General features: G+C 45.5%; 1 protein-coding gene and 1 pseudogene across 2 annotated transcripts; both read right to left on the bottom strand.

Moving 5' to 3' along the window:
- Positions 1-16980: 16980 nt before the first annotated feature.
- Positions 16981-31499, bottom strand: LOC132208907 (zinc finger protein 436-like). Of its 2 annotated transcripts, XR_009445015.1 has the most exons (3): positions 30961-31499; positions 28519-29957; positions 16981-19526 (listed from the first exon to the last, which is right to left on the bottom strand). XR_009445015.1 is itself a non-coding variant. In XM_059644205.1 (2 exons), the coding sequence occupies exon 2, from the start codon at positions 29640-29642 to the stop codon at positions 28884-28886; it is 759 nt and encodes a 252-aa protein (XP_059500188.1). In that variant the 5' UTR covers positions 29643-29957; positions 30961-31499; the 3' UTR covers positions 24426-28883. The 2 variants fall into 2 exon arrangements, 1 of the variants encoding a protein (XP_059500188.1); XM_059644205.1 differs by lacking the exon at positions 16981-19526 and having other exon boundaries at positions 24426-29957.
- A 9723-nt stretch (positions 31500-41222) lies between these two features.
- LOC132208906 (zinc finger protein 623-like) lies at positions 41223-53586 on the bottom strand (annotated as a pseudogene).
- Positions 53587-72089: the final 18503 nt, after the last annotated feature.

The raw sequence follows: 72089 nt of genomic DNA, 5'->3' as shown, positions 1-72089 counted from the left end.
CAAGCCCACCGACTCCCACAGCTACCTAGAATACACCTCCTCCCACCCACCCTCCTGCAAAAATTCCATCCCCTATTCCCAATTCCTCCGCCTCCGCCGCATCTGCTCCCACGATAAGACATTCCACTCCCGCACATCCCAGATGTCCAAGTTCTTTCAGGACCGCAACTTCCCCCCCACGGTGATTGAGAATGCCCTTGACCGCGTCTCCCGCATTTCCCGCGACACATCCCTCACACCCCGCCCCCACCACAACCGCCCCAAGAGGATCCCCCTCGTTCTCACACACCACCCTACCAACCTCCGGATACAACGCATTATCCTCCGACACTTCCGCCATTTACAATCCGACCCCACCACCCAAGACATTTTTCCATCCCCACCCCCGTCTGCTTTCCGGAGAGACCACTCTCTCCGTGACTCCCTTGTTCGCTCCACACTGCCCTCCAACCCCACCACACCCGGCACCTTCCCCTGCAACCGCAGGAAATGCTACACTTGTCCCCACACCTCCTCCCTCACCCCCATCCCAGGCCCCAAGATGACATTCCACATTAAGCAGAGGTTCACCTGCACATCTGCCAATGTGGTATACTGCATCCACTGTACCCGGTGCGGCTTTCTCTACATTGGGGAAACCAAGCGGAGGCTTGGGGACCGCTTTGCAGAACACCTCCGCTCAGTTCGCAACAAACAACTGCACCTCCCAGTCGCAAACCATTTCCACTCCCCCTCCCATTCTCTTGATGACATGTCCATCATGGGCCTCCTGCACTGCCACAATGATGCCACCCGAAGGTTGCAGGAACAGCAACTCATATTCCGCCTGGGAACCCTGCAGCCATATGGTATCAATGTGGACTTCACCAGTTTCAAAATCTCCCCTTCCCCCACTGCATCCCTAAACCAGCCCAGTTCATCCCCTCCCCCCACTGCACCACACAACCAGCCCAGCTCTTCCCCCCCACCCACTGCATCCCAAAACCAGTCCAACCTGTCTCTGCCTCCCTAACCGGTTCTTCCTCTCACCCATCCCTTCCTCCCACCCCAAGCCGCACCCCCAGCTACCTACTAACCTCATCCCACCTCCTTGACCTGTCCGTCTTCCCTGGACTGACCTATCCCCTCCCTACCTCCCCACCTACACCCTCTCCACCTGTCTTCTTTACTCTCCATCTTCGGTCCGCCTCCCCCTCTCTCCCTATTTATTCCAGTTCCCTCCCCCCATCCCCCTCCCTGATGAAGGGTCTAGGCCCGAAACGTCAGCTTTTGTGCTCCTGAGATGCTGCTTGGCCTGCTGTGTTCATCCAGCCTCACATTTTATTATCTTGGAATCTCCAGCATCTGCAGTTCCCATTATATCTGGGATTAGTACAGTTTGGGAAACTTGGTCGGCACAGACAAGTTGGACAGAAGGGTCTATTTCTGTGCTGTATGACTCTGAGACTCTAATAAATGCTCATGTTTATATTACTACCCTTCATTATTGGAACTAGTGGATATTCCTGCAATCCTTAAGTGGAAATATGAAATGCAAACTTGCTTTCAGTAATGTCTGTTTCCCATGGCCTGATACAGATGTTTGCAAAAATCTGAGCTCAGACATCCCCACTGAAAGATTTAACTTGGCTGCAGTGACAAATCTGATGTGTCCTGTTCTGCAGGGAAACCAGCTAATTGCTTAAGTTGTGAAGGTGACCCATGGCAGCTGATATGGGGGATTTTCTCAATAATTCCAACATGGGTGTATTTGTATAATCTCCGCTGCATCACGTTTGGCAGTCATCAGCACAGTTTCAGAACACAAATGGCAGGTACATGAAGGCAAATTATGGTATTTATCAAATCAGATGATCGCAATATGTTTGATAAAGCTACCCACCCAGTTCCTGTTCATTACTGAATTCCCCAGCAAGGCTCCCTGTCCATACAACCTTAATATTTTCTGCAAAGTAGAAATTATTCTTCAAGGTTAGCAGTTGAATTCTGCTCTTTATAACTTCTGCACACTGAGCTCTGTTTAGAGCATTAGCTACCCCGTGGTGATGAAGCTTTGGTCACAAGGTCTTTATCAAAATGATGTTTGATGCTCATTGCTTACATCTTGTTCCCTTTTCTTAAAACAAAAGCTGCATGTTCATTTTTGCAGTGACTGAGCTCTGAGGTGGGTCAGCTGTTTTATTGGAAAATGCATCTGGGACCAAAGCAGGGTGAAGGATTGCATCCTGAAATGTTAGCTTTGTCTCTTCACAGATGTTGCTTGAATATTTCCAGCACTTTCTGTTTTCCCAACTTCCCCACATTCTGATGTCCTGCATCTGTAGTATTTCGGTAAATTACATTTAGGTTGAGTTGGCCTGTGAAAGGCCTGAGTAATTTTTTTTTGCATATTACAAAAAAAAACTGTCCCAGCAATATCAAACGGCTTGGAAAACATCAGCCTTTCAACCGCCGACCCTTAACTATTGAAACAGTCATTCCTCATCCCTGTTAAATTTCTGTTGGAATATGCGATTTGCAGCAAGCAGAATATTCAGTTCTTCATACAGGGTTGGTTTGGCCTCTATAGTGATTAGGTGTAGTGAATGAATGGAGAACTGAAAACCAAAAAATAATTTGGAAGAGGATCGCATTGTAGCAGCACATATTGTCCATTTCTGCAGAGGCAGCTGAAACAGTTGGAGCAGCAAACAACATATTTTCTGAGAAAAGCTTGAAACATAACTAAGATTCAATGCAGCTAAGGCAGGTTGCACATGGTTTGTATCTGTCCTGTCCACAGTTCGTTGCCATTGAAATACACTGCATGGAAAAAAAAACTAATAGTCCAGTATAATAAAGTGTGAAACTGGATGAACACAGAAGGCCAAGCAGTATCTCAGGAGCACAAAAGCTGATGTTTCGAGCCTTGACCCTTCATCAGAGAGCATCTTCATCTCTGATGAAGGGTCTAGGCCCGAAACGTCAGCTTTTGTGCTCCTGAGATGCTGCTTGGCCTGCTGTGTTCATCCAGCTCCACACTTTGTTATCTTGGATTCTCCAGCACCTGCAGTTCCCATTATCTCTGCAACATGTTCTAAACAGTTTAGTTTCCTGGATGACCTCCTGACATTTACACCTCCTTGAGATTTCCCAAATTGATCATGTGGGAATTGTGGTAATGTCGGCTAGACTGAGAACTGGAAATTCATCTTTTCAGATGCTACCTAGAAATGGTGACGAAACGTCTGAAAACTAACCTTCCAGCTCAGCGAGCAAACTCACATCCAGAACCTCAACCTGAGCTACAAATCTTCTCAAAACTCACTGGCACCTATGGGCGCAATACGCTAAAACTGGCCCGAAGATGGGAAACCAATGCCATCCGACAGAGTGCCACCCGCGAACAGCTGTACTTCCTGCATGAATGCCTAAGGAAACAGGTACTACCTAAATGTCTCAAATACAAACCTCCCCTTAACACCACACGAGACAGAAGAATAGCAGAGCAAAACGGCCGCAGAATGCTTAGAGAAATGATCAATGATGCCCACAACAGACTCCGTAAATACAACCTGGAAATTTCGCGCCAAAAAACTTTACTCACTAACACGACAGACCATGAATGGACAGGCACAGTACCACAACCCAGGGGAGTGGACGACGGTCTGGAAAGCGAGGAGGAAGATGCGTCGGCGGGCCCAGGAACCGCAACCATCAGGCGGGAAGAGGCAGCTACAGGGGGGCTATAAGAGCTCCTCTGACAAGGGGGATTCGGAGAGGGCCCGCCCGAAGCAGAAGTTAAAGATCTCAAGGGAGAAGGAAAGCAGCACCACACTTCCAGGTGACGGGAGGCGTCCTGAGGCTCCCTCCGGCACCCAGCCACGCGCCGTTGGGGCGCTGGAGGGCCCCCCGGAACTTCCAGGCGGGAAGGAGGAAACAGCACGTCCCCAGCCTGACCCAGAGCTGGACTCTCCTGCCTCCGTACCCCCGACGGGGGGATGCCACCCGGAAGGCAGCACGGACGGTTTCCTCAGCCTGGAGAGTGTCCAGCAGTTAGCCCGGGCAATGGGCATGAAGGGACAGATGGAGGGGCTGGACCTTGGACTTGGGGAGGGTATTGCTGTCACTGCCCACAATGGGGGTACGAGTTGCGAGCATTAATGTGCGCAGTGTCAAGACCAGCGCAGGATGTGTATCCACGTTGGCCTACCTGACCACCATCAAGGCGGACCTCCTGTTTCAGCAGGAGTGCGGGATACCGCACCTCGGCAGGTACGGGAAATGGTCCGGCGCGTGGAACTGTGGGCCTTCGATCTGGTTGGGGGGTAACGAATGTTGGTCCTCGGGCCTGGCTATTCTGCTGCAGGGGCGCGACTTCACCATCTCTCAAGTTCAGGAGGTGGTGGGGTGGCGCCTCCTAGTGGCTGACATCACCTACAGGAATGCTCCCCTGAGGCTGATCAACGTGTACGCCCCAGTGGTACAGAGTGAGCGGTTGGCCGTCCTGCAGTGGCTTCCACCCCTGCTGGCTACGTCCAGGCCGGTCATCCTAGGCGGAGACTTCAACTGCATCATCGATGCAGATGGAAGATCCAGCGCGGGGACAGCGGGTGGGGGGAGTCAACTGGATGTCACGTCCAGATTCCTGATGGGCACGGTGAAGGACGCCAAGCTGCTCGACATTTTCAGCACCACTGCAGAAGCAGCGCAGCGGAGGTACACCTGGTCGCGGCCAGACGGGTCTATTCGCTCAAGAATAGACTTCCTGTTTGTGTCACAGGCGTTCTCAGTCAGGTCCACCAGTCAGGTCGAGCCGGTGTTCTTCTCTGACCACTGCCTCCTGCTGGTGGACTGTCACTTACAGGATGACCAGCCGGCCGGCAAGGGGACGTGGAAGCTCAACACGACTCTGTTGACCCCAGAGAACGTCGAGGACCTTAAAAGGGAGTACGCCGGTTGGAGAACCGTGAAACCCCTCTTTGAGTCTCCGGGCGACTGGTGGGAGATGGTAAAGGAGAACATCAAGAGGTTCTTTGTCTTCAAGGGTGTTCGGAAGGCGAGTGAGAGGTGGGGAAAGCTGTCGCGACTCCAGAAAAGGGTGAAGAACCTGCTCCTTCTGCAGTTGATGGGGGCGATGTCACTGAGGAACTCCGCAAGGTGAGGGGCCAGCAAGCCTCGCTCTTTGCCGCGGAGGCCTCCAGGATAATCTTCCGGTCCAGGGTCCGCTCCATGGAGCAGGACGAGACATGCTCGCGTTTCTTCTTTCAGAAGGTGCACAAAGAGAGCTCTGTGCTTAGCCAGCTGAAGGAGGACGACGGCTCGGTGACGTCGTCTCGGCCCGACATTTTGAGGATCAGCAGATCCTTCTATGCCAGACTGTACAACACGAAGCCCACGGACAGCATGGCCTCCGTCATCTATCACGGAGGTCTTAGACGACGGCACGAGGGAGTGGCTGGACCGGCCGATATCCCTGGACGAGCTGACCAGAGCCTTCAAGTCCTTGGAGAGGAATAGGACTCCCGGGAGTGACGGCTTACCGGTCGAGCTGTATTCCGCTCTGTGGGACCTGGTCGGCCAGGACCTGCTAGTGGTGTACGATAGTGCGCTTCGGGCAGGGGAAATGTGCAAGTCCATGAGGAAGGGCATTATCACCCTCATTTACAAGAGGAAGGGGGAGAGGGAAGAAATTAAGAATTGGCGTCCCATTTCACTATTGAACATGGACTACAAAATCCTGGCCAAGGTCATAGCCAACCGGGTCAGGTCTGTCCTGGAGTCGGTGATTCACCCTGACCAAACCTGTGCTGTGCCGGGCAGGAAGGTAGCTAAGAGCCTCGCGCTCATCAGGGATACGATCACCTATGTACAGGACAGGCGGGTGGAGACCTGCCTTGTCAGCCTGGACCAGGAGAAAGCCTTTGACAGGGTCTCTCATGCTGACATGAGGGACGTCCTCTCCAAATTGGGGTTTGGGGAGGGCATCTGCTATTGGATCTGGCTGCTCGACACCAACATCGTTAGTGCAGTCTCGATCAACGGGTGGGAATCGGACAGTTTTCCCGTCAGATCTGGAGTCAGGCAGGGCTGCCCGCTCTCTCCTGCCTTGTTCGTGTGCTGTGTGGAGCCCTTCGCCACATCCATCAGGAAGGACGTGAGCCTGAAGGGCGTGACTATCCCAGGCAGGGGAGGCCTTCAGGTCAAGACCTCCCTGTACATGGACGATGTCGCCGTCTTCTGCACTGATCGTCGGTCAGTGAGTAGACTATTGGACATCTGCGGCCAGTTTGAACTGGCCTCGGGTGCCAAAGTCAATAGGGGTAAGAGCAAGGCCATGTTCTTCGGTATCTGGGACGACCGCTCCTTCATCCCCTTCACTGTCAGGACGGACTACCTGAAGGTGCTGGGTGTTTGGTTTGGTGGAGCTGGGGCGTGCACTAAGACTTGGGAGGAGCGTATCACCAAATTGAAGCAGAAGCTGGGCAGGTGGACGCTCCGGTCCCTCTCCATCGCGGGTAAGAACCTGGTTGTCAGGTGCGAGGGGCTTTCGGTACTGTTGTATGTGGCGCAGGCCTTGCCTATTCCCTGGACCTGCGCCGCTGCGGTCACCCGGGCCATCTTCTACTTCATTTGGGGGTCGAGGATGGACCGGGTCCGCAGGGACACCATGTACAAAGACCTGGAAAATGGGGGAAAGGGCGTACCGAACGCCACCCTTGCCCTGACGGCTACCTTTGTGTGCGGCTGCATCAAGCTGTGCATAGATCCTCAGTACGCAAACACCAAGTGTCACTACTTACTGAGGTTCTACCTGTCCCCGGTGTTGCGAAGGATGGGCTAAGCCTCGTTGCCGCGGAATGCTCCGAGTAGTTGGACTGTCCCGTACCACCTGTCCTTCATGGAGAAATTTTTGAAAAGAAACACTTTTGGCCACAAGGCCGTCAGGCAGTGGTCAGCACGTAGTATCCTCGAGACCCTTCGGGAAAAGGAGAGGGTGGATCCCGTCGTGTGGTTCCCCACGCAGACTGCCAAAGTCGTTTGGCAGAATGCCTCATCGCCAGAACTTTCAAACAAGCACAAGGACATTGCTTGGCTGGCAGTGAGAGGGGCTCTGCCAGTGAGATCCTTTATGCATGCCCGGAATCTCTGCGCCACCACACGCAGCCCTCGAGGCGGCTGCGGGCGGGACAAGACTGTCGATCACCTCCTTCTGGAGTGTGCCTATGCGCATGAGGTCTGGAGGGCGATGCAGTGGTATTTGTCGAGGTTCGTCCTGAGCAGCTCCGTGATGCAGGACTCCGTGCTCTCCAGGCTGTTTCCTGAGACGCACACTGAGACCAACATCAGCTGCGCCTGGAGGACCATCAATGCGGTGAAAGATGCTCTTTGGTCTGCCCGCAACTTGCTGGTCTGCTAGCTGAAAGAAGTGACCCCAACCGAATGTTGCAGACTGGCGCACTCCAAGGTCCAGGACTACGTGCTGAGGGACGCGCTAAAGCTTGTGGCAGCCGCCGCCAAGGTGCGGTGGGGAAAGACCACCGTATGAAACCCCTCGTCCAGAATAGAAAAAAGGGCCCTATCTGGTTACTGGGCCCAGCTGGCGCCTTCCCCAACTGGTCAGGGGGCCAAAGGGGACTGTGCGGGGAGACGACTGCCGGGGTATTTTCTTTGCTTTGTTTTTTTTCTTCTTTGTTTGTTTTTTTCCTTTAGTTGGTGTACGTACCCCCTGGGTAAGGCGGAGCGGCTTGCATGACTGGGTAGGTGTGTAAATATGTTTTTTTTGTACATCTTATGAATAAAGTATATTTTTTCAAATGAAAAAAATGGTGACAAAACGTCTGAAAACTAACCTTCCAGCTCAGTGAGCAAACTCACATCCAGAGCAGATCAGGTCTGAGCTGTGCAGTCCTACTGAGGGGAGCTGTGAATGGAGGTGGGCAATTACAGCCATAACGCAAAGAGACATCTCCATAAATATTCCCAGGCTCAACGCTGAGGGAACACAGGACATCATCCCACTGACAAGGCAGAACTGTTTGCTTCTGTCCTCAACAAGGAGTGTCGAGTTGATGTGGTTTGATTTATTACTGTCACATGTACCGAGATACAGTGAAAAGTTATGTTTTGCATGCAGTGCAGCCATATCACACAGGCGTACCTTTTGTATCTTCTTATTGTGGCCTCTTCCTGAAAACCTCAATGTCATTGATGTTGATCTTGAACTAATTTGACTCACTCCATGGAATATCGGGAAACAGCTGAAGGAACTGGATATGACAAAAGCTGTAGGCGCTGACAACCCTCCAGCAATAACACTGAAGGGTCATGCTCCAGAACTGGCATGGACACGAGCCAATCTATGCCAGTATATCTACAGCATTGTCATCTACCCAGAAATGTGGGCAATTGCCCAGCAACGTTCTGAGCGCAAAAGCAAGAAAAAAAACCCAGTCGAGTGAATTTACATCCAGTCAGTTGTCTCCCAATGTTCAATGAAGTGATGGCAGGGAAGTGGACAGGACTCTCAAGCATCACATTCTCAACAATTCGCTGCTCACTGACACTCTATACCTTCTAATGCTCGCTGTCTTTGTTCATAGTCTCAATTTGCTTCTCGTTTTAGATTTATCACCTTCCTTCCGGCAGGGAGGTGGCGTTCAAACACAATCACATCAAACATGAGCTTTCCGAATGGTGGCCCAGAGCCAAGGGACGAGACAGAGAGGGAGACAGAGAGAGAAAGAGAGAGAAATGTGGAGAGAAAGGGGGGTGGAAGAAAGGGGAGAGATGGTGAGAGAGTGGGTGAGGGGGGGGATGGAGAGAAATGGAGAGGGTGAGAAAGGGACAGAGAGAAGGAGAGAGAGAGGATGTGCGAGCTCAGAGATAGAGAGAGGGAAAGAAAAAGCCCCTGTCTCACCACTGACTGGTCCCTTTTGGTTAAAGTGACACAATGCCGACATCTGCTGGCGTCCCCCGCCACTACACAGGGGATGGTGAAGGGTGAAAAGCATCAGAGGTTCAGTCAGAGAGAAAGAGAGAGGAGCTAGCTCACAGCAACAGCAACACACATACAGAGTGTGCTGGTGTAGAGAGGATTGCAACTGTACTGAGACTGGTCTGAATAAATATGCTAATGTTCAGAAATGTTTGTGTTCCCTCTGCAAATGAGGAAATGGTTTGCCTTTGGGCATTGTTCTGACATTACACACAGTTAATAGAGTATTCCCTTTGCAAGTGTATTCAGGTACCTTCGAGTAAACAGTTTTGTGAGGAGGCATGGTGAATCTTAATGCACTTTCTGCAATTTGTCATGTTTTGGAATCTACTCTCCCAGATCCTAAGCGGGAAAAAATTCAAATGTGAAGGGAGTGAGATACGCAGTGGGTTTATTCATGCCTCATTCTGTTCATATCTCAAGGACAACATCTACCGGACAAAACTGCTTTGTGTCTCCAAAGACATTGGTTGAAGAACAAAACAACTGCAACCAGAGAGGTTCGGAGACTGTGATGCCTTGTGAAGCGAAAAAGAAAATCGGTGGCTTGTGTAGTGTCGTGGGGAGGCAAGAGGGAGCGAGAGAATGAGTCTTTGATTCATGACTTTTTAATTCCTTCATGATTCATTTGTTCAAATTTCCCCCCAGGGAGTCCCACTGCAGCCAGAGATAGAAATACAGATGCAAACACACAGAGACACACATTAATAGGACAGGTGTATCACTTTAAACAAAAGAGGGAGCGACATAATGAAAGAGGAGTGGGGGCAAAACACATTTCAATGGATTCACCCTCAAGACAAGAGATAGCCCATTGCACAGAGACACAGGCACAGAGACACACACAAACAGAGAGACAGATACTAATGCACATACTCAGAAACACTAAACAACAACTCATATTCCGCTTGGGAACCCTGCAGCCCAATGGCATTAATGGGGGTTTCACCAGCTTCAATATCTCCCCTTCCCCCACTGCATCCCAAAACCAGCCCAGCTCCCCCGCAGCTGCCTAACCTGTTCTTCCTCTCACCAATCCCCTCCTCCCACCTCAAGCCGCACCTCCATTTCCTACCTGCTAACCTCATCCCATTCCCTTGACCTGTCCGTCCTCCCCGGACTGACCTATACCCTCCCCACCTCCCCACCCATACTGTCCTCTCCTCCTATCTTCTCCTCTGTACGTATTCAGTCTGCCTTCCCCTCTTCCTATTTACTTCAGAATCCTCTCCCCATCTCCCCTTTTCTGATGAAGGTTCTAGGCCCGAAACATCAGCTTTTGTGCTCCTAAGATGCTGCTTGGCCTGCTGTGTTCATCCAGCTCCAGTCTTTGTTATATCAGATTCTCCAGCATCTGCAGTTCCCATTATCTCTCTCACACTCACACATACAGTTACAGAGACACACAGGCATATTTATACACTGACACAAACATACACAGACCTAGAGACACACAGCCACATTTATACACACAGAAAAACAAAAAAAAAACAAAAACATTGATAGACACAGAGGCACACACTGAGGCACAGACATACAATCCGATACTGACATCCACACAGACACACTAACACACAGAAACATACACACATACAGCGAAACACAGCCACATATATACCGACACACAGAAACACACACACAGGGAGACAGAAACAAAGCATACACGGACAGATTCTATATGCAGTAACTGACACTGCGCTGAGATTAACCACCGTTAACATAGTTTTTGTTAATCAGATAATGCCCAGTTTTTCATGATGAAATGTCAATGAGAAAGTGGGAAAGCGCCTTGATGTCCCTTACTTTATTGTCAGGGCAAAAGTGAATGTAAACTCACTGACTTTACAAGATACCACGATGTGAAGCTGGATGAACACAGCAGGCCAAGCAGCATCTTTGGAGCAGGAAAGCTGAGTTTTCGGGCCTCGACCCTTTATCAGAAATGGGGGAGGGGAAGGGGGATCTGAAATAAATATGGAGAGTGGGGAGGTGGATCAAAGATGGATAGAGGACAAGATAGGTGGAGGAGACTGACAAGTTAAAGAGGCAGGGATGGAGCCAATAAAGGTGAGTGTAGGTGGGGAGGTAGGGAGGAGATAGGTCAGTCCAGGGAGGACGGACAGGTCAAGGGGGTAGGATGAGGTTAGTAGGTACGGAATGGGGGTGCAGCTTGAGATGGGAAGAGGGGATAGGTGAGAGGAAGGACAGGTTAGGGAGGCAGGGATGAGCTGGGCTGGTTTTGGGATGCGCTGGGGGGGATTGAAGCTTGTGAAATCCACATTGATACCATTGGGCTGCAGAGTTTCCAAGCGGAATATGAGTTGCTGTTCCTGCAACCTTCGTGTGGCATCATTGTGGTATCGTTGTGGTACTGCAGGAGGCCCAGGGTGGACATGTTATCTTAAGAATGGGAAGGGGAGTTGAAATGGTTCGCGACTGGAAGGCCTGGTGGTTTCATGGTGAGGTTGGGGTTGGAGCAGAGGGAGCGGAGGGCTGCAAGTTCTGCAGGGGCGAGGTTGTAGTGGGTGGGAGGGTGGAGAGGTTGAGGCGATTGATGCCTCAATACCTCCCTCACCTTCCTCGACCTCTCTGTCTCCATCTTGGGCAACCACTAGAATCCGATATCTATTTCAAGCCCACCGACTCCCACAGCTCCCTAGTATACACCTCCTACCACCCACCTTCCTGCAAAAATGCCATCCCATAATCGCAATGCCTCCATTGCATCTGCTCCCAGGATGAGGCATTCCACTCCGATACATCTCAGATGTCCTCGTTTTTCAAGTGCCACAAGTCACCCCCCGCAGTGGTCAAGAACGCCCTCGACCATGTGTCACACATTTCCTGCAACTCATCCCTCACGCCCCATCCCCGCAATAACAACTATTGTGATGAGAAAAGGGTGGGCATTGGTTCATAGGTCATTGCCAGGAGAAGAGATTGGGGTGTTTTGCACCCTGTAGCTTGTGGAAAAGAGTGAACATGAGTTCACACAACGACATAAGTCATAGCATGAAGGAAGTGTGAATGCTCTCACAGGCTGTTACTAAGGGAACAGTGTTGGGATGGTTTTGTAGACTATAGCAGGAAGAATATTGTGGGTTCCGGTTCGCAGCATGTTGGTAGGGGAACTGAGGAAGGATGCGTTCACAGGCTGTTGCTTGCAGAACAGTGGAGATGTGCTGATAGGCCGTTACTAAGTTAACAGAGTGGGGCACGTTCACAGGGTTTTGCTGTTAGAGAAGAGAGGGGATGGGTTTACTTGTTGTTGCTGTGAGAAACGATTGCGGATGGTTCACAGGTCAGAGAGAGGGTAACATAGACAGGATGGGCTCACAGGCCACCGCGAGGGTGTCCAAATGGAATAATTTCACAGGTACTTGCTGAGGAAATGGAGTGTGAACGTGTTCACAGGATTTTGCTATGAAAGGGAGTAGGGTGGGTTCAGAGGTTGTTGATTGGAGAACAGAGTGGGGAGGGATTAACTGGCTGTTAGTGTGAGAACAGATTGTGGATGGGATCTCAGGTCACCGTTAGGATGACAGAATGGGGATGGGATTATAGGTCACTGTTAGGATGACAGAGTGGGGATGGGTTCGCTGGTCACTGTTAGGCTAACAGAGTGGTGAAGGGTTCACAGGTCACTGCAGGATGATAGACTGGGGATGGGTTCACAGGTCACTGTTAGGATAATAGAGGGGGATGGGTTCACAGGTTACTGTTAGGATAACAGCGTGGGGATGGGTTCACAGGCCATTGGCAGGGGATCAGAATAATGAAGGGTTCACATGCTTTTTCTAGGGGATCAGCATGGGGATGGGTTTGCAGGCCGTTGCCAGGAGAACAGAGTGGGTTATCATCTCCCAAACCATTCACAACCTCATCACCTCAGGTGACCTCCCACTCACAGCCTCCAACCTCATTGTTCCCCAAACCCGCACCGCCCACTTCTATCTCCTTCCCAAAATCCACAAACCTGCCTGCCCCTGTCCGACAAAACTCATCTCCACCTATCTGGACTCCATTTTCTCCCCCTTGGTCTGGGAACTCCCCACCGACATACATGACACCACCCAGCCCCTCCACCTCCTCCAGAACTTCCAATTCCCCGGTCCCCAACACCTCATTTTCACTATGGGCGTCCAGACCCTATACATCTGCATTCCCCATGCAAATGGCTTATAGGCCGCCCCGCTTGTTCCTGTACTGCAGACCCGACCAATCCCCCTCCACCGACACCCTCATCCTCACCCTCAACAACTTCTCTTTTGATTCCTCCCACTTCCTACAAAGGGGGTGGCCATGTGTACCCGCATGGGCCCAAGCTATGCCTGCCTCTTTGTAGGTTATGTGGAATAGTCCCTCTTCCACACCTACACTGGCCCTAAACCCCACCTCTTCCCGCGTTACATTGATGACTGCATCGGCGCCGCCTCTTGCTCCCCAGAGGAACTTGAACAGTTCATCCACTTCACCAACACCTTCCGCCCCAACCTCAAGTTCACCTGGGCCATCTCCAACACATCCCTCACCTTCCTAGACCCTTCTGTCTCTATTTCAGGCAATCACCTAGAAACCAATGTCTATTTCAAGCCCACAGCTACCTAGAATACACCTCCTCCCACCCACTTTCCTGCAAAAATTCCATTCCCTCTTCACAATTCCTGCACTTCCGCCACATCTGCTCCCAGGATGAGGCATTCCACTGCCGTACATCCTAGATGTCCCCGTCCTTCAAGGACTGCAACTTCACTCCCGCCCCCCTACCACCCCCCACCCCGCAGTGGTCGAGAACGCCCTCATCCATGTCTCCCGCTTTTCCCACAACTCATCCCTCACATCCCGCTCCCGCAATAACCGCCAAAAGAGAATCCCCCTAGACCACACATACCATCCCACCAACCTCCGGATACAACGCATCATCCTCCGACACTTCCGCTATCTGCAATCCGACCCCACCAACAAAGACATTTTTCCATCCCCACCCTTGTCTGCCTTCCCGAGAGACCACTCTCTCCATGACTCACTTGTCTGCTCCACACTCCCCTCCAACACCACCACATCCAGCACTTACGCCTGCAACCGCAGGAAATGCTCCAATTGCCCCCACACCTCCTCCCTTACCCCCATCCCAGGCCCCAAGATGACTTTCCACATTAAGCAGATGTTCACCTGCACATCCGCCAATGTGCTGCATCCACTGTACCCGTTGTGGCTACCTCTACATTGGGGAAACCAAGCGGAGGCTTGGGGACCGCTCTGCAGAAATCTATGCTCGGTTCGCAATAAAGAACTGCACCTCCCAGTCGCGAACCATTTTAAGTCCCCCTCCCATTCCTCAGATGGCCATCATGGGCCTCCTGCAGTGCCATAACGATGCCACCCAAAGGTTGCAGGAACAGCAACTCATATTCCGCTTGGGAACCCTGCAGCCCAATGGTATCACTGTGAACTTCACCAGCTTCAAAATCTCCCCTCCCCCACTGCATCCCAAAACCAGCCCAGCTCGTCCCCGCCTCCCTAAACTGTTCTTCCTCTCACCTATACCCTCCTCCCAACTCAAGCCTCACCTCCATTTCCTACCTACTAAAATCATCCTGCACCCTTCGCCTTTCCGTCCTCCCTGGACTGACCTATCCCCTCCCTACCTCCCCACCCATAATCTCCTCTCCACCTATCTTCTCCTCTATCCATCTTCGGTTGCCTCCCCCTCTCTCCTTATTTATTTCAGAATTCTCTCCCCATCCCCCTCTCTGATGAAGGGGCTAGGCCCGAAACATCAGCTTTTGTGCTCCTAATATGCTGCTTGGCCTGCAGTGTTCATCCAGCTCCAGTCTTTGTTATCTCAGATTCTCCAGCATCTGCAGTTCCCATTATCTCAGACAAGCCCAATAGGTCTGGCAGCATCTGTGAAGGAAAAAACAGAGTTAATGTTTTGGGTCCAGTGACCCTTCCTCAGAGCTTTGTTTTTGTTCTTGCTTCACAGCATCTGCAATTTTTTCAGTTTTTATTTAGTATTTAACTCACTGCCACATCTCTTCCAGGCATGCCCACCTTGAAGAATTTCTGCTCCTCTCTCTAATGGGATGTCTGTTCCGATCTTTCTTCTTGTCCACCGACATCAATTTCACTGTCACTCCTGGTGTTTGCCCAAGTATTTGCTCAAACCTCCTCGCACGGACATATCACATTCTTCAGTGAATACCTCCAGCTCAGACTTCCCTCACGTGGATTCCAGCTGAAGTTTTATCCATCATGTTTTGAATCCTCCCACTGTCATAGATCTCTGAGATGTTCAACGTTCCATAGATAGCTGCTGTTGCCGCACCCAGAGATCCACACTCACTGCCATGCGGTGCCACATACACACTCTCAACCTTTCTTTCCAATAGCATCGCATCACACTGACTCAGGGCTGCACCACTCTGTAGTTCCACTTCATCCTCCGGCTTATTCGTTGTGCTAATAAGAAACTTCTTCTTTTCCTTTCAGGCATCAAGGCCCACAAGATGCAACAACTCAGAGATACCCATGACCCTTTGGAAACTTCCTCTCCTCCCTGTCCCTCAGCCTCCATCTCCTCCCCCAACTCCACCTCCTGTCGGGTATTCACCATCCTGCCTAACCTTCTGCTCTCTGATGCTGAACGTTCTGTACTCAGCAAAGGCCTCAGCTTTATTCCTCTGCATTCTCACCCAGTTCTGAGGAAGGGTCACCGGACCCGAAACACTAACTCTGTTTTTTTCGTTATAGACGCTGCCAGACCGCCTGAGCTTTTCCAGCAACTTTGGTTGTTCCAGAAAATCTTCAACTGTACTTTCCTGCCTTATCCCCAAAACTGCTGATTCCCAAATTAAACAGAAATTTGTTTAATATCAAGTGTGCATTGCCAAAAGAGCTTTTAAATATCTGATTGCAGGGTGTGGTGTGTGTGTGTGTTCTGTGGAGCTGACTTGCCAAGGTGCTCACATTGACGAGACCATTCAGGTGTTCTCACCATGGGAAAGGCTGGAGACGATCATGGGAATTCACTGTCCATCTGCAAATTCATACAGCAGGGAGAGAGCCATCATCTGTTCTGCGTGTGGCAAAGGATTCAAATCAATCATTTATCTCATTGTATAGCGACTTGCTCATTTTGATAAGAAAACTTCTCTATATTCTGTGAACATAGTCTTAAAAGCAAAATGGACTTGGTGTCCACAAAATCCCACAGACACTGGTGAGAAGCGGGTCACCTGCTTCGTGTGTGGGCCAATAGTCACTCAGTCATCTCACCAACTGAGATACTTGTGAGTTTGCTAGTGACTGCAGGGATTTAGATCCTGCAGTTAGTCGCTCCTAGAGTAAATAATGTTCTGATCGCTGGGTTTTGCTTTTGCTCATATTGACAATTCTTGGTATTCTAGATACATGGTTAGTACTTCAGTTTTACTGAATTAAAAACATTATTGTTGATATTCTTTCCCAAATCAGTGTTTAACATCATCTGTTGGATCTCAAAGGATAATCTGGAGAGGGAGCGTTGGTAGGAACAGAACCCGTAGCCTGGACACACTCCTCGGGGACACACTGTGAGAGGCAAATAGCACATTGGTCTTTCCCATCTCTCTGTTCTCACAGAAAAGTCCCCACGTGGGTTAACAGTGAGGTGTGCTGCAAATGTTTTCCAACTGTACTTTTTAATGGTTCCAACTCCTAGGCACAGAACAGAAGCCACTTTCTAAGTCTGTTTCGAGTCAGGAAAAACATGACTGAATCCTGGAAATGTGTGTCAGTTCAGATACTGATGTCAAACTGTCAACTGTTCCAGAATAAAAGTAAACATGTTGAAACTTCTAATCTGAAATTGACTGTTGCCATTACAATGTAACCATGCCTGGTGCTCACTTTTAAAATAGACCTGATCAAAGTCTGTATTAAAATAGATGGAGAATGTTAACCTCAGACACGATGATACAATTGGCATTTCATCTGCCAGGTGAGCAAGGACTTCTAGCATCTTTCTAGGATTGCTCTGTTTTATTTTGTTAAATACCAGAATAAAGAAAAGTACATTAAAAAACATTACAAGTCATAGCAACACGGGAGTAGACTATTCTGCCCATCAGATGCCTCTGCATGTGGGTTATAGTAAACAACGGCGCTTGTCTTAAATGGTATTACGTCCTGTCCAGTCTGTCCAAAGGCCTCAGAAACTGATAGTCAGACTTTGAGGCACACAGTGACTACACCTAGAGAAATGGTGGTTAGCAGCAAGAAAATGCCTGAGGTCAAGATCAGCAGCAGGACAGCAGTAGGTGAAGGGCTCAGAGGTGAAACCTAGCAATCAGACTGGAGGGAGGACTGTGGTGCGGACAGCCCTGACTAGACGAGAGAACACCTCGAGATTTGACTTTATTTATTTACTACCATATGTACGGTGTAAAACTTTGTCTTGTGACCACTGCAGGCAAATCATAGTAAGCAAGGACATACAGGTCAAAGGATGCTGGGACAGAGTGAGGTGTGTAGCTTACGTCACACAGGAGATGTGCTGAGCAAGATCAGCATTTGAACATGATTTGAAGTTAGATAGCCCATTCATCAGTCTAATAAAGTCCGGAAAAAAGCTGTTCTTGAACCTGCTGGTGCGTTTGTTCAAGCTACTGTATCGTCTGCCTGATGGAAGAGGTTGTGGGAGAGCATTACACAGTGGGAGGGGTCTTTTATGATGTTGGTAGCCTTTCTTTGTAGGCATGTAGTCCATGGGTGGAAGGTTGGCTTCCGTGATGGTGTGGCCTGCGCACACCATCTTCTACAGTTAGTTCAGTCCTGGGCAGAGCAGTTGCCGTACCAGGGCATTTTGAACCCAGGGCAGTATGCTTTCTATGATGCATCTGTAAAAGTTGGTGATGGTCCTTATGGACTTGGCAAATTTCCTAAGCTGCCTGCAGAAGAGATGTCATTGTGCCTTCTTGACCGTCACATCTAACTGGTAAGTCCAGGCCAGTTTCTTGATTTTTTATCATCACTCCTGGAAACTTAACTCTCAATTTCCGCTCTGTTGACTTAGATGGGAATGTGTTCTCCTCCCTTCTTCCTGAAGTCAATGATTCGTTCTTTTGTTTTGCTGACATTGAGGGAGAGGCCGTTTATCATTGCATCATGACACCATGCCTCCAGTCTCCTTTCTGTAGGACACAAACCTCAATTCAAGTGGGCAATATTTTCACACTTTGCCACTGAGCAACTTTACAGAAGGTCATGGGCCCAAACAGGCCAAGTAAGGGCAGGGCAACAGGAACTTTTTCAGGCCATTCAGCTCCGAGGCTGCAGAACAGAACTTGCACTGTGTTAGTTACAGGGAATTGCTGAACAAGCACTAGCCTCCACTCGACAGTGCCCCAATTGTAAGATGCAGAGGGAAATTGATACCAGTTAACAGTCTGCACTGGAGGGTTTATTATTGAGGGAGTGGGGAGATGGAAGCTGATGGTGGCGCTGGTGCTGGTCCCTGAGTCTCAAATCAGCAATTATCAATCCTTCAGCTACTTCCTGTAACATTCGGGTGACCACCTGACACTGAAATTCACCGAGTGACAATCTCCTCTTGTAAATCTCCAGTAAATCTGCCTCTACCACCCTCTCTGGCTGCACATTTCAGATAATAACCTTCCCCATTATTTAAGATTTTACTCTGACATTCTAGCCACTTGTGTGAAACAATGTGGAACGGAATGTTTGTCAGTGTTGACATGGCGACCTGTCTGCAGTGACATGACTGGGTTTCAAACTTCACCCTCTCCGCCGCTGCCTCCTCAATCAGCCTGAAACTATGTTCTTTCAAGCACTTGCCCAATTTCCTTTTGATTGCTCCTGAACCTCGGCATTTGAAAGATTTCTCCCCAGCGTAGATACTGGTGTACTAGCAGCTTGGACGAATTAATGAATCCCTTCCCACACACAAGAGCATGTGAAAGCTCTCTCCCCAGTGTGAATTCGCTGATGTATCGACAGGCTGGATGATCGCCTGAATTTCTTGCTGCAGTAAGAGCTTTGGAATGGGGAGTATCCTATGGGAATGTGCTGGCTCTCCCTCAGTCCACACGGACATTTAAAGCTCTTATCCCAGTCACAGCAATGATACTGTCTCAATTTTGCAAATAAAAATATGTACCTCTTCCCACACACAGAAAAGTTAAATGGCCTCTCTCCAGTGTGAACCTGCTAGGCCATCAGCAAGGTGGATGAATGAACAAATGCTTCACCACATTCACTGCAACAGAACAACCTCTCTCCTGGATGACTGCGTCAATGATATTCCAGCTCATATGAATAATTGAATACATTCTCACAGTCTCTACATTTATATGGTTTCTCCCCAATGTGACTCTGCTTGTGTTTTCGCAATCCAGATGATCAACTGTAGCCTCATCCACATCCACAACGTGCTGCAGTTTCTTCACTCTGTGAATGGGGTGCTTTCTGTTTCCAGGAATCAAGCATCACTGTCAGATCCTGATGTGATATTTGAGTTTTCCACTTGTACATGTTCCCCATCTAATATCTGGTGAAACGAATTGAAAAAAGGGAATGAGAGAGAGAGAGGGAGAGAGAGAGAGAAACAACAAAAATACAAAATAAAAACTGAAAGAACACTGGATGCTGTAAATCAGGAACAAAACTGGAAGCTGCTGGGAAAGATCAGCAAGTCTGGCAGCGTCTGTGAAGATAAATCAAAGTTAATGTTCTGGGTCCAATGACCCTTCCTCTGAACGTCCGGGTCACCAGACCTGAAATGTTAACTTCTGTGAAGAAAAATCAAAGTTATCAGATTTGCTGAGCCTTTCCAGCAACTTCTGTTTTTTAAACAAAAATTCAAAGCAAGATTGTGAAATTGAGCTGAATAAAGCTGCTCTTTCATGGGGTCAGCAGGTGAAAGGAAGAGTCTGAAAGCTGCCAGATTTTACCAACTTACATAAGTGTCCATCAGGAAGTGCAACCTACCACCAGGTTTTGGCCGACACAAGAGAAGTTGGGAAGTCAGCAAGGAAGGATTTCTATATTTACATCTCAATGTGAGGTTTGATGGAACCTGTCACCTCCACAAGTTGGAAAGCCAAGAGCAGCAGGTCTGTGTAAACATTATCTCCAAATTCCCTTCAAGTCACATTCTGATTTGGACATAAGTTGCTGTTCCTGAATTGTTGCTGATGAAGATTCTATAAATCTTTATCAGAAAGCTTATGGTTGTACCTTCACCACCTTGTCTGCAACAGTTCAACAACAAGAATACTATCACCTTCTCAGTGGGGAACTTGGATTAGACAGATCTCCTCAAGTTCCATTTATTGCAATTTTTCTTTGGATTTGGGTTAGTAAGCAGTGTGTTTCCTGTGCATCTGAAATTAATAATTATCTCGTATTACTGTAGCCACAGCGGTTTACTTTAAAACAGGTTTTTGAGGCCTGGCTGTAAATTGGATATCTTTGCGAGCACCTCTTACGGATTTTTTGTTCTTCTTAGATTATTTTCTAACCCGTTAAGGAAAATAATGGGGCCTCAAGGTTTGATAGAGATTTACAAAACTTTCTTTTAAACAGTTGAGCAAAACGCTCATTGCTCAGAGAGGGAGACTTCAGCTTTCACTTTTACTTTGAGTTTTGAGCGGACTTGTGAAGTTATTGGATGAGGAATGCCCTGCAGTTCAGTTCACTAAATAGTGAAGGAGATATCGTGAACTAGATAACCTTAGAATGAGGAGTTAGAGTTTGCCCACACCAGACGTGTTGTAACTAAACCTTAAAGCCGTTATTTTAAGCTGAGCATATTTAAGCTTGAGTACATAATAGCTCCAGGGAGAAGCTGTAACATTAAAGCATTAAAGCCAAAAGTGTGTTAAACCTACAAAGGTGCAGACACAGAGGCTCTGGTGTGAGTACTGCATAACTCTTGGATACAGGCTAGGCCATTTAGGACTGAAATGAAAAACACTTATTCATTGAAAGGGTCGTGAACCTGTAGAATTTTCACCCATAGAAGGCTGTGAAGCCAAGTCTGAATATATTCAACAGACAGATGGATTTTTTTAAGACTTTAAAGGTGTCAGCAAGTGCAGGGCAAAAGCAGGAATGTTGTACTGAGATGAGGATCAGTCACGATCACGATGAATGGCAAGGCAGACTCAAATGCTGAATGGTCTGTTCCTGCTCCCAGTTACTATGTTTCAATGAGTGCTGTATTGGGTAATGTACAAAAGCTATTTTGTTTCTTTTTAATTTATGACTGGGTTTTTGCAATTTGTGTGGTTATATATTTACTGTGTTTTTAAAAATAAATTACTCAAATTGTATTATAAGTGAATAGTTTGTTTTATTCTATTTTATATTCATCTCTTTTGCTAGTTAGTTTCTATTTAATTGTTAAAGCAAAATCTGCAGCACTATATGCTTATGTTTTAGTGAGAGATAACATTGTTAAACTATTAGATTTCTGCCTGGCTTGTCTAACAATGACTTCAGCTGGGATCATAACATGTGGAGGGTCATGCGGTCTCTTGATGGGATTTTGGAGTTCCTTAGCTTTAAAAAGTATCTGTGTCTTTCTTGTCCAAATAACAGCTACAGAATAGTTCCAGGGCATAAAGCAGAGTGTAGTGGGCATGTTCATTGCACAAAACCTAACAATGGTTTAGATGTGGCTAAGAGTTTTCCGGAAGTGAAAGATAATTCACTGATCAATCTAAAATCTTTGAAAACTAAACCAAGAGAATTAGAAAATAAATTGAAGGTAGAAGTACAAGTAGGATCTTGTGAGGATGAGAAACTTCAAGTCATTTTTCAACATTTAGAATTGGAAGAAAGGAAACTTTGAAGCAGGATATCACAGTTGGAATTGGCTGATATATAGTTATAAATGAAAAGAGACAGGACTTTGAGAAAAATATAAATACCTGAAATTATAGAAAATGAAAAATAGAGAGTAATGAAATTAGAAGGCAAAGTGAACAGGGAATAATGGAGACAGAAAAGCAAGGAGAAATGCAAAAGGAGGTGGATTTTAAAAATCAAACTCCAAAGAGATAAAGAAATTGGAGAACATGAGTTTGTCAAGGAAAAGGTGAGAATAGAGAAGGAAGAAACAGGTAATACCCTGACGGGTAATAATGATTCCATTGAGGGAACTGATTTACCCAAGAATCTATGCTTTGTATCTAAATTAACAAGGATGGAGCCAAGACATGCTTTACCCCATTTAAGAAGGTCGTTGCACAGATTAAATGACGAAAAGTGATTTGGACTCCCATGTTACAAAGTATTTTGGCATGCTATGACAGTATACACCAGCTCCCCAGGAGAACAGTCTGCAATGTAGGAAGCTTTCTAAGTGACAACAATGAATGCTTATCTGCTCGTCTCTAAAGCTTATGAATGGAGGGTGACATTTACTGATACCCCCCCGAAACCTCCATTAGTGTACATGCGCAAAACACACACGTGCAGTACACCAGCCTGTACTGCCAATGAATTCTTACCAACCGGTTGTTAATCTTCAAGCTTACTTGGGCCCCACCGCATTTTGTTTTGTAACTAGTAGGGTTTTCACAAAGTCTGCACAAGTAGAGCTTTCTGCATTGCGTATGTCAGGAAACTCAGCTTTAGTTGAAGTTAGAGAAACATTTTGAGAAGTTATGGGAAATTACCATCATGAAATAATTCAAATAGCAGTCTTTCAAATTTATAAACTTATTTTGATAAGCACCAAGTATTCACGACCAGTGAAGCAGCAAATCTGGCAGATACTGTTACTATCTCACACAGACACATATGTGGAGAAATGAATGTATGGCGATATTTCATCTCACCTGATTTTATGTCACTGGAGATGTTCTTTTCTCTCTCTTTCTCAGTCAATTCTTGTTGGAACCAAAAAGAATGTATTATTTCCTCAGCATGAGGAAATCCTTCTAACACACAGCCAGTATGTTATCACACCCAAAGTGATGGTACAGGATTTAGATGATTGGCACACATAAGAAATGTGAGAATTCAAACAGTGTGAAAAAGGTAGTATTTGCAAACAAGAACAAGGGAAGGTCTCAGACCTGAGAGAGTGAGGTTTATGGGCTGTCATAGAGTCAGATACACAAATGGACTGAAGCTGAAGCTCAAAATGCAGCTTCGATGGTTTGACAGTGACATCACAGGCAGTCTGGCCAGAAGGTGGCCATAACTGGGTGTTAAATATCACAAGTTACAATGAATTTGAAATGAAAATAAAGGATGCAGCAACTGGATAGAAGGAAGACTGGTGCACTGGCACAAAAGAACTGTAGATAATCAAAGCAGTATGGAAATTTCATTTCAATAAAACAAACCCCTGTGAACATTGGAAATTTTAAATTAAAACAGCAATCGGACAAATGCGGCAGGTCTGGTAGCATCTGGTGAGGAAGAATAGTTAACATTTCAAACCCTGTGACTGTAGTCCTGTATTCTTTGTTTCCAATTATGCAACGTCTGCAACATTTTGCTTTTATTGGTGGCATGAGGCTTTTCTCCTTGGAGAAGGGAAGTTAACTTGAGATCTGATTTGTGTGTGCAGAATCCTGAGATTTCAGAACAGAGTCGATAGTGAGACATTGTTGACTGTGTTGGTGAAATCAGAAGCAGAGGATACCAGTTCAATGAGACTAACAAAGGAATTCTCACATGAGGAGGGTGAAACACCTTTCCCATTGCAAGTGGGAGAATGCATTGTCAGGTTCATTCAGCCCCTTTAGAAAAGAATTGGACAATTCCGTGAATGGAAACGATGAGGGATTGGGACACGATGTGGTGCTCATGCACAGACATTGGGGATCAAATTCTGTCCTTCGATTCTGTAACAAGATGCAGGGAATTCTGGGACTGCATGTGGCTCTCATAACCTCCCCTATCCCCAAACATTCAAATCAGATTAGAGAAATGAATGTGTGCATCACAGGCTGGTGAGAACAAGTGGGTTCAGGGCTGTGTGGGACCTGCACCAGCACCAGCACCAGCACCAGCATGGTGGGAAATGAGGAATTTAAACTGCACCTAAACTGGAAAAATCAGATGCGCTAATGTAGCCTTGATGAAGAGTTCATAAAATGTTCTCAAAATAGTCGCTTTGAACAGCATATTCTAAAGCTAACCTGAGAGCCAGTTGTACTGGACTTGATGTTGTGCAATGACAGAGGTTTAATTAACAACCTCACAGTGAAGGCACTCAGAGGTAGCAGTGACCCTAATCTGATGGAATTTTACAACCATTTTCAGGGACAGGAGTGGGTCTCAGACTATTATTTTAAACTTTAATTAGGGCAGTCATGTGGGTGTGAAATCAGAGCTAGAGTGAAGTGGCAATTTAGCTTCAGAGGTCGGTTGAGATACAGTGGCAAATAATTAAGGGGATACATCAGTATACACCCATCAGATACATTTGAGTGAGAAAGAAAAGTTCCAAGTCAATAAGTATGCTCCAGTAATCATCACACAGATATGGTTACAGGATGACATGGATTTGGAGCAGGATATTGAAGGATTCATGACATTGGAGGATAGGAAACTGGGAAAAAATGGAGGAAATACGACAGCATCTGCGGGTAACTATAAAATCCATTTAAGATGATGTCAACTACAAAAAAACATGCAATTGCTGAAGTATGGGTGGCAGATTAGACAAGACAGAGGGTATAAAATGGCAAAGAATGATTTCAAGATTAATAAGGAGGGAAAAAAAGAGTAGGAGACAAAGTTAAGCAAAATACGAAGACAGTTTAGCGGTTTCTCTGCATATTTCAAACAAAGTTCAGAAAGGAAGTGTCTGGACTAAAGGAGAAAAGCCTGACGAATTGCTAATAGAAAACAAATAGATGGTAGGTGAATTGAACGGGTATTTTTCATTGGCCTTATTCAATAAGCAGGAATTAATCAGGAAACGGAGGAACTGAAGAAAATTACAATCACCAGAGAAACATATTGAGTGAATTGGAGGAGCTACATGCTGAGACACGCTTAGTCCTGATAGACAGTATCCTGGAATTGAAAGGAAATGACCAGAGAGTTGATGTGTTAGTTTTGGTTTTGGATTTGAAAATTCCCTTGATTTGGGGAAGATTCATAGATTGGAAAACAAAGAAATTTAAATCCTTTATTCAAATGGGTATAGACAGTGAATGCAGGTAACTGCACACCAATTAACTTATAACGTATTCCCTGTGATGTATGTTATGATCAAAGATGACATAGCAGGGCATGGAGCAAATTTTAAGGTAAGCAGTCAGTGGTTCGGTAAGAAGAAATCAACTTTAAATAATTTATCGTCATCCTTTCAGGAATTAACACATTCTTGATGAAAAGGAGCCAATGGAGCATAATGGCACAGGTTTCTTGGGATAATTCAAGAGACACTGCAGAAATTCATTCCAAGGAAGAAGAAACTTGCTAAGGTGAGGGGGAGACATTCACTACCGCACGGGATGGTGGGTAAAGATATTCCCATTGGTGAAATTGTTAGCTATGCTGTGAGAGTGAATTGGGATGGCAATCAATATAACCTAAAACAAAATAGTATAGAAATAAGTGTAAAGTACAAGAATTCCTAAATATTTTCAGGGAACTGTTCAACAGCATTGTTTTATTCATTCATGGATTTGCACTTTATTAACTGGGCTAAGTTTTGCTGCCTGTCCTCAAATGATCTTGACATGGTGGCAGTGAGCTCGTGTGCGTTTGGTTTGGAGACACCCACAATGCTGTAAATGAGGATTTTAATCCAAAATATGTTTTCAGTCCAGCGAGTAAGGTTGTACGCCTAGACTTGGTTTTTGGAAATGACGAGGGCTAAGATTACGCAAGGGATCTAGTATTAATCCCAATGGTACACCACAGGACACTGGCCTCCAGTCACACACACAGCCTCCTCCCATCACCCACTGTCTCACCAGTCAGCCAATTTTGTATCTAACTTATCAAGTTACCCTAGATCCGCTGTACTTCGATCTTTAATTTTATCATGTGGACTTTCCTGTTTGGTCTCACTGGTTAGCTCCTTTTAATGGTTTAAATGTTACTTTACTGTCCATAAATAATATAAAGAATGGGTGGTTGGCCCTGGTGTATTAAAATGTGTAACACCATCTTTTCCACTGCCTGTACCAGGGAGCAAGCAGAGGTTTTTTGGAGGGTTGAAGAAACTGATCTGATGATCCTGAGTCTGATGAGTAGCGAAAGGGAGTGGGATCCCAGCCATGGGAACAATCTGATTTGGCCAAATTGTCTTGAGCAGTGACTAGAGAGTGAACAGGAGTGGAGAGCTTGATGATGAACGCGGCAGGCAAGACACTGATCTTGACCATATCATCAGCTCCCTGTCAACCATCTGACTGGAGTTTAAGTGTTTAGAGATGTACAAACGTTGTATTTCTTCAGCTGTTGCATTATTTCTGAGTTAACTTGGCCCCACGTTAATAATGTCATGGCAGGATATTGGATGTGAAGATTTATTGAATTAAACTCTGAGGTACTCTGTGATGAAATAAAGAGTGAATACTGAACATATGTTGAGTACATGGAGGTATTTGTCAATCTATGGGGTTGACTAGGTCTGAAAAGTAACCAACTGGAAAACCTTTTCCAATCACTTCTTGCATTACTACAGCAGACAGGCCTTGTTTTAACAGCAAGTCAATTGTACTACAAATGTTGTAGTAGTTTAAACATACTGTATGTTTAATATATTTGAATTATTTGACTTTTATTGAGAATATTAATCCCTATAACTGGAATGAGATTTATCCAATATTATCACAAACTGGCCTCAATTAACACTGTTCATCCCCAAATGTGCTTAACAGCAAATTTCTGTCACGGAAGTAACTTGTGAATTGGCTGGTGTCTTAGCAGATTGGATGAGTGAGTGAATCTCGTTCCACACTTACACCAAATGACAAACAAGAAGCTGTCACATTTCAACCTCAGAAGTGCCCTGTGTACCTCAGATTACCCAGGAATGGCAAGGTATCTTAAATTTTTGGGCATTAAATGAAACCAGCTGATTCAAACTGCCCCTGCCATTCAGAATTACAGGACTGGTGTTCAACAGTACTGGAATGCTTGTTCTGCCATTCACATAACTATGTAATATGAGATATGTGTGACGCTAGGCATGTCTGCCATAATCCCAAAGACTGGCTGATCATGTCAAACAGCATTTCCTTTTGAATGTTTGCAACGGCAAGATACTGATCACACTCAACTAGTCCATGATTGTAAAATGCAAATGACAGTATGACATGCAATTGTGCAATTTGACAACATTTTCAAAATATTTCATAGTTATTAATTACAGTTGCTAATTGCTAAGAATTACACTGACAATCAATTTAGAGTTGTCAGTCCAGCTCACAGTGTGGTCCATTTGCATGCACTGGAATCTGTGTGTTAGTACACAAGACCCTGTTATTTGTTGACAGGCAAAACATGTACAGATGCTGTACCTGTTTCAACTCAACAAAATAGGCATCAGCCATTAGGTGGTTAATTTTTCAGGTCAATGCCAATCACAGGCAATCTGCCTGGTTTAAAATGTAAACAAAGCCGTGAAATGTCTGCTCCAGGCCCACAGGGTTCCTTCTGTTTAAAAATCACAAAAAGTTTCCAAGTGAGGCAGAGTTTCAGCCAATAGGGGAGCTCCAGATCCAGCCCCACCACTCAGTCACCCCAAAGGGTTGGAGGACCGGCTGTTCACGCTTGGTCCTCCAACTAACAAGAACATCATGAACACCCGATATGGGAGTTGGAAAAGATTCCTTCCCCAATCCTTATAAATTAATGGGAAAATAAATTATATTTGGTCTTTTCCATTATTTCTTAAATTCTCCCATTTCTTGGAGTTTTACTACTCGATTATTTAGTGATAATTAACTGAGCTTTTAAAACTTTTCACTTCTAAGTGACTGAGCATAGTTCGCAAACATTAAGAGTTCACTAGATAGTTAAGTACACAGTACTGGGAGGTGTTTCATTCAATAATTCTGTTCTATTTTTAATCTTTCATGAGCTGTGTGCTCACAGTCAAGTTGGGGATGTCCTTACTTTCCAGGTGTTTGTTTTGCTGAGCTCTTCTCATTCTCAGCAGTTATGTTTGTATTTCCTCTGTGTGCATCAGTGACATTCAGTTCCGCATTTTTAAAAATATAAACTTGATTCACTGAGGTGTATGGGTTTGATTTAAAATGTTACCAGGATAAAATAGCACAAAGATCTAAAAGATGCAAGAGAAAAATTGGTTTTCTTTTTTAGTGGAATGTGCTTAGCTAATGAATGCTTGTTGGTTGATCGACAACAGTCGAACAGCAAACTCCTATGGTTAAGTGGTTAAGCCAACAGACACAGAGAGAATGATGTAAATATAAATATTCCAATCTGAATCCCTCAGATCTGAAACATTTCTGAATGTGTCGTAATTCGCAAAGGCTAGGAAAGTAAAAGTTCAACCACAAATATCACATGAAGGAATAGGTTATACTCACTAGGAAAGCCTGAAGATCTTTTCCTTGGAAAAGAGAAGGCTGAGAGATGCCATATTAGCAATGGAAGGTTTTGTTCCAGTTTTGTGTTTACTAATGTACGGAAAGCAGAAATGTGCCCATTAACTTCCAGCCAGGAAAGGTCATCGTTCTACATAAATTTTGATTTGACTGCACATTTCCAGCTTTCATCATTGTTATTTCTGACTTTATACACAATTGTAAAGGGTTTTCTGATCAAGGGCTAGGATTTCTGTGCCATGGAAGAAAATGGCTGGAACGCACTTCTTGCTCTCCTCAAGATCAACTTGCTAGTTCAGTCCTGGCTGTAACGACCAGCAGCAATACTGTCAGAATCTGACTCCCAGTCAGTTGTGAACTCGCTGATGTTGCAGCAGATTGGATGACTCAGTGAATCCCTTCCCACAAACAGAGCAAATAAATGGCCTGTCCTCTGTAGGAGTGCGTTGGTGTTTCAGAAGGTGAGATGCACATGTGAATTTCTTTACACACATGGAGCAGGTGAATGGTCGCTCCCCAGTGTGAATTCGCTGGTGTGTGACTAGGGTCGATGATCGTGTAAATGCTTTCCCACACACAGAGCAGGTGAATGGCTTCTCTCCAGTGTGAGTGCGTTGGTGTCTCAGCAGGTTATTGCTACTTTTAAAAGTCTCCTCACAGTCAGAACATTTAAAAGTTCTCTTCGCAGAATGAACTCGCTGGTGTCTCAACAGGTTGGATGAATTAATGAACCCCTTCCCGCATGCAGAGCAGGTATATGGCCTCTCCCCAGTGTGGGTGCGCTGATGTACACAGAGTTCAGATGATTTTCTGAATCCAGTCTTGCAGTGAGAGCACCTGAAAGGTTTCTCATTGGTGTGAACACGTTTATGGGACATCAGGTCCCCAGAACATTTGTAGCACTTTCCACAGTCTGAACATTTAAAAGGTCTGTCATTAGTGTGAACCCGCTGGTGAGCAAGCAGGTTGGTTGACTCTCTGAATCCTCTTCCACACTTGGAGCAGGTGAACGGCCTGTCCCCCGTGTGAGTGCGTCCATGTATTTCCAGCTGGGATGGCCAACTGAATCTCTTCCCACAGTACTCACATTTCCATGGTTTGTCCATGGTGCTGGTGTCTTTGTGTCTCTCCAGGTTGGATGATTTGCTGAAACCTCTTTTACATTAAAAAACGTGTAATTTCTCTGGGTTGAGAATGGTGGAATGCTTATTCAGGCATCGTAATTGGTTAAAGCTCTTTACACAGTCAGTGCACGGTAACATTCTCATTTGGGTGTTTCTGTGTCTCACGATGAAGTTTTCCCCAACAGACAGAAGAGGCAAGCATTTCTATTTCCACATTGAAAAGCTGATGATAATCAGATCCTGACTAGTGATGTTTACTTTGCATTTGCCATTCACAAATCAGCTTCTCCCAATCCTCTGTAAAAGAAATACAGAATGTCAGTATTTTGCAACGATTTGTAGCTCAGGTCGTGGGTGAGATTGTTGACTTGCTCACCTTGAAAACAAAAACAAGCCAGCTCGGTGAGCAAGTCAACAACCTCAATGCCAGAATCATGATCAGTCCATTGATGGCAATGTAGAGTAAATAATTCTAGCTTCTCAGTCAGTCAGATTGATATTGTGAAGAGCCAGTGCAGACATGGCTGGTCAAAAGGTCTCCTTCCACACTGTAATATTTCTGTGACAGAATGTTCTTTCCACTCAAACTAATAAAAGCAAAAATAAAGAACAAAGTCATGAGGAAATTCCCAGTGTCAATGGGACATTTTTTTTACTCCATATTCCTTCCTGGGATGAGGGCACCGCTGGCTAGGCCAACACTTATTGCCCATCCCTAATTGCCCAGACGGCAGTTACGAGTCAACCACATTGCTGTGGGCCTCGAGTCACATGTAGGCCAGACCAGGTAAGGATGGCAATTTCCATCCCTGAAGAACTTTAGTGAGCCAGATGATTTTTCCAACAATCGACAATGGATTCACGGTCATCATTAGACTCTTAATTCTAGCTATTTATTTAAATCAATTTCCACCATCTGCCGTGGCAAGATTCAAACCCAGGTCCCCAGAACAACACCTGGGTCTCTGGATTAACAGGCCAGTGAGAATACCACGAGATGATTGCCTCCCCTTATGCTGACATGTTACCATTGTGGAAGGTATCAAATGTAATGGTCAGCAGTGTGTGCCCAGGGACAGCTGGGCATGGAAGACACTTCTCATGGAGGGCAGGCAGGAAAGTAGAATTAAAGTAACAATCTGATCAGCCATGATCTTACCAGAATGATAGAGAAAGCTCGCTGGGCTGACGACTGTTCCAGTTTCTTAAATAAGAATGCTCAGTAATAATACATGTCCCACTCCTATGGGTTTACCCAAGTATTACAGAATGCTGTTTTAGCCAGAATTCCCTGACTCACCAACTCTTCTCCACGTTGAGCAGCCACAGATGAGAAATCAGGGCTGAAGTGACACAAAACGAGAAGTTCAGCTCTCCTACGTATCAGGAGTTGCAGCCACAGCCACTCAACTGAATGTATCCAAGGCCCATGGCAACTCGAGGCTGCATAGGTCAGCTGTGGCTGGGAATGGGTGAAGCTGCTGAAAACCCCATTGTTAATTACGGTTACACGCCTGGCGCTAGGACCCAGCTGAGACCGTTGGAACTCCACTCACGATGTGACGTTTGGTCGCGCGTGCGCGGATCCCGGATAAGATGGCGCCCACTAAACTGGAACCACTTCCTGGTCAAAGGCCTGTATCTGGAAATACAGCACCTGCAGATTCATTTTTAGTTTTCATCACCTTCCAGAGGTGTTTAGAAACCCCTCCTGAGCCACCGTGGTTTCCATCTCTCCCTTCGCACTTTCAATCTTTACTTTGAACGTGACAAAAGAGCAGAGCATCATCCCCCATCGCCATTACTCGCAGCGGATACATTCCAAAGAGCGCAACGGCACGACGCCTGCGCAGTGCTCGCCTGTAATGTTAATCAGCGACCTTTACCAGCGCGGGGACTGCTGGGTAAAAGTCCTGCCATTGAAAGCCCTCAATCAATAAAAATTTTACTCTGATGGAGCTGATGGAAAAGGGCGCAGTACAAAAAAAAATACAGCACAGAAGCAGGCTCTTCAGCCCTCCAAGCATGCGCTGACAGGTTTTGCCCTTCCATATTAAAACTGTCTTCTCTTACATCCCTCTGTTCCCTTCCTATTCATAGACAATGTATACATAATATTTACTTTTTCAAAATTTCAAGTCTGAATCTATAAATAAGATAATTTTTAAAATTTATTTGAAATAAATCTCTAGTGCTACCCATCTAAAATTAAATTTGTAACTACATGGCAATGGGTAAATGGAAAGGAGGTGATGGGATAGTGCTCATGTGTAAGTGGTCAGTACTCCAGAACCCTCCCTCTGACACTTTTAGGCTGTGACTTTCAGATAGTCACTCACCTCCTTTTGGAAGAATTTGTTTTCCCTCCAAACCACTTAAAACCTCCAACGACTTATTTTAAAAGTGTTCTCAACCACCACCCCTCCCCCTCCGTTATTGATCCCTGTACTAAGGGGAAATGATTCTCCCTATCTAAGCTGTCAATGCCCTCTACAGCTTTGTTCACTTCAATTAGGTCCCCACCCAGCCTCTCTACTTTTTCTTCAAAACTCCATCACTCCGGCCCAGGCAACATCCTGCTGGATCTCTGCACTTGTGCAGTCACATCATCCTTTGGTGTTATTTATATAACTGATACTTAATGGTAAGGTCCTGGGGAACATTGCTGAACAAAGACTTTGGGGTGCAGGTTCAAAGAGTTCCTTTAAGGTGGAGCCAAAGTTAGATAGGAAGACTTTGGTATTCTTGCACTTATTGGTCAATGCATTAAGTATAGGTGTGTTGAAATGTCATATTGTGACTATATAGGATATTGGTTAGGCCACTTTTGAAATGTTGCTGTCAGTAAAGACACTTGAAGTGGTTCAGAAAAGATTTAAAAGGATTTCACTGAAGTTGGAGGGTTTGGGCTATAAGGAGAGGCTGAATATGCTGGGGCTATTTTCCCTGAAATGTTGGAGGCTGAGGGGTGGCCTTATAAATGTTTATAAAATCGTGAGACATGGATAAGGTGAGTAGCCAACGTCATTTTCCAAGGCTCGTAGTCCAAAACTGGAGCACGTAGCTTTAAGTTGATACCAGAAAGATGTAAAAGGAACCTAAGGGGCAATTTTTTTTTCATGTCAAGGGTAGTGCGTGTATGGAATGAGCTACAAGAGGAAGTGGTAGGGGCTGGTACAATTACAACATTTAAAAGGTATCTAGATGGGTGCACGAACAGGAAGAGTTTGCAGGGGTATGGGCCAAATGGTATGAAATGGGACCACATTAATTAGGATACCCGGTTAGCTTGGACGCATTGGACCAAAGATTCTGATTCCATGCTGTACAACTCTGTGACTCTAAGTTGGAGAGTGGTAGAGTTGCTTCTGAGACTAAGATCCTGAATTTAAAAAGAGGAAACTGTGATAGCATGGCACACAAACTGGCCATAATAAATTGGGGAGTTTTACTTAATGGGATAGAAGTGGAAAGGCAAGTGAAAATACTTAAAGAAAATATTGGGGAACTGCAACAGTTGTTCATTCCTTTCTGGCACAAAAATGAAATGAGAAATGTGGCCTAGCCATGACTAGGAGGGAAATTAAAAATGGTGATATAGAGTCTTAGGAAATAAGAACATGAAGTGCTGGTGTTGGACTAGGGTGGACAAGGTCAGAAATCACACAACACCAGCTTATTAGTCCAACAGGTTTATTTGAAAACACAAGCTTTTGGAGCCTCAGACCTTCTTCACGCACAGATCGCACTTTAGCCCTTGAGATGTTCTGCCATTCATGCTGATATTGCTGATCACCAACTCAGTACCTTCTCACTTTCAACACCCTTTGATCCCTTTGTCCCTCTGAACAATAATCTAAACCTTCTTTACAACGTTCAATATTTTGCCACAACCACTTTCTTTGGTATTTGAACTCCACAGATTCACTCCTCTCTGAATGAAGAAACCCCCTTCCCAGAATCAGTCTGGTATACCTTCATAGCACTGTGTCTACAAAGCCAGACTATCATTCCTTAGATCACGAGAACAATACTGCACAGAATACTCCAGGTGCGGTTGCACCAGTGTCTCAAACCCCAAATCAGACTCATTGATTTGATTTTTCAGTCAGCAGAAAGGAGTTAGGAATTTAATCCAGAGGGGAGAGGACGGAGAAAGGGAGAAAACTGGAAGCGGAGGACAGAAATGGGGAGGTTGGATGTGGATTTCAGTCGAAAGAGGAAGGAGGGTAGAGCCAGGAATTTACAGATTTGAGAAATAAGAGAGGAGAATAATGTTCCTCAGGATCTGGACTTGTCTGTTTTGAATTTCTATCCTGCAATGACAGTAAATGACTTGTGAGTTCCTTTTGCAGGACATTAGAAGAGAAGGATTTGCAGATATTAAACACAAACTGCATTACCTCACTCTTCTCTAAATTCAAGTCCATCTGCCATTTCTCCATCCAACTTTCCGATTGATGTACATCCTGCTGTGTCCTTTGACAACCTACCTCACTATCCTCACCTGCACCAATTTTCACAACATTAGCAAATCTATTAAACAGACAGCTTAGATTTTCATCCAAATCTTTGAAAAAATGACAAACCTTATGGAACACCACTGGTCACAGATCTCCAATCAAAAAACACCGTCCCCACCCACCCTCTGTCCTCTAACCCAATCCAATTTAGCAACTCACCATGGATTGATCTCATATGACATAATCTTCTGGGCCCAGCTACCATGAGGGAGCTTGTCGAATGCTTCAGTAGAGTACATGCAGACAACATCCACTGCACTGTCTTCATCGATCATCTTCACCACTTATTCAAAAAAAAACACAATCCAGTTTGTGAGAGGCAGGAAGCCAAGATGCATGTTATCCACATGAGCTTCAGCAAGGCCTTTGACAAGGTCCCTTGTGGCAGGCTGATACAGAAGTCTAAGTGACCCAGGTTACATCGTGAGTTGGGTACAGAACTGGCTTTGTCATAGAAGATGAAAAGTAGCTACAGATCTGTGACCAGTGCCTTTCAGTAGGAATCAGACCCCTGTTGTTAACAGATAATAAAATGTGAGGCTGGATGAACACAGCAGGCCCAGCAGCATCTCAGGAGCACAAAAGCTGACGTTTCTGGCCGAGACCCTTCATCAGAGAGGGGGATGGGGTGAGGGTTCTGGAATAAATAGGGAGAGAAGCGGAGGCGGACCGAAGATGGAGAGAAAAGAAGATAGGTGGAGAGGAGAGTATAGGTGGGGAGGTAGGGAGGGGATAGGTCAGTCCAGGGAAGACGGACAGGTCAAGGAGGTGGAATGAGGTTAGTAGGTAGGAGATGGAGGTGCGGCTTGGGGTGGGAGGAAGGGATGGGTGAGAGGAAGAACAGGTTCGGGAGGCAGAGACAGGTTGGACTGGTTTTGGGATGCAGTGGGTGGAGGGGAAGAGCTGGGCCGGTTGTGTGGTGCAGTGGAGGGAGGGAACGAACTGGGCTGGTTTTGGGATGCAGTGGGGGAAGGGGAGATTTTGAAACTGGTGAAGTCCACATTGATACCATTGGGCTGCGGGGTTCCCAAGCGGAATATGAGTTGCTGTTCCTGCAACCTTCGGGTGGCATCATTGTGGCACTGCAGGAGGCCCATGATGGACATGTCATCTATAGAATGGGAGGGGGAGTGGAAATGGTTTGCGACTGGGAGGTGCAGTTGTTTATTGCAAACCGAGCGGAGGTGTTCTGCAAAGCGGTCCCCAAGCCTCCGCTTGGTTTCCCCAATGTAGATGAAGCCACACCGGGTACAGTGGATGCAGTATACCACATTGGCAGATGTGCAGGTGAACCTCTGCTTAATGTGGAAAGTCATCTTGGGGCCTGGGATAGGGGTGAGGGAGGAGGTGTGGGGGCAAGTGTAGCATTTCCTGCGGTTGCAGGGGAAGGTGCCGGGTGTGGTGGGGTTGGAGGGCAGTGTGGAGCGAACAAGGGAGTCACGGAGAGAGTGGTCTCTCCGGAAAGGAGACAAGGTGGGGATGGAAAAATGTCTTGGGTGGTGGGGTCGGATTGTAGATGGTGGAAGTGTCGGAGGATGATGCATTGTATCCGGAGGTTGGTGGGGTGGTGTGTGAGAACGAGGGGGATGCTCTTTGGGCGGTTGTGGCAGGGGCGGGGTGTGAGGGATGTGTTGCAGGAAATGCGGGAGACGCGGTCAAGGGCGTTCTCTACCACTGTGGGGGGAAAGTTGCGGTCCTTGAAGAACTTGGACATCTGGGATGTGCAGGAGTGGAATGCCTCATCGTGGGAGCAGATGCGGCGGAGGTGGAGGAATTGGGAATAGGTCATGGAATTTTTGCAGGAGGGTGGGTGGGAGCAGGTGTATTCTAGGTAGCTGTGGGAGTCGGTGGGCTTGAAATGGACATCAGTTACAAGCTGGTTGGCCTGAGATGGAGACTGAGAGGTCCAGGAAGGTGAGGGATGTGCTGGAGGTGGCCCAGGTGAACTGAAGGTTGGGGTAGAAGGTGTTGGTGAAGTGGATGAACTGTTCGAGCTCCTCTGGGGAGCAAGAGGCGGCGCCGATACAGTCATCAATGTAATGGAGGAAGAGGTGGGGTGTGGGGCCTGTGTAGGCCTGTTGTTAACATATTTATTATAAAAAAAATTTGGAGGAGAATGTAGGTGATCAAATTAGTAAGTATGTGAATGACAAAGATCATGGGAGCTGTGAGGTAGTGAGGAGGAATGCCAGAGGAGACAGCAGGACATAGATTGACTGGAGACTTGTGTGGAAAAAATGGCAGGTGGCATTTAATCCAAACAAATGTGAGGTGATGCATTTTGGAGGGTCTAGTGAAGGAGGGAAGTGTACAGTAAATGGCAGAATTCTGAGAAGCACGATCATAGAGCAGTATCTAGGTCTACAGTTTCACAGTTTCCTGAAAATGGCAACCCGAGTGGAGATGATGGTCAGGGCAAAGTGTATAAAAATTGGTCATGTTGCAGCTCGCTAGAACTTTAGTGAGGTTATATTTGCAATGTTGTGTACAATTCTGCTCGTCAAACCACCAAAGGGTACAGAAACAGGTTACCAGGATATCACCTTGTTTGGAGGATATTAGTTATGAGGAGATGTTGGATAAATTTGGTTTGTTTTCATTTGAATATCAGAGGCTGAGGGGCAACCCGGTAGAAATTTACAAAACTGGGAGAGACATGGGTAGTTGGAGTCGAGAGTAGAAATGACAGTTTGTGTAGGGGACATACGTTTAAAGTAATAGGGAAACATGTAAAGGAGGTGTGAAAGGTGAGTTTTTACACACAGAATAGTATGTGTCAAGAATGCATTGCCAGAGGAAGTGGGATAAACAGATACAATCACAATACTTAAAAGACATCTTGATGGATTCGTGAATTGGCAGGGAATAGAGAGATACAAACTGTGCAGGGGAAAGAAAGAGATTTCATGATTAGAAAATCGTGCGTTAATGGAGGCTTGTGGTTTAAAGGGACTGTTCCTGTTCTGTAGTATTATTTGAGACCTCAGTTTTTCAAATACAGACTGGAATATTGCTAGAGTAACAGGCAGTGACAGTAAGTTTTTCTGGATTGTATGCATGACAAGTTTCCAAAAACAGTGCATTCAGTTCAAAAAGAAAGAGCGCTCGTTTGATCATACTTCTTGGGAATGATGGGAGCCAAGTAGATCAAGTGTCAGCGGCGGATCATTCAGGAGACCATGATCACGTGTAGGAAGGTACAGAATAATATCAGATAATAACCAGCATTAGTTCAGAATAAGAAAGCTCAGTTGATGGAAAGTTGTCTTCAACAGAGCAAGGTCAAAGCTGGACAGCAATGACTGAGTGGAGGTTGACGGGACAAAGTACAATTAATAATTGCAATACTTTCAAAGAGAAGATGGTTCAATTACACTCAGAAAGGAAAGGAAGGGCAAACATTCACGGCTGCTTGTATGACAATTAGAATTTAAGAACAAAAAACAAGCACCTATGATAGGTGTCAAAGAGAAAAGTCCAAATTGACAGTCACGAGGAATACAGAAGGTTCAGAAGTTGGGGCAAGCAGATGAAAAAGCACACAAGGAAGGGAGAGAATTAGGAGAGAAAATGTTGGCAGCCAGTTGAGAGGGGCTCATAACACATTGGTTTGTCTCCTACATAGTTATAGCCAGAGGAACATGCAGGTTCTGGGTTCAGACAGGGGCAAACTTTAGGAGTCCCTTGGAATCATTGGAAGCAGCAGAGGCAGTGGATCAATTGTCACCATGAGTCAGACAATGAAGCTCTTTGAGCTCCTCACTGTTGTTGTTGTAGGTGAGGATGGAGAATACATGGGGGAGGGGGAAGAGATGTTCAATGAGAACAAACTTTTATTAGACATATCATTAAAAATAAACATACTGCAGGTCACACAGAAAGCTGTTTGATTTGACTCTAATGCTAAATATAACGACTGAGAACTGGAGTTATTCAAACCAATGGAAACAGATTCCATTGAAACGGTTCAGTACTGACTGTGATTGAAAGCAAAATACAAACATCCAACAGCTACCGACAAACTCACTTCCGTGTCAGCAAATGAGATAAATGAGTGAATCCCTTCCCACCCTCAGAGCAGACGAATGGCCTCTCTCCAGTGTGAACTCACTGGTGTAAATGGAGTTTAGTTGATCATCTGAACACATGGCTACAAAAAACACACAAATGGTCTCTCAGCAGTGTGAACATATTGATGATTCATCAGAACATTTAAAGCACTTCCCACAGTTTGGACATTTAAAAAGGTCTCTCATCAGTGTGAACAGCTTGTGTGCCAGGACTGTAGTTAATCAAGTGAATCCCTCCCCACAATCAAGGCTTGCATTGTGTCAGTCCTGGTAGTTAATTAAAACTGGTGTCCACACACACACAATACGTGTATGGTTTCACACTGTGAATAATGCTTTCTCCTTCCATGTTCAAAATCTGATAATGTTCTGTTTACAATAAACTGAGGGGCCCATAAAACGCTGGGATTATGCCTGGTGTCAGTTTCCCTTTGAATACTCTGTGAAATAAATTTAAAACAGAACAATGCAACGAAGAGAGAGTCCACACAAACACCAGGCTGCCTATGAAATCAGCTGGTAATAAATCTGGTAGTTTGATTAGATTGGATTCCCTACAGTGTGGAAACAGTCCCTTCAGCCCAACAAGTCCACACTGCCCCTTGAAGCATCCCACCCAGACCCATCCCCCTATATCCCACACAGCCCTGAACACCATGGGCAATTTAGCATGGCTAATCCACTAATCCACCTAGGCTGCACATCTTTGTGGGAGGAAACCAGAGCACCTGGAGGAAACCCACACAGACACAGGGAGAACGTGAAAACTCCGCATATACAGTTGCCCGAGGCGAGAATCGAACCCGGGTCCCTGGTGCTGTGAGGCTGCAAAGCTAACCACTGAGCCACCGTGCCACCCCATAGGATTAATGATGTACTGTAAAAAAGAAGTGACCACAAAAGCCAGTGATTCATTAATGTCGATCAGGGAACAGAACCTACCACCTGGTCTGGGCTTACACAAGACTCTGGCCTCCTAGTGAGTGGTCAGACAAAGAAAGAATGTGGAGAAAGAGGTGAAACACAGGTATTGAATAAATCCACATCTCAATCAGGACTTTGACATCATGTCACAAACCCTTAAACTTCACTATTGTGAACGTCCAGTGTGGAAGATCTATATGGAACACCATCACGGTGACGACCCCCTCCAAGTCACACATCATCCTGACTTGTCTGAATCCGGTGCAGGATGAACTGAAATTTCCTCCAATTACCCAGCGAGACAGCTTCTACACTGATTGCAACCTTCTGTCCAGTAACTGTGTGAAGCTGAACCAGACTGTTCACAACTCTGATGAAATACTTCACACTAAGATGAGCTTTCAACCACATCATCACCAAACCAACTGTTTCCATCTCAGTAACATCACCTGACTCCATCCACGTCTCAGCTCATCTGCTGCTGAAACCCTATCCATTCTTTGTTACCTCTAGATTTAACTGCCCTGACACTGACCGGTCCCCCATACTCAAGTGTCCCATAATGTTGGAGTGATTAAAATCTCTGCTCTCTCAGTTGTAGTGTTATTGGCCCAAAGTGTATCACAGGTGCTGAAAAATAAGTCAGCAGATCTGTTAAAAGACTATCCAATTTAGCATCGTGATAGTACCATGCAGCGTGAGAAGTTTTTCTCAAAGTGAGAATGGGACCTACTTTCCACAGGACTATGCAGTGGTTACTCTCACCGAATGCTGTTCTGGATAAATACTGAGGATGAGGTAATGTAGGTTTTCCCCTCCCTCTCTCTGTTCTTCCTCATCCCTGCTGTACCTATTTTGTTTCTATGTCTCCTGTACACTCAAACATGTCTGTGTAGCTGCTTGAAAAATAACTTTAATAGAACTTCAAGTCTATCTTTATTTTTTCTTCACGCAGCAAATTATGTGTATTGTCTCCTCTTTTCTTACACACAGCAAAATCCTGCGGAGAAGAAAATGCCACTTGCTCATGGGACATTCGCAGCAGTGAGATTCAAACCCACATCAATGAAAAGACTGGAGTCTTAATTCAGCACCTTAGACTGTTCAGCCACAGTAACTGACAAGTCATGGTCATCCTTATTGTCTTCGATGATAATGTCGCGACACCAAATTTTAGTCATGGAGCAGGAGAGGCCTCGAGACTGCATTACCATTTCTCAAATCTCTAATGGGTTCGCAACCTCAACACCAATTTTGCCTCAAATCCCTGCAAAGTCTCCAATTTCTCTCAGGTCACCTATCAAGCTTTTCTCTTCAAGAAAAGAACTTTTTGCTGTTTAACAGAAAGTGCTATAGAAACAAAGTAGGTCTGGCAATGTCTAAGACAAATGAAATCATGTTAGTTTCAAGATCTTAGAACTATTTCTCTCTCTCTCTCTCTCTCCAGGAATGGCTTCACTACATCCCACACAGTTGTTACAATTTTTAACAATTATGTAGCAATTAAAGCTAAAATTCTATTTTCTTTCTTTATCATTTGCAGCACCAGCAAAGGACTTTAGACCCATTTTTGTCCTTTTCCATACCCATCCTGAATCAAAAAGAGCTATAATAACTAACTGAGAGACCTGCTGCATTTATCCAGCACTTTTTTTTGGACAATTTGTGTTTCTAAATTAATTCCCTCAATGTGTCAAATGCCTTAAATACTTGCTGACAATGTCTAGGTGTCTGTCGTTTGAACATTGCACTGTGAAGACTTCAAATCATCCATTTTATAAGAAGCAAGCACACAGTAACTGAACTCTACACTTAAAAATGCAAAAACATATTTCCTTCCTAATCTTTAAGCCTGTTTATTTCTTTGTACCGCTTAGCAGTAAGTCATGCAACTGCACCAGAAACCTCTGATCCTTAGAATTTTTTTAACCAGTGTCTGAACATGTAGTCCATAACATGAGAATTGGCAAAAGTTGTTGACACACAGAACAAAGAAAATGTTGTGAGAGACTCAGAAAATAAAGGAACATTTCTTATACTGTAGCTGAAAAGAATTGGTTTATTGAAACAGATTTATTCACCATTTGACCGAGTGACTGGCGTCATACAGGCTGCTTAAAGAGGAGGGAAACAACATCACGAAATTAATTTTGAATGTTAAATCATGGAGCAAGTACTGAAAATGGATTGCAATGTCAATGAGAAGAATACATTGGAACCTTAGGATTTTCTAAAGCAATTACCTTTTACTTCCTTGGACTGCAGTGGCATCAGTGAAAAACCCATTCGTCACCTTATGAAGCAGGATTTGAACACTGACTGTGGGAGGCCAAGTTAGCTCAGTTGTCAGAACATACGCTGCTTAAGTGCAGGGTTATGAGTACAAGTCCAACACTGGGCACCACCTGTTTAATTATTTAGTATTTCCTCTCTGCAAATTCCCTTCCTCCAGCTATTCGTGACAGGCTAACCCTTTCATCCCATGAATCAGCTTAGTGAATCTTTTTTGCACTGCATTCAACGCCAGCATATCCTTCTTAAATACAAGCACCAAAACTGTAAATAATATACCAGTATGGCTTCACCAACATCCAATACAGTTGTTACAAGATGTCCCGATCCTCAAACACCAATAATTCGCAATTAAGGCCAAAATTCCATTTACTTTCTTCATCACTTCAGCATCAGTTTAGGACTTAAGGCCCATCCTTTTCCTTTTCTTACAATCCTGAATCGAAAAGTTATAATAACTGCCTGCAAAATGCAATCCCACTGAAACTTCAACCACTTGCTCAACTTTGTAACCTAAAGTCAAGTCCAGGACCTTCCCCTTCCTTGTTGGGACTTCTCCTTAGTGGCTGAAGAAGTGCTGTCCTGGATGTATTTTAAAAATTCTGATAAATCTTTCCCACTGTGATGACTCCATTAATGCTGAGGAAATTGAAAGCTCCTGCTACCACAATCCTGCTACTTTTACACTTTCTCAAAATTTGCCTCCTTATTTATTTGTGGAGTTTTCAAAGATGCCAGCCCTCCTTATTGCTGTAATTGATTCCCTAAACAAAATAACAATATCCCCTCCTCCTTTACCACCTCCACTGCCTTGCATGAAGGCCCTGTAACCTGGAATACTGAGCTGCTAACCATGTCCAATTGACAGCAATGTCTTTATGGCCCCATTAATTTGTATCCTCAAATCATCTGCCTTATTCATCTGAACACCATTCACCCTTAACAAACTCCCTTGTACCTTAAACTGGCCTGTGACAAGGCCTTCCAGACTCTCGTTTCTTCTCTTTTTGGCCCTTATTATTATTTTGAACATTCTCCCTGGATTTCAGCCCACTGCTCAGGGATTTACAAGGCCCTCAACAGTACTGGAAACGCACCCCCACCCCCCACAAGGATGCAGGTCCCATTCTGGTTTAGGTGTAACTGCTGTGTGTAATTCTAGTCTTCTTGCTAAAGGAAGGGTGTTGTAAAACTTGAAAGGTTCGGAAAAGAATTGTAATGGTTATTACTGTAATAATGTACCATTAGTACACTAAGTTTCAAGCATTATGGGATGACCCTGTTCCCATTTGCTCACATGAAATGTACTGACTGTCATTGAGTGAAAAATAAAAACCACCGGTTCCTTACACTTGGGAGGTGAGGATGGAGGAGTTAGGGGAGATGGAGAGCCTTTCAAAATAAACTAGTCTGCTTTTGAGATGAAGACGCAATGCACAGTAGTTTTAATAAAAGGTTGACTTGTATTGTTTTTTTCTCCCAACTAGGTAACCAGACACGTGGTGTTTTCAAACATCATGAGAAACATGCCCAGATAACATGACGTGGACACAGATAATAGGAGCAACATAAAAAATTCCTACAGATTCTGGGGAACTCATTGGTGGTTATCCACAGTGGCTCAGCGGTTAGCACTGCTGGCTCACAATGCTAGGGACCCAGATTTGATTCCACCCTTGGGCAAATGAGTGTGTGGAGTTGGCATGTTCTCCCTGTGGCTACGTGGGTTTCCTCTGGGTGCTCTGGTTTCCTCCCATGTGTTGGTTAGGTGGATTGGCCAAACTAAATTGCCCAGAGTGTTCAGGGATGTGTAGATTAGGTGGGCTACGGGGAGATGTGTCTGGGTGGCATGCTCTGAGGTTTTCTGTGGAATTCTTGGGCCAAAGGGCCTGTTTCCCTACTGTAGGAATACTCTGAATTCTATGAAAACCAGTCCTAATGATCTAGGAAATCCCTTTTCACACAGTGTGCAGGTGGATTGTCTTTACCCAGTGTGAAGGTGTTGATATACAGCAATAAAACATCATCATTTTCAAAACCTACCCTACAGTTACATAATTGTTATTAAAATTAACGCAAAAGGACTAATAAATTAAACACCATTTATCTCAATGCCAGAGGCCTAACAGCTAAGGCAGATGAACTCAGGGCAAGGTTGGAAACATGGAACTGGGTTATCATTGCAATTACAGAGACAAGGCTCAAGGATGGACAGTGATGCCAGCTTAATGTTCTAAGATTATAGATCCGATAGAAAGGATAGAAAGTCAAAGCGGGAGGGGAAGCAAAGCAAGAATGTGCTTTGTGAAAAGTGGCATTTTTGAACAAGGATAACATTATGGCTTTACTTAGGAGGGATATATCTGAGAACACATCCAGGGAAGTTATTTGGGTGGAACTGAGAAATAAGAAAGAGATGATCACCTTATTGGGATTATACTATAGGCCTCCCAATAGTCAGCAGGAATCTGACAAACAATTTTGAAAGAAGATCTCGGTTATCTGTAAGAATAACAGGGTGGTTATGGAAGGGATTTTAACTTTCCAAACACAGACTGGGAATTCCATGGTGTAAAATGCTTGAATGGAGAGGAATTTGCTGAGAGCGAGTGTCCAGGAAAACGTTCTGATTCAGTATGTGATGTACCGACTAGAGAAAGTGCAAATCTTGACCGGCTCTTGACAAATAAAGCAGGACAGGTGACTAGGGTATCAGCGGGGGAGGACTTTGGGGCCAGTGACCATAATTCTATTAGTTTTAAAATAGTGATGGGAAAGAGTAGACCGGATCTGAAAGTTAAAGCTCTATATTGGAGGAAGGCCAATTTTAAAGGGATTACACAAGAGCTTTCAAAAGTTGATTGGGGCAGATATTGCAGGTAAAACGGAAAGATTCAGAACTGGGAAGCCTTCAAAAAAAAAACATGAGTGTTCAGGGACAGTATATTCCTGTTCGGGTGAAGGACAAGGCTGGTAGGTGTAGGGAATTCTGGATGACTAGAGAAATCAAGGTTTTGGTCAAGAAAAAGGAAGGACATGCCAGGTATAGACAGCAGAGATTGAGTGAATCCTTATAAGAGTATAATGACAATGGTATACTTAAGAGGGAAATTAGGAGGGCAAAAAGGGGACATGAGGTAGCTTCGGCAAATAGTATTAAGGAAAATCCAGAAGGATTCTACAAATAGATTAAGAACAAAAGGATAACTAGGGAGAGAATAGGGCCCCTTAAAAAGCAGCAATGCCGCCTATGTGTGGAATTGCAAGAAATGGGGAATATAATAAAACAAGTATTATGCATCAGTATTTACTACAGAAAAGGATATGGAAGATATAGACTGTGGGGAAATAAATAGCAACAACTTGAAAATTAGCCATATTTCAGAGGTAGTGATGCTGAACGGCTTAAAACGCATAAAAGTGGATAAATTCCTGGGACCTGATCAGGTGTATCCGAGAACTCGGAGGGAAACTAGGCAAGAGATTGTTGGGCCCCTTGCTGAGATATTTGTATCATCGATAGCCACAGATGAGGGATCAGAAGTTGGCTAATGTGGTGCCACTATTTCAGAAAGGTGCTAAGGAAAAGCCAGGAAACTATAGGCCAGTGAGCCTGATATTAGTGGTGGGCAAGTCATTGGAGGGAATCCTGAGGGATAGTACTTGAAATATTTGGAAAGGGAAGGACTGATTAGGGATAGGCAACATGGCTGTGTGTGTAGGAAATCATGTTTCACTAACTTGATTTTTTTTGAAGAAGGAACAAAGAGGATTGATTAGGGCAAAGCAGTGGATGTGTTCTATATGGATGTCAGTAAGGCAGTTGACAAGGTTCCTCATGGTAGACTGATTAGCAAGGTCAGATCACATGGAATACAGAGAGAACCAGTCATTTGGATACAGATCTGGCTTGAAGGTAGGAGACAGAGTGCTGGTGGAGGGTTGCTTTGTAGACTGGAGGCGTGTGACCAGTGGTGTGCCACAAGGATCAGAGCTGGGTCCACTCATTTCTGTCATTTATAAAGATGATTTGGATGTGAATGCAGGAGTTATAGTTACTAAGTACCAATCCTTGCAGCATACTGCAGGCCAAAGGCCTTTCCAAATGGCCAGCTCTCCCTGGATTCCATGTGATCTCACCTTGTTAATCAGTCTACCATGCGGAATTTTACTTACTGAAATCCATATCGAAAACATCCACCAGTCTGCCATCAATTTTCTTTGTAACTTCTTCAAAAAAAAACTCAATCAAGACATAATTTCCTATGGGCAAAGACATGTTGACTATCCCCATTCAGTCCACGCTTTCCAAATACGTAAATCCTATCCCTCAGACTTCCCTCCAACAACTTACCCATAACTGACATCAGGCTCACCAAAAGTTTATTGTTCCCTGGCTTTATGTTACCACCTTTCTTAAACAATGGCACTGGAATAGCCAACCTCCAGCCTAACAGCTCACCTATGACTGTCAATGGTGCAAATATCTGAGCAAGGGGCCCAATCGCAAGCCTAACTTCCCGCAAAGTTGGAGAATACACCTGAAGAGGTCCTGGGGATTTATCCACCTTTATGCTCTGTAAGGCATCCAGCACCACCTCCTCTATAATATGGAACTTTTCAAGATACACATTCATTTCTAAGTTCTCTAGCTTTCATATTCTTTTCCACAGTAAATACCGATGTAAAATACTTGTTTTGCATGTCATCCATCTTGTGCATTCCCATACATAGGCGGTCTTACTGTGCTTTTAAGGGGCATAATAGTGTCAAAATTGGCCTTAGTCCCATTTAAAACTTTAACTTTTAGACCAAGTCTATCCTTCTCCATAACTATTTTAAAACTAATACAACGATGATCATAGGCCCCAAAATATTTCTCCCACTGACCCCTCAGTCACCTGCCCTACCTTATTTCCCAAGAGAAGATCAAGTTTTGAGCAGGGACTAATGACACCAGTACAAACAGCCCAAAGATCCAAGTTCAATCCTTGATTTAAAAGCAAAATCCTTCAAATGTGGTTGTGGTGAACTTGCTGGTGTGTTAACAGTTTGGATGATTGAGTGAATCCCTTTCCACACATAGAACAAGTGAATGGTCTGGCCCCAGAGTGAACTCGCTGGTGTCTCAGCAGGTTGGTTGAGTGAGCAAATCCCTTCCCACATTCGGAACATGTGAACGGTTTCTCTCCAGTGTGAATTCATTGATGTGTCAGCAGGTGAACTGTCTGAGTGAATGCTTTTCCACACTCCGAACAGCTGAATGGTCTCTCTCCAGTATGAAGTCGCTGATGTGTCAGCAGGTTGGATGAGTGAGTAAATCCCTTCCCACACTCAGAACAGGTGAAAGGTTTCTCTCCAGTGTGAACTCGCTGATGTACCAATAGTTTGGAATTGCGAGTGAATCCTTTCCCACATTCAGAACAGATGAATGGTCTTTTCCCAGTGTGAACTTGCTGGTGTTCCAGCAGAGAGGATGACTGAGTGAATCCTTTCCCACACACAGAACAGGTGAATGATTTCTCTCTGGTGTGAACTTGCTGGTGTCTCAGCAGGTTGGTTGACGAAACGAATCCTTTCCCACAAATAAAGCAGGTGAACAGTCTGTCCCCATTGTGAATTCGCTGATGTGTCAACAGGCTGGATGACAAAGCAAATTCTTTCCCACATACAGAGCAAGTGAATGGCCTCTCTCCTGTGTGAATTTGCTGGTGTTTCAGCAGGTGAGATGTCTGCGCAAATCCTTTCCCACACACAGAGCAGGCAAACGGTCTCTCCCCACTGTGAACTTGTTGGTGTTTCAGCAGGTTGTTTGACTGAGTGAATCCCAGCCCACAATCAGAGCAAATGAACGGTTTCTCCCCAGTGTGACTGCGTTGGTGCATTTCCAGCTGGGATGGGTAAATAAATCCTTTCCCACAATCCCTACATTTCCACAGTCTCTCCCCAGTGTGACTGCGCTGGTGTTTGGACATTTCAGATGAATCTTCACAGACTCTTCGGCACACAGACAATACGCATTTCTCCCTGGTGAACAGTGCTTCTTCCTTCAATGTTCAAAATCCTGAGATAATTAGGTTATGACAAACAGATTGAGTGTCAGATCTGGATGTGGTTTTGTTTGATTTCTCTGAATGCAATCAAAATTTCAAACAGAAAAGTAGAGAGAGAGAAACCAGAAGAATACACACAAAGATTGTGAAACTCTGAAATTAATCTGGTCAATTGTGGATCCAACACCGAGGGGCACTGCTGGATTATCAGTAAAATTGAACCGGTTCATTTAATGTCCTTCAGGGAAGGAAAACAGTCAGCGTTTGCCTACAAAAAAAAAGAGATAGAGTTTGGACAGACATGAAGGGCAGGCATTTTATACATCAGAAAATGAATCCAATTCCTGTTTTCTCCCCATACCCTCTGATGCTTCTGAAGGGCTGAGAATACACAGCAAAATACCTGAAATCTGAAATAAAAACAGAAAAAGATGGAGATACACAGCAGATCTGACAGCATCTGAAATGGTGACAGATGCAGGAACCATTGCAATCTTGAAGAAGTGTTGAGATGATCATCCATTGCACCATAATATAGGTTACACACCGAGTGCCAGAAAACGGGCCTAGCTTCAATAGGTGCTTGATGGCCAGCACCGATACAATGGGGACAGTGTGTTCAACAATTTTACCCGAGTGTCTGACCCCATTTAGTTCCATGTTTCTCTCCTGTTCTCTTTTAGGAAACAGGCAGCAGCAAGTAGTGAAGAATGCAAATGATATTTTGCCCTTCATTGTGAGAGGATTCGAGTACAGGAAGAGGGATATCTTTCTATAAGGGCCTTGGTGAGACCACACCTGGAGTCGTGTGCACCTTTGTTCTCCTTTCCAAAGGAAGGATGGCCTGGCTACTGAATGATCGTAAAGAAGGTTCACCAGACCAATTCCTGGGATCTCAGGACTGATGCATGATGAGAGAGTTTTGATCTTGATTAATCCTTCTTTCTTTTAATCTTTCAGCCACCGACAACATCATGAACTAATTTCACGTCCCATTTGCTGATCTGAGTCTCTTACTACTGAAGCTATACTTTGGTTCCCATTCCCCTGTCATACGAGTTTAAATCCTCACCAGTGGAACTAGCAAAAGCATCAACAAGAATATCTGTCCCAGCTCTGCCCAGGACAATTGTTCAAGCTTGTGCATGTCCCACCTTCCCCAGAAACAAACAGTCTCAAAGCCTCAGGAATCTAAACGCTTTAAGTTATATCTCCAGCCATGCACTCATCTCATCTGTCCTCTTATTCTCGCTTTCACAAGCATGTGCATTGTAGCAGCTCACACTGTTACTGGATTAGATCACGAAAGGTCCTGTGGGGGTCATAAAAGAGTCCTGTTGAGAAGGAACATTTGGGAATTTACTTGGGTTTCTGTAAACAGGCAGTTCAAAACACATAAGCATTTTAATAAGAGGCAGTTTTTAAAGGCCTGGTCCAGCCACAATCACAAGTTTGTTACTTAATTAAAAAGTAGAAGCAAAAGTCTGATCCTACAGCATTCTGAACTGTTTAGGTAATTGTAACCAGAAATGCAAACAACCAATTAACATGAAATGGTTAGCTGAATTCCTTGAGCGAATGTTTGTCAGCAATAAAAGCAGCTCACTGCATCATTATGGAAGGCAAAGCAATAAATGGTGTAAACACAACCTGTAAAAGACCAACAACATAGGAAGGGGCAAAGAAAGGTTATAAAAGAGAGAAGTCAGGGCTGCAGAGAGATAAAACAATTGAAATGTAGATATGGATAATTTGAATAAATTCTTACATGCAAAGATCAACGGAAGAGTGACAAAGATAGATTGCAAAATCCGAAGTGAAGACATGATTAGTGCCTTAGTTATTTGTGAAATCTAAACAAGTTTTGTTTAATGGCTTGGTAAAGCTCTAAAGTGACTGAATTTCATCCTCAGTGGAATTTGAATAGATGCTTTTTATTAAAACAAGAAAGTAATAATGGAAAGCGCTTCGAGTGGAAAATGAAACTTCAATTTAAAAATCATTTGCAGCATGCAAATCGTTGGGGTTGTAAACTGCAACAGCAAGTCAGAAACACTGTTTGTTTGGTCTCTTAAGCTGAAGTGAGAGAGGGATTTTTCCACAATTTTCAACTGTATTACAAAATTGTAGTTACTTTATATCAGAGTTGAGTTTAAAAGACTTTATCACAATTCCTAACAATCCACACTACAGTTAGTAGAGAATTTGGAAAAGTTCTCAGTGATAAGCTACTATTTTGTTTTTTGGCAAAAAACATGGTGCAGCTGGCAAATGTCTGAGGAGGAATATAACTGTCAAAAGCATTGTCAGGTCCCAAAGACAGATGAAGTCATTTTCTAGCTAACCTCAGGAGATTATAGGAGGGTTTAAGGCTGAACATAGTATTGTCCATGATTGTTTGCTTACTGGATTGGATATATTGATTTGGGGTGTGTGGCTAACAATGACAACAATATTGCATGTAAATAACACCTAGCAAAAGGAATAAAAATATTACAATCAGCCAGGGAAAGTTTGAGTATCATTGCCCACTCTTCCAATCTGAGCTGTATTTAAGAGGGGAATTAGGCCTCACGTGAAAGCCAGGTTTGGAGTGGACTCTGGCCTCTCCCACACATGCGGTAACAGAGCTCTGAATAAAGGTCGCTTGTACAACTGAACACAACACAAAACTCCTCCCTACCACAATGTGGCAATGGGTGTAAGCTTGACAATACTACATTTGAGATCTTGTATTTTAATGTATCTCTTATCTTCCTATCTTCAGCTTTCAGGTCCTCCTATGTCACTGGTACAATCGGATGTTCACCCTCCCACTCCAGAATGTCCTGAAGCTGTTCCATGTCATCGCTGATCCTGGCACCAGGGAGGCAACATACCATCCCGGATTCATGTCTCTCTGAGCCCCGTACTATTGAATCCCCTGTCTCTACAGTCATATTCATCATTTTCCTCCCCTTCTCCGCAGCAGAGTCACTCCAAGTGCCATGAACTTGACTGATGCTGCTTCCCGATTGGCCACCCCACCACCACCAGCCCTCCCCCGACCAAACAGTACCCAAAACAGTATATTTGTTTGAGGACGATGACCACGAGGGACTCGAGCACTTCATTTCTGAGCCTTTTACTTGTCTGATGGCCACCCATTCCCTTGCTGTCTGTGTAATCTTCACCTGCTTGTGACCAATCTGTTGAGAATGCTACCACAACCTTCTCAGTATCATGAATGCTCCATACTGACTGCACCCACAGCTCCAGCTCTGAAAAACAGCTAACCAGTAGCTGCAGACGGATACACTTCCTGCACAAATAGCCAATAGGGACACTGGTAATATCCCGGAGTTTAACGCGGAAAAGTGTGAGGTGATTCACTTTGGAAGGAGTGACAGGAATACAGAGTACTGGGCTAATGGTAAGATTCTTGGTAGTGTGGATGAGCAAAGAGATCTCAGGATCCGTGTGCATAGATCCCTGAAAGTTTCCACCCAGGTTGATAGGGTTGTTAAGAAGGTGGATGGTGTGTGAGGTTTTATTGGTAGAGGGATTGAGTTTCAGAGCCATGAAGTCATGTTGCAGCTGTACACAACGCTGGTGCGGCCACACTTGGAGCTCTGGTCGCCACATTATAAGAAGGACGTGGAAGCATTGGAAAGGGTGCACAGGAGATTTACCTGGATGTTCCCTGGTATTGAGGGAAGGTCTTTTGAGGAAAAGTTGAGGGACTTGAGGCTGTTTTCGTTAGAAGAAGGTTAAGAGGTGACCTAATAGAGACATACAAGCTGATATGAGGAGTAGATAGGGCGGACACTGAGATCCTTCTTCCTCGGATGGAGGTGGCCAGCACGAGGGGCCATAGCTTTAAATTGAGGGGTGATAGTTGTAGGACAGATGTCAGAGGTAGGTTCTTTACTCAGAGTAGTAAGGGCGTGAAATGCCCTGCCTGCAACAGTAGTAGACTCGCCAAGTTTAAGGGCATTTAAGTGGTCATTGGATAAACATATGGATGATCATGGAATAGTGTGGGTTAAATGGGCTTCAGTTTGATTTCCCAGGTCGACACAACATCAAGGGTCTATGTTCTATTGTGCTAGACAAGGACAACACAGACCTGAGGTCTTCTGTTGTGACTTCTCTCCAGATTAAGCCAGTTTCTGCCTTAAAGAGAATTTAATGAAGCTAGGTCCTTCCCCTTCATTTCAAACATTACTATTATAAAATCAAAAGTCGCTAACTTTATATAAGCTAATATATACTTTAAAAACTGTAAGAAAATTCTTTCCAGTATCAATTATCAATTGACTGTTTCCGTTAGGACGGTGAGACTTTCTGAACTGCCCAAACTGAGACTGAGCATCACACTCAATCTTTCAGTTTCACTTTCTTTCTGTTTCACCCAACTCCAAAGCACTCTCATTTAGCCAAGCAGCACTCACAGTGCAGCCTTTTCATTTTCATTTTCATTGTCTGCTCACACCCACTCTGATCTCAGCCTCCCATACTGTTTCAATTCAGCTCAATGGGAGCTCAGGGAACAGCATCTTCACGTTAAATGCAGTAATTTATAACCCTCAGGACTCAACACAGACTTCAGCAGTTTCAGGATCAAAAGAGTTGTCAGGATCTGGAAGATTCCACTTGAAGGGGTGCTGGAATTTGTGCCCATAAGGAATTTTAAAAGGAAGTTTGCAGATATTCAAGAATGAAGAATATATAGATTAAAATCATGAAGTGGGCGATTGGGACTAAATATGACAGTTCTTTCAAGGAGACGAGGTGTTGTTTGGACAAATCTGCCCCTCTCAGGCCAATATCTCCTTTCTCAGCTGCAGGGTATAGAACTCAACACTTATCCCAGGGGTGATCAAACCAAAAATTTGAATATTCTGCTTTCAAGTTACAACCTTACCAGGAATATTCTCCCATGGATAGAATGGTTAAACCTCTTCCCTTTCGCATTTAAGTGTCAATGATACTCAGATCCTGATCACTCTGCTTAATGGAGAACTTGCATGGATCCTGGTCTGCAAATTATTCTCAATTAATACCCTGTAAAACAAATCCATAAGAGACAAATAACTGTCAGCCCTGGATAGAAATCCAAAAAACACCACAAGATTGTTTGGAAAAGGCAAACATTTCTCTTGGTTTCCGTTCGTTATGTATAAATCCTCCTGTTCAAATTACCCTGCTCCCCGACACAGAAAGATGCAGAGGGAAAATACACCCATTATTAGAGACGGAGGAAGTCAGATATTAATGAATTTGACCAGGGAGCACAAGGGGACTCAGAGCACGTTCAGTGATTTGATCCCAATCATATGAATACTGGGCAAACGGATATGTTTTAATAGATCATAATATTTAAAGCAGGACTTCCGAAAGTGAGAGTGCAACAGGTAACATGAAGTTCTGAACAAGGGTTAGCGGATCCGAAACGTTATTTTTTTAATTCACGGATGCTGCCAAGCCTACTGAGCTTTTCCACCAACTCTGTTTTTGAACATGCAGTTCTGAACGCGTTTTCGGCATTTCTCCTCCACTAAGTATCTAACGTGTAACTGCAGCAATTTATACTGCCTGAAGCCAGTACTCCGCCAGCGTCAAAAGTCCTTCCCAGGAAATACACGCCACGTCTCAGTCTGGGGAAGAAGTCCAGAAAAAAAAAACACATTTCGCTTCTATATACCCGCCCCCCCAAAGAAAGGCTGCGCTGGCGTTCCACTGCAGGTTGCCACCTATAAATATGGCGATCCGGCATGAGTCCCAAAGATCATTGCCCCTAATAAAGATGGTGGCAATCACCTCTGCCTATCGCAGCCTCAGGTCCGCAGCAATTCTTCCATTTGCTGCAAAACACGGGGCCGGCATGTTAAAATGTATGTTTTCTGACATGCATCGACCGCAATTAAAACCTCTCAGTCAATACCGAAACTATTTCCCTCCCGGTTTTTGCTCCTTTCCTTTTTGTCCCGTGTACTGTACCTTCCGAAAGCAGCTGACCTTCAGTCGCAGAGATTTTGCGCCCCCGAACAAGGGCGATCACGTGATTTTCACACAGACAAACATCTCACTCGCTCTGATTGGTTGGAGGGTAGGCCGCTTCCATTGGGTCCTCCAAGCCCCGCCCCGTGCTCCGATTGAACCAAAGCTGACATCGCTCACAGGGAGACAGCAAGAGCTGCAGGTGCTGGAGTCAAGGATGACACAGTGTGAAGCTGGAGGGACACAGCGAGCCAGGCACCATCAGAGGAGCAGGAAAGTTGATGGTTCAGGACCCTTCTTCAGAAATGGGGGAGGGGACGGGAACTGAAACATAAACAGAGTGGGGGCTGGGGAAGGTAGGTGGGAAGGTGATAGGTGAGTGCAGGTAGTCAGTGGTGAAGATTTTTCCTGCTGTTCATCAGCTCTGTGAGTGATGGTGAGTGTTCATCCCGAGATGAGGGAAAAAATGGGCCACTCCTGATTCTCCTAATGTAAGGCAAAACAACAGCTTGTATTTCATGGAAACTTTTACTCTGTCATTCTCCTCGATGTTTTGGCTGTTTCGGAGACATGGATAGAGCAGGGTCAGGAATGGATGTTGTAAGCTCCAGGGTTTAGATCTTTCATTAAGGACAGGGAAGGTGGTAAAAGAGGGGGAGGTGTGGCTTTGTTAGCCAAGGGCAGTACAACGGTGGCTGAAAGAACTCTTGATGAGGACTCGTCTACTGAGGTGTTATGGGCTGAGGTCAGAAACAGGAGAGGAGAGGTCACACTGCTGGGAGTTTTTTTATAGGCCCCTGGAAAGTTCCAGGGATGTGGAGGAGAGGATTGGCAAAACTATTCTGAGCAGGAGTGAAAATAACAGGGAGATTAGCTATGGCAGACATTAACTTCCCTAACATTGACTGGAAATGCGATAACTCTAGTATGTTGGATGCATCAGTTTTTGTCCAATGTGTGCAGGAGGGTTTCCTGACTCAGTATGTTGAAGGGCCGACAAGAGGGGAGGCCACACTGGATCTGGTACTTGGTAATGAACCAGGCCAGGTGTTTGATTTAGTGGTAGGTGAGCACTTTGGACAGAGTGACCATAATTCGGTTATGTTTACTTTAGCAATGGAAAGGGTTAGGAATATGCTCCAGGGCAAGAGTTATAGATGGGGGAAGGGCAATTATAATGCGATTAGGCAAGACTTAGGAGGCAGAGAATGGGTTAGCAAAATGCAAGGGATGGAGACAATCGAAATGTGGAGCAGGTTTAAGGAACAGATATTGCTGTCCTTGATAGGTATGTACCTGTCAGGCAGGGAGGAAGCGATTGAGGTAAGGGAGCTGTGGTTTATGAAAAAAATTGTATCTCTTGTTAGGCAGAAGAGGGAGGCTTATGTGACGATGAGACAAGATGGTTCAGATGAGGCGATGGAGAGTTACAGATTAGCTAGGAAGGATTTAAAGAGAGAGAGAGAGTTAAGAAGAGCAAGGAAGGGACAAGAGCAGACATTGGCAGGTAGAATAAAGGAGAACCCTAAAGCGTTCTATAGGTGTGTGACGAATAAGATGATGTCTCGGGTAGATATAGGGCCAGTCAAAGACAGAAGTGGGAAGTTGTGGAGATTGGAGAGGTACTAAATGATTATTTCTCATCTGTTTTCACTGAGGAACAGGAGAATATTGTAGAGGAGATGACTGAGTTATGGGCTACTAGAATTGAAAGGATTAAGGTTAGTAAGGAGGAGGTGTGATCAATTCTAGAAGGTATGAATTAGATAAATCCCCTGGGCCAGATGGGATTTTTCCGAGGATTGTCTGGGAAGCTAGGGAGGTGGTAGCGGAGCATTTGGCCTTGATCTTTGAGTCCTCATTGTCTACAGGTTCAGTACCAGAGGTCTGGAGGATTGCAAATGTTGTGCCCTTGTTCAAGAAGGGCAGTGGGGCTGACCCAGGTAATTATAGGCCTGTGAGCCTTACATCAGTTGCAGGAAACATTTTGGGAAGGATGAGAAGAGATAGGATTTATAGTCATCTAGCAAGCAACAATTTGATTGGAGATAGTCAGCATGGATTCGTCAAGGGCAGGTTGTGTCTCACAAACCTCATTGAGTTTTTTGAGAAGGTGACCAAGCATGTGGATGAGGGAAGGGCAGTTGACATGGTGTACATGGACTTCAGTAAAGCCTTTGATAAGGTTCCACATGGTAGGCTATTGAAGAGAATACAGAGACACAGGATTGAGGGAGAAATAGCAGTTTGGATTAGAAACTGGCTTTCTGTAAGAAGACAACGAGTGGTGGTTGATGGAAAATATTCAGCCTGGAGTCCAGTTACTAGTGGTGTGCCTCAAGGATTTGTTTTGGGACCACTGCTGTTTGTCATTTTTATAAATGACTTGGACGCAGGCATAGGTGGATGGGTTAGTAAATTTGCAGATGACACTAAAGTCGGTGGAGTGGTGGACAGTGTGGAAGAATGTTGCAGGTTGCAGGGAGACTTGGATAAACTGCAGAATTGGGCTGGAAGTTGGAAAATGGAGTTTAATATGGATTAAATGTGAGGTGATTCACTTTGGGAAGAATAATAGGAAGGCAGAAATGGAAAGATTGTTGGTAGTGTGGATGTGCAGAGGGATCTTGGTGCCCATGTACATCGATCCCTGAAAGTTGCCACCCAGGTTGATAGTGCTGTTAAGAAGGCTTACGGTGTGTTAGGTTTTATTGGGAGAGGGACTGGGTTCTGGAGCCATGATGTCATGCTGCAACTGTAGAAAATGCTAGTGTGGCCTCATTTGGAATATTGCGTGCAGTTCTGGTTGCCCCATTACAGGAAGGATGTGGAATCATTGGAAAAGGTGCAGAGGAGATTTACCAGGATGTTGCCTGGTCTGGAGAATAGGCCCTATGAAGAAAAGCTGAGGGACTTGGGTCTGTTCTCAATGGAGAGAAGGAAGCTAAGAGGGGATTTAATAGAGACATACAAGATGTTCAGAGGATTAAATAGGGTGGACAGTGAGAGCCTTTTTCCGAGGATGATGACGTCAGCTTGTACAAGGGGACATAGCTACAAATTGACGGGTGGTAGATTTAAGACAGATGTCAGAGGCAGGTTCTTTACTCAGAGAGTGGTAAGGGTATGGAACGCCCTGCCTGCCAGTGTCGTTAACTCAGCCACATTAGGGGCATTTAAACAGTCCTTGGATAAGCATATGGATAATGATGGGATAGTGTAGGGCGAGGGGCTTAGATAGGTTCAGAGGTCGGCGCAACGTCAAGGGCCGAAAGGTCTGTTCTGTGCTGTATTGTTCTACGTTCTATGTTCTAGGTGCTTCACAGATGAGCAAAACATCGATTAAAGATATCGATTTTTATGATGTATCATAAAGAATGAGAGAGAGAGGTTTAGGGAGGAAATTCCATAGTTTGGGTTGTCAGCAGCTCCATTCCTGGAGGGTTGTAAGTCGGGTGGGTCAGAAAAACGTCTGGGAAGGGGAATTGCAGGAGTGAAAAAAACACATATGGCCTTAAGGATGGCAAAGATTTCAGAGACTGTCATTAGAGAGTACGGTTGTCTCATGGAGCTTAAGGCATGGCACTGCACTCAATCCATTGCAAGTCATGACCGCAGAGGTACAGAAGATTTCTGCTGCCTTAATCAGGCTGACCAATATTTGTATCAATGGGCTTGTAAAATGTCAGTAATCTCCTCTACCTCAGAGTCAAGGTGTTGATGGGATGCTGCTACAGAAGAGGAGACAGGAAGCAAGGAATGTCACACAAAGATCTCTCCTCTTCTCACTATTTTCACTGCAAAACCAAGGGAGCACCTAACATATCACCTCTATCTCCCGTCACAACACTTTGCCCCACAATAACTGTGTCTGCCCCTGCACAAGTAGAAGTGGGAGTCTTTTCCAGGACCATGTGGTACCCTGAAACTCTGAGCGAAGACCAAAAGCATCTGAGCGGTGAGAGCAAAGATTTGAGAAGACTGTCTGCACCTTTGCTGAAACTTATAGGGTCACTAGGTCAAAGCAATAGGCAGCATGCGGAATACAAACTGGAATTGATTAAGTGTGCGTCTGTACAAATTTGGACAGGCCGGGGGTGTGGGACACTTGACAAAATTTTCAGTTTCCTTTTTGAATAGTCCCCGGAAATGCCTTTTTGGAACCACTTCTAACCCTTATCCATGCTCCGATCTGGAGGGCCAGGTCACTCTTGCTCTGGTTTCATCCTGCAATTTTATGAAGTCAGCAACAAGATGAGTTTCAGCATTGAATTTGAAGATTATTAAAAGCTAACATTGATTGCCATTAGAATGTTTTGATTTTGATTTATGTTGTCTTGTGTACCGAAGTACAGTGAAGTGTTTTTGAGAGCGGCACAGGCAGATCATAGCAAACAATGATTTACAGATCAAAGTGTGCTTAGACAGAGCAAGGCATGCAAGGTTATGCCTGCACAGGAGGTGTGCAAAGCAAGATCAACACTATTTGGAGTGACAGAGTCCATTCATCAGTCTAATAATGGCAGAGAAGAAGCTGTTCTTCAACCCCTTGATAGAACATAGAACATTACAGCACAGTACAGGCCCTTCGGCCCTCGATGTTGTGCCGACCTGTCATACTGATCTCAAGCCCATCTAACCTACACTATTTCATTTATGTCCATATGCTTATCCAATGACGACTTAAATGTACCTAAAGTTGGCGAATCTGCTACCGTTGCAGGCAAAGCGTTCCATTCCCTTACTACTCTCTGAGTAAAGAAACTACCTCTGACAGCTGTCCTTATCTTTCACCCCTCAATTTAAAGCTATGCCCCCTCATGCTCGCCGTCACCATCCTCGGAAAAAGGCTCTCCCTATCCACCCGATCTAACCCTCTGATTATTTTATATGTTTCAAGTAAGTCACCTCTCAACCTTCTTCTCTCTAATGAAAACAGCCTCAAGTCCCTCAGCCTTTCCTCATGAGACCTTCCCTCTATACCAGGCAACATCCTAGTAAATCTCCTCCGCACCCTTTCCAAAGCTTCCACATCCTTCTTGTAATGCGGTGACCAGAACAGTACACAATACTCCAAGTGCGGCCGCACCAGAGTTTTGTACAGCTTCACCATAACCGCTTGGTTCCGGAACTCGATCCCTCTATTAATAAAAGCTAAAAACACTGTATGCCTTCTTAACAGCCCTGTCAACCTGGGTGGCAACTTTCAAGGATCTGTGTACATGGACACCGAGATCTCTCTGTCCATCTACACTACCAAGAGTCTTACCATTAGCCCAGTACTTTGCCTTCCGGTTACTCCAAAGTGCATCACCTCACACTTGTCTGCATTAAACTCCATTTGCCACCTCTCAGCCCAGCTCTGCAGCTTATCTGTGTCTCTCTGCAACCTACAGCATCCTTCGTCACTATCCACAACTCGACCAACCTTCGTGTCGTCTGCAAATTTACTAACCCATCCATCTACGCCCTCATCCAAGTCATTTCCAAAAATGACAAACAACAGTGGACCCAACACCGACCCTTGCGGTACACCATGGGTGTGTTCTATCTTCTGCCTCATGGAAGAAGTTGGATGAGAGCATTACCGAGATGGGACGAGTCATTGATGATGTTGGCAGCCTTTCTGTGGCAACGAGACGTGTAAATGAAGTCCATGGAAAGGAGGCTGTTGCCGTTGTGGCCTTCTCTATACTGGGGAAACCAAGCAGAGGCTTGAAGACTGCTTTTCAGAACACCTACGCTTGGTTCACACAAAACAACTGCACCTTCCAGTTGTGAACCATTTTAACTCCCCCTCCCATTCCTCAGACGACATATCCATCCTGGGCCTCCTGCAGTACCACAACGATGCCACCCGAAGGTTGCAGGAACAGCATCTCATATTCTGCCTGGGAACCCTGCAGCCCAATGATGTCAATGTGGATTTCACAAGCTTCAAAATCTCCCCTCCCCCCACTGCATCCCAAAGCCAGCCCAGCTTGTCCCTGCCTCCCTAACCTGTCCTTCCTCCCACTTATCCCCTCCTCCCACCTCAAACCTCACCCCCATCTCCTCCATACTAACCTCATCCTGCCCCCTTGCCCTGTCCATCCTCCCTGGACTGACCTATCTCCTCCCTATCTCCCCACCTATACTCACCTTTACAGGCTCCATCCCCGCCTCTTTGACCTGTCAGCTCTCCACCTATCATCTCCTCTATCCATCTTCAATCCGCCTCCCCGTCTCTCCCTATTTATTTCAGAACTCCCTTTCCCTCCCCCATTTCTGAAGAAGGGTCTAGGCCCGAAATGTCAGCTTTCCTGCTCCTATGATGCTGCTTGGCCTGCTGTGTTCATCCAGCTCTACACCTGTTATTCTATGGATAAGAGTTTGGCTTCTGTGATGATTCGTGCTGTGCACACAACTTTCTGCAGTTTCTTATGCCCTTGGGCTGAGCAGTTGTTGCACCAGGCCATTATGCACCCGATAGGATGCTTTGTATGGTGCATCTGTAAAGGTTGGTGAGGTCCTTATGGACATGCAGTACAGTAGATAAACAAAACATAAAAAAAAGTTTAAAAAGATGCCAAGTTAGACATGCTGGGATTTTAAGTCGGATTTGAAACTGTTTTGTGCAGCTAACAGTTAAGGAAAGCTCTTGCAGTTCTTTTGTCAGTGAATAGAGAAATGCTGGTGAAATAAAGGATTATATATGTAGCAGCCCTGAGTTAAAAGGAAAACAGAACAAGCATGAATATGCAGAAGATCACGAGGTTGACTAAGGTCAGTGTTGCTTATATGAACTGTGACTGGGCACAGTGGGGAGTTAATCAGATAAGAACAAGGATAAAGTAAGACCATAAGACATAGGAGTGGAAATAAGGCCATTCAGCCCATCAAGTCCACTCCGCCATTTAAATCATGGCTGATGGACATTTCAACACCACTTCCCTGCACTCTCCCCGCAGCCCTTGATTCCTTTTGAGATCAAGAATTAGTTGATCTCTGCCTTGAAGGCCTCCAACGTCCCGCCCTCCACTGCACTCTGCAGCAATGAATTCCACAAGCCCACCACACTCTGGCTGAAGAAATGTCGTCTCATTTCAGTTTTAAATTTACCCCCTCTAATTTTAAGGCTGTGCCCACGGGTCCTAGTCTCCCCGCCTAATGGAAACAACCTCCTAGCGTCCACCCCTTCTAAACCATCCATTATCTTGTAAGTTTCTATTAGATCTCCCCTCAACCGACTAAACTCGAATGAGTACAATCCCAGGATCCTTAGCCGTTCATCATACGTTAAACCTACCATTCCAGAGATCATCCGTGTGAATCTCCGCTGGACATGCTCCTGGGCTAGTATGTCCTTCCTGAGGTGTGGGGCCCAAAATTGGACACAGTATTCTAAATGGGGCCTAACTAGAGCCTTATAAAGCCTCAGAAGCACATCGCTGCTTTTATATTCCAACCCTCTCAAGATAAACGACAACATTACATTTGCTTTCTTAATTATGGACTCTACCTGCAAGTTAACCTTTAGAGAATCCTGGACCAACACTCCCAGATCCCTTTGCACTTCTGATTTGCGAATTTTCTCACCGTTTAGAATATAGTCCATGCCTGTATTCTTTTTTCCAAAGTGCTAAACCTCACATTTACTCACATTGAATTTCATCAGCCATTTCCTGGACCACTGTCCTAAACTGTCTAAATCTTTCTGCAGCTTCCCCACCTCCTCAGTACTACCTGCCTGTCCACCTATCTTCGTATCATCATCAAACTTCGCCAGAGTGCCCCCAGTCCCTTCATCCAGATCATTAATATATAAGGTGAAGAGCTGTGGCCTCAACACTGAACCCTGCGGGACACCACTCGTCATCGGTTGCCATTCCGAAAAAGAGCCTTTTATCCCAACTCTTTGCCTTCTGTCAGACAGCCAATCCTCAGTCCAAGCCAGGAGCTCACCTCGAACACCATGGGCCCTCACCTTGCTCAGGAGCCTCCCGTGAGGCACTGTATCAAAGGCCTTTTGGAAGTCTAGATAGATAACATCTACTGGGTTTCCCTGGTCTAACATACTTGTTACCTCTTCAAAGAATTCTAACAGGTTTGTCAGGCATGACCTCCCCTTCCTAAAACCATGCTGACTTGTTTTAATCTGACCCTGCACTTCCAGGAATTTAGATATCTCATCCTTGACAATGGATTCTAGAATTTTACCAACTACCGAGGTTCGGCTAATCGGCCCAGAATTTTCCATCTTTTGCCTTGATCCTTTCTTAAACAAGTGAGTTACAACAGCAATTTTCCAGTTATCTGGGACTTTCCCTGTCTCCAGTGACATTTGAAAGATCACAACCAAAGCCTCCGCGATTTCCTCAGCCACCTCCCTCAGAACTCTAGGATGTAGCCCATCAGGGCCAGGAGATTTATCAATTTTTAGACCCTTTAGCTTTTCTAGCACTTTCTCTTTTGTAATTCCTACCATACTCAACTCTGCCCCCTGGCTCTCCCTAATTGTTGGCATACTACTCATGTCTTCCACTGTGAAGACTGACGCAAATTATATATTAAGTTCTTCAGCGATTTCCTGATCTCCCATTACTAGCCTTCCAGCATCAATTTGGAGCGGCCCAATATCTACTTTTGCCTCTCGTTTGTTTCTTATGTATTGAAAGAAGCTTTTACTATCATTTCTAATATTACTAGCTAGCCTGCCTTCATATTTGATCCTCTCCTTCCTTATTGCTCTCTTTGTTATCCTCTGTCTGTTTTTGGAGCCTTCCCAATCTTCGGATTTCCCAGTGTTCTTGGCCACTTTATAGGCTGTCTCATTTTCTTTGATATATTTCCTGACTTCCTTTGTCAGCCATGGCTGTCTAATCCCACCCCGGATAATCTTTCTTTTCTTTGGGATGAACCTCTGTACTCTGTCCTCAATTACACCCAGAAACTCCTGCCATTGTTGCTCTACTGTCTTCCCCACTAGGCTCTGCTTCCAGTCGATTTTCGTCAATTCCTCTCTCCTGCCCCTATAATTATCTTTATTTAACTGTAACAACATTACATCCGATTTTGCCTTCTCTCTTTCAAACTGCAGACTGAACTCTACCATATTATGATCGCTGCCTCCTAAGTGTTCTCTTACTTTAAGGTCTTTTATAAAGTCTGGCTCATTACATAGCACTAAGTCCAGAATAGCCTGCTCCCTTGTGGGGTCCATCACAAGCTGTTCCAAAAAGCCATCCTGCAAACATCCCATGAATTTCCTTTCTTTGGATCCACCAGCAACATTATTCAGACAATCCACCCGCATATTGAAGTCCCCCATGATCACTGTGACCTTGCCTTTCCGACATGCCCTATCGATTTCTCGGTGCATCTTGCGCCCCTGGTCCTAATCACTGTTAGGAGTTCTGTACAAAACTCCCATTATAGTTTTTCTTTGCCTTTGTGGTTCCTCAATTCCACCCACACAGACTCCACATCTTCTGACCCTATGTCATTTCGTGCCGTAGATTTAATTCCATTCTTAACTAACAAGGCAACCCCTCCCCCCCTCCCGCCCACCTCCCTGTCTTTTCGATATGTTGTGAATCCTTGGATGTTTAACTGCCAGTCCTGCGCTCCCTGCAACCATGTCCCTGTGTAATAGATCTGTGTCTGTGCAGTGGAGAACAACCAAAATCAGAAGATGAAGGCCCAAGAGAGACACTTTGAAGATCAAGGCTGCAAAAATTATCAAAAGTCTTTTTAACACTCTGCTGTTTAGTCACTGACAGGAACAGTACGACTGTTTTCGAGTGTAAGTTGTTGTCTGCATTTATCACTGCAGTTTGCCTGACAGCAGATCACCTTCTACTGACTCTGTCTCAATAAAGTTGATTGTTGCTTCACAGCCCAGCTCTGCTGCCAAGCCTGCTCCTGCCTGAAAAGTGTAGATGACAAAAGACAATGCTTATTTGCCAGTCCAGGCTGGGAGTGATTGTGGATGAGTGGCTGAAGGAATGTTCAGTGCACAGAAAATGGGCAGTTTATATTGGTGCTGGGAAATGTTCATTCTGAAGAGATTGACCTGAAACAGTGACCATTAGTCTACTACTTTGCTGCTATGCCTTTCCCCATGTTTGATATGTCAGTTCAAACTGTGGTGGTTTTGCTGAGTGTTCAGATCACAAGACCATAATGCATCCGAACAGAATTGTGCCATTCCGTCGTGACTGAACGGTGTGCAGTTCTGGTCTCACTGCTATAGGAAGGATGTTGTGAAACTTGAAAGGGCTCAGAAAACATCGACGTGGATGTTGCCAGGGTTGGAGGGTCAGCGACTCGCTTGTCAAACTGACTTTATTTCTGTTTATTACAATCGTAGTTCTGCTCCAGTTCATATTTTAATCAGATGTCGATAATAGTGCCCAGTTATTCGAACGAGAATTCCGTACAAGTCAGAATAGATCTATCTCCATTAGCAGGGTATCAACCCCCTAATGTTTCATCATTTCGAATAAGTTTTTTTCGATCTCACTCTGCTGTCCGGTTGCATATCTCTTTTTTTTCGCCACTTCGTCACTTTCCAGCCTGGAGGAACATTGAAATCGATAACTAAACTGACCACGTGATATCTGTTCTCCGTCTGTCTTCCACCTTCCACACACCTTCCTTCCGTTGATGTTTGGTGAGGATTTCATCAGTGCCAGCAGCCGTGATCGAATCGGAGGAACAGGTTACATTGCAATTACATTTAAATCCTCCCCCAGTTGAGAAATCCCTCGAAAATTGAACACAATTTCAAGGAAACTATAAAACACATATGGAGCAATGAATTGAATTATTAATAATGTTTAATCCGTGTGATAGGATTATAGAACGAAAAAACACTGCTGATGGTTCGAAGCTGAAAGAGTAACAGTGAAATGCAAGAGACACTCAGCAAAGCGGGACACAGTCTGACACACACACTACAAGATAACCAGGGGAATGGGGAGGGAATTTGTTGGTTATACCGGGATACAGGGTCAACAGCGAAAAGTGGGAGTCACTGGATTGGGAATCGCGGGATAAAGACACGTAACGGGGTCAGAGAATGGGGACAGCACAGCGAGGCTCCCTGTGGTACTCGCCTTGGACTGCCCCGCTTTTGGGCAGGTCTGAGTTCAGTTTCCGGAAACTGCAAGTTCTGTGAAGTGGGCGGGACTAATGTTGTGATTGACAGGTAGAGGGTGTTTTTCAGTCCAGAAACAGCCTCTGCTCCGCCTTTCCTTGGTGAATGTTTCCCTGCAGTCGAGTTGGTGAGTGTTTAGAACTCTGTCGGTTTCCCGGTAATGTAGGTGAACTGTAGCTCACTGTGTGTTAGATCATATCGCCAACCCTCTCTCATCCCCTTTCTCCCAATCCCCAGTTACACGCTGCCGGCTCAGGGAGCTCTGGCGGATGCGGGGCTGTGGTCAATCTCGGCGCTGGTTTCGGTTCACAGAAGACGGTTTAGTTTTTGAGGTAATGACAGATCATTCTGCCCAGCAGGACAGATTCTAATGTTGTCAGCAGGGACCATACAGCCCTCACAGACTGGGGTTAGTTTCTTTCCAGCAGAACAGACCGAGGAAGGGTCATCGGACCCGAAACGCTATATCTTCTTCCCAGATGCTGCCAGACCTGCTGAACTTTTCCAGCAACTTCCGTTTTGTTGTAGACTAAGGGGGGAACATGATTGAGATGTATAAATTTATGAGGGAAATAGAGAAAACAAGAACAAATCTTTCTGCTTAGTGGTGGAATCAGTATCGGGGACATGGATTGATGGTCAGCGGCGGGAGATTTTGATGAGATGAGAGGATTTTTTTTCATTCAGATAATGGAGGGAATCTGAACCTCACTGCCTGGCAGCCTGGTCAAGGTAGAAACGATCATAATATTTCCAGAACGATCTAAATGTATTTAAACACAAAAGAACTACGGATGCTGTAAATCAGAAACAAAACAGAAATTGTTGACAAAGTTCCGCAGGTCTGGCAGCATCTGTGCAGAGAAACCAGAGTTCAGGCTTCGGATCGAGTTTCCCTTCCTTCGATCTATTCTCTCCGCAGATGCTGCCAGGCGTGCTGAGTTTTTCAGCAAATTTCTGTTGAATTGTGATGCTATTACGGGCAAAGTGCTGGAAACGGTACTTGAATAGCTGGAGGGCTGTATTTAACCTCCACCGATTCGATGGGTCGAGGGCCTTTTTCTGTATCGTGGACACTGAAACTGTGAAAGGTTCAGGTCGGTGAGCAAGGGGAGGGGGACGGTGAACAAAGCGAATGAGCGGGGAGAGGGCGGGAGAGTTTCACTGACAAAAGGTTTCATGTTGCGAAATCAAGGGGAGTGGTGATGAAGAAATAAAGACACAAAAGAAGTGTCTGGATGAGGTGTGAATGGGGCATTAGTAATCGGGAATGCAGAGTAAACATAATCAGCGAGATAAATACAAAAAAAGGAGCAGACGTAAACCATTTTGTCCGAGAGGAGGAGTTTTCTCCAGAGAGTGAGGAACCTGTGGAATTTGTTGCAACAGGAAGCAGCTGAGCCCAGAACTTTTGATTTTTTTTCCGAGAAGGAGTTACATATCGTTCCGAGGGCTGAAGGGATGAAAGGATATGCAGATAAAACCGGAACAGGGTATTGATTGGTGCAACAGACATGTGGAGCCGCATGGCCTAACATGCTGTATGGACCAATTACTGCAGATGCTGGAGTCTGTACTGAAAACAACAAATGCTGGAGATCACAGCAGATCAGACAGTATCATGTTGTCCAGCATAACAGGGTCATAGAGTCCCTACAGTGTGGAAACAGACCATTCGGCCCAACAAGTCCACACTGTTCCTCCGAAGAGCATCCCATTGTGCCTCCCCTAGCTTTTCCCATGCCGAACACACCTCACCTAAACGTGCCTGGACACTACGGGCAATTTAGCAGGACCAATCCATCTACCCTGCACATCTTTGGACTGTGGGAAGAAACTGGAGCAAACCCACACAAACAAGGGGAGAACATAGAAACTCCACAAAGCCAGTCGCCCCAGGGTGAAATGGGAATGGGATCCCTGGTACCATGGGGCAGCAGTGCTAACCACTGAGCCACCATGCTGCACCAACACAGCAGGCCAGGCAGCATCTTCATTTTTCTGAAGAAGGGTTCTGATCTGAAACATCAGCTTTCCTGCTTCTCTGATGTTGCCTGGCCTGCTGTGTTCCTCCAGCTCCACGCCGTGTTATCTCTGACTCCAGCATCAGCAGTGCGTGCTATCTCATCGTGTTTTCTAGTGTTGCTATGATGACCAGGAAAATGGGGAGGAATGACCAGGATAAACAGGGAGCCAGAGACTACCGCAGAATGTGCAAATCACCAGAAGAGAGTAACAAGAAAAGATTCAGAGAATGGGTACAGTACAGATGGGTGCCATACTGCACTATATCTGCCCAGAACAGTGATGCCCACCAAGGTCCATCAAGCAAATGATTTCAGTATTTACATTGCAATGGTGAGGTGGTGAGGACAATTTTCCACACAGCACAAGGCAGGATATCATCAATCCCCTGGCTGCTGGTTCCATAGAGACTCCCCTTGGGCTGTTCTACTCCGAGGGAGGTGGCGGGCAGCTGGGTGAAGGTTCAGGAAGCTGCCAGCTGGTAGGTAGATCTGTGAGTTGGGTTGGGGACTTTGTTCCTCCTCTTGGTTGTGGTCGTTTCACTGGAGTCTTGGTGAGTATTTCCAAACTTTGTCACCCCCATCCCTGGAATGTGGCTAAGTGTTTGCTGTGAGTAAGATAATTTTGTTTCTCCTCATCCTTCCTTCTACCAATCTGAGAACCAGTTTGCAGGCTCTGGGCAATCTGATAGGGATGAGGGCTGCTTGGCAGTTTGTTTCTTTGTGAAGCAGTTTAAGTTGGAGGGGAGATGGAGAAGAAGCTGATGGGTTTAACATTGATCCCAACTAGATTCAGCTATTTCCACTTTGTGATTGTCAAGGAAGGGAGATTGTAGGGAGCACTGGAATTTTAAAGGAACATTGTCGAATCAGTTTTTATTACACTGTTCTTGTTACACTTATTTCGACATGGCCTTTTAATCCATTTGCACCAACTGTCTTTATTTTCAATAAAGCTCCGTTTTTGGATGTGGACAAGCAAAGGTAGAGCAAGACTGTCAGATGTTGTCAATCCTGTTGAGCAGGTGAGAGTGTTCACATGAATTACTGCCACCCCTGTGCTGAAGGTGCTGACATGATGCTTTCTTTCTCAGGGTTGTTACAGTGCAGGGATGAATGATACGTTTCTAAGTGACATCACAAGTGGCATGAACATATCACCCAAGTTCACCAGCATTTTACAGACATATTACATCACAAGACTATCACTGAGGAACATAAAGTCAATCAGCAAAGAGCTTTTTAAAGATGTCTGCTGAAAGAACAATCTTGAAAAGGAGACAGAGTCAGTGAGGTATATGGAGAGAATTGCAGACCATACAGCCTAAGGTTTTGATCAGTAATATATTAAAAGAACAATTCAGCTGCTGCTTAACCTGCTGAATATTTCAACATTTTCTATCTTCAGATTCCCAGTATTTTGCTTCTGCACTTGTTCTTAGGGATCAAAACATCTGGGGAGAGAATGGGAACAATCGAATTGCAGGCACATATAATGCTACTTTCATACCTCATTGTCCAGCTCTGCCTCCCATTTATAGTTTGTGCAAACACTGATTGGTTTTGCTGTGTTAAACACTGTTGTGTTTTAATGATAATCCAACAGTTTAGATCATAATTTTTCTCCCCAAGTATTGGGGTGAATTTCTCTCAATTTTACAAAATGCGTGTGTTATTCTGCTTTCTTTCTCTTATAGCTGTTTTTATTTCCTGTTGGAAATGTTGATTTATAATTAAAGGATTCAGATGAAAATACATCCAGCTTTGACAGTCATTCTGTTTATTGGACCTAATTATCAAAGGATTTTGAACGGGAAACAGTGACATTCACACAGGGCAGAAACACGCCTAAGCTGTATGTGCAATGGCCTGCAAGAATTTATCCTAAAATGTCAGAACATGAGCACAGTCACACCAGGAGGAGATTGTGGAAAAATGTGAAGTGCCTGAAAGGGACTGTTTGCCCATCCCAATTGGAACTTCACCAATACAGTGACACTGGTAAGAAGCTGTTCTCCTGTCCTGAATGTGGAAAGGGATTCACTCAGTCAAGACATTTACTTGCACATCAAAAATTTCACACTGGAAAGAAACCATTCACCTGGTCTGAATGTAGGAAAGGATTCACACGGACATCCAACCTGCTGAGACACCAAGACAATAAAATGTGAGGCTGGATGAACACAGCAGGACCAGCAGCATCTCAGGAGCACAAAAGCTGACGTTTCGGACCTAGACCCTTCATCAGAGAGGGGGATGGGGTGAGGGTTCTGGAATAAATAGGGAGAGAGGGGGAGGCGGACCGAAGATGGAGAGAAAAGAAGATAGGTGGAGAGGAGAGTATAGGTGGGGAGGTAGGGAGGGGATAGGTCAGTCCAGGGAAGATGGACAGGTCAAGGAGGTGGGATGAGGTTAGTAGGTAGGAGATGGAGGTGCGGCTGGGGGTGGGAGGAAGGGATGGGTGAGAGGAAGAACAGGTTAGGGAGGCAGAGACAGGCTGGGCTGGTTTTGGGATGCAGTGGGTGGAGGCGAAGAGCTGGGCTGGTTGTGTGGTGCATTGGGGGGAGGGGATGAACTGGGCTGGTTTTGGGATGCGTTGGGGGGAGATTTTGAAGCTGGTGATGTCCACATTGATACCATTGGGCTGCAGGGTTCCCAAGCGGAATATGAGTTGCTGTTCCTGCATCCTTCGGGTGGCATCATTGTGGCACTGCAGGAGGCCCATGATGGACATGTCATCTAAAAAAAATGGGAGGGAGAGTTGAAATGGTTCACGACTGGGAGGTGCAGTTGTTTATTGAGAACAGAGCGGAGGTGTTCTGCAAAGTGGTCCCCAAGCCTCCGCTTGGTTTCCCCAATGTAGAGGAAGCCACACCGGGTACAGTGGATGCAGTATACCACATTGGCAGATGTGCAGGTGAACCTCTGCTTAATATGGAAAGTCATCGTGGGGCCTGGGATAGGGGTCACCAACCTCTGGATACAACGCATCATCCTCCGACACTTCCTCCATCAACAATCCGACCCCACCACCCAAGACATTTTTCCATCCCCACCCTTGTCTGCGTTGCGGAGAGACTACTCTCTCCGTGACTCACTTGTTCGCCCCACACTGCCCTCCAACCCCACCACACCCGGCACCTTCCCCTGCAACTGCAGGAAATGCTACACTTGCCCCCACACCTTCTCCCTCACCCCTATCCCAGGCCCCAAGATGACTTTCCACATTAAGCAGAGGTTCACCTGCACATCTGCCAATGTGGTATACTGCATCCATTGTACCCGGTGTGGCTTCCTCTATATTGGGGAAACCAAGCGGAGGCTTGGGGACCGCTTTGCAGGACACCTCCGCTCGGTTCGCAATAAACAACTGCACCCCCAGTCGCAAACCATTTCCACTCCCCCTCCCATTCTTTAGATGACAAGTCCATAATGGGTCTCCTGCAGTGCCACAATGATGCCACCCAAAGGCTGCAGGAACAGCAACTCATATTCCGCCTGGGAACCCTGCAGCCCAATGGTATCAATGTGGACCTCACCAGCTTCAAAATCTCCCCTTCCCCCACTGCATCCCAAAACCAGCCCAGTTCGTTCCCTCCCTCCACTGCACCACACAACCGGCCCAGCTCTTCCCCTCCACCCACTGCATCCCAAAACCAGTCCAACCTGTGTCTGCTTCCCTAACCTGTTCTTCCTCTCACCCATCCCTTCCTCCCACCCCAAGTCGCAACTCCATCTCCTAACTACTAACCTCATCCCACCTCCTTGACCTGTCCGTCTTCCCTGGACTGACCTATCCCCTCCCTACCTCCCCACCTATACTCTCCCCTCCACCTATCTTCTTTTCTCTCCATCTTTGGTCCGCCTCCCCCTCTCTCCCTATTTATCCCAGAACCCTCACCCGATCCTCCTCTCTGATGAAGGGTCTAGGCCAGAAACGTCAGCTTTTGTGCTCCTGAGATGCTGCTTGGCCTGCTGTGTTCATCCAGCCTCACATTTTATTGTCTTGGATTCTCCAGCATCTGCTGTTCCCATTATCACTGCTGAGACACCAGCTGGTTCACATTGGGGAGAAACAGTTCAGCTGCTCCCAATGTGGGAAGGGATTCATTTGGGCATCCAACCTGATGAGACACTGGTGAGTTCACACAGGGGAGAAACTCCTACACTTGTATCATGTGTGGGAAGGTATTCACACAGTCGTCCAGTGCTGAGACACTGGCTGGTTCACACTGGAGAGAAACCGTTCAACTGTTCTCAATGTGGGAAGGGATTCATTCGGTCATCCCACTTGCTGAGACACCAGTGAATTCATATGGGGGAGAGACCGCTCACTTGCTCAGTGTGTGGGGAAGGATTCATTCAATCATTAACCTGCTGAGACTCCAGTGAATTCACACTGGGGTAAAGCCACTTACTTGCTCTGATGTGGGAAGGGATTCACTCACTCATCCAAGCTGCTGACACAGGTAAATGGAGGTGCGGCTTGAGGTGGGAGGAGGGGATAGATGACAGGAAGAACAGGTTAGGGAGGCGGGGCCAAGGTGGGCTGGTTGTGTGATGCAGTGGGGGGAGGGGTCGAACTGGGCTGGTTTTGGGATGCGGTGGGGGAGATGGAGATTTTGAAGCTTGTGAAGTCCACATTGATACCATTGGGCTGCAGGGTTCCCAAGTGGAATATGAGTTGCTGTTCCTGCAACCTTCAGGTGGCATCATTGTGGCACTGCAGGAGGCCCAGGATGGACATGTCGTCTGAGGAATGGGAGGGGGAGTGGAAATGGTTTGCAACTGGGAGGTGCAGTTGTTTGTTGCGAACTGAGCGGAGGTGTTCTGCAAAGCGGTCCCCAAGCCTCCACTTGGTTTCCCCAATGTAGAGGAAGCCACACCGGGTACAGTGGATACAGTATACTACATTGGCAGATGTGCAGGTGAACATCTGCTTAATGTGGAAAGTCATCTTGGGGCCTGGGATGGGGTTGTGGGAGGAGGTGTGGGGGCAAGTGTAGCACTTTCTGCGGTTGCAGGGAAAGGGGAGGCTTGGGGACCACTCTGCAGAACACCTCCGCTCGGTTCGCAATAAACAACTGCACCTCCCAGTCGCGAACCACTTTAACTCTCCCTCCCATTCCTTAGACAACATGTCCATCAAGTCCATCACGTCCATCACTGCATCCTGCAATGCCACAATGATGCCTCCCGAAGGCTGCAGGAACAGCAACTCATATTCCGCTTTGGAACCCTGCAGCCCAATTGTATCTATGTGGACTTCACAAGCTTTCAAGTCTACACCTCACTGCATCCCAAAACCAGCCCAGCTTGTCCCCTCCCCCACTGCATCCCAAAACCAGCCCAGCTCGTCCCCGCCTCCCTAACCTGTTCTTGCTGTCATCTATCCCCTCCTCCCACTTCAAACCGCACCTC

The sequence above is a fragment of the Stegostoma tigrinum genome, unplaced genomic scaffold (genome assembly GCF_030684315.1).
Source record: "Stegostoma tigrinum isolate sSteTig4 unplaced genomic scaffold, sSteTig4.hap1 scaffold_57, whole genome shotgun sequence".
NCBI lineage: Eukaryota > Metazoa > Chordata > Chondrichthyes > Orectolobiformes > Stegostomatidae > Stegostoma > Stegostoma tigrinum.
Note: the sequence above shows the minus strand (reverse complement) of the source record. Positions and strands in the feature narration are given on the sequence as shown.

What these genes read in the sequence shown, in the direction of transcription:
- LOC132208907 (XM_059644205.1), bottom strand. Translation starts at nt 29,642, where the DNA reads ATGGACAAACCATGGAAATGTGAGTACTGTGGGAAGAGATTCAGTTGG.